We start from the raw sequence: 68086 nt of genomic DNA, 5'->3' as shown, positions 1-68086 counted from the left end.
ATGTCAGAATAAGACAAAGAGACTTGCCTGGGGTATGAAACACCACCATTGGTCTACTGAAGACTAGACGACAGTATTATGGACTGAGGAATCAAAATTCGAAATCTTCGGTTCATAGCGCAGGATCTTTTTACGCCGTAGAGTAGGGGAAAGGATGGTTCCACACTGTGTTGCATCAACTGTCAAACATGGAGGAGGAAGTATGATGGTCTGGGACTGTTTTGCTGGATTCAGGGTCGCTGACTTGTACAGAGTGAGAGGCACCCTGTACCAAAATGGCTACCACAACATTCTGCAGCGCAATGCAATACCCTCTGGTATGCGCTTAGTTGGTCAGGGGTTTATCCTACAGCAAGATAATGATCCAAAACATAAGTCAAAGCTATGCCAGAACTACCTCAGTAAAAAAAGAATAAGATGGTATACTTGAAAACATTTAGAGGCCAGCACAGTCTCCAGACTTTAACCCAATCAAGCTGGTTTGGGATGAACTGAACAAAAATCCTTGAAAGAGTAGTTGTCAAACAGCTAACAGATCATCTGCAGAGGAATGGTTTATTTGAAGAGTTTCAGTCAGGTTTCAGAGCTCATCACAGCACAGAAACAGCTTTAGTGAAGGTTACAAATTATCTTCTTATGACCTCTGACAGTGGACTCATCTCTGTGCTTGTCCTGCTAGACCTTAGTGCAGCGTTCGATACTGTCGACCATAATATTCTGTTAACGTGGTTAGAGCATGTTGTAGGTATTACAGGTACTGCGCTGCAGTGGTTTGTATCATACCCATCTAATAGACTCCAATTTGTGCATGTAAATGGAGAGTCCTCTTCACACACTAAGGTCAATTATGGAGTTCCACAGGGTTCAGTGCTAAGACCAATTCTGTTTACATTATACATGCCTCCCTTAGGCAGTATCATCAGAAGACATAGTATACATTTTCACTGCTATGCAGATGACACCCAGCTCTATCTGTCCATGAAGCCAATGATAACACACAACAATTAGTTAAACTGCAGGAATGTCTTAAAGACATAAAGACCTAGATGGCCGCTAATTTTCTGCTTCTTAATTCAGATAAAACTGAGGTTATTTTACTCAGCCCTGAAAATCTTAGAAATATGGTATCTAACCAGATTCTTACTCTGGATGGCATTGCCTTGGCCTCCAGTAACACTGTGAGGAACCTTGAAGTCATTTTGACCAAGACATGTCCTTTAATGCACATATTAAACAAATATGTAAGACTGCTTTCTTCCATTTGTGCAACATCTCTAAAATTAGAAATATCCTGTCTCAGAGTGATGCTGAAAAAGTAGTTCATGCATTTATTACTTCCAGGCTGGACTACTGTATTTCATTATTATCAGGAAGTCTTAAATCTCCCTGAAAAGCCTTCAGTTAATCCAAAATGCTGCAGCAAGAGTATTGACAGGGACTAAAAAGAGAGAGCAGATTTCTCCTGTATTGGCTTCCCTTCACTGGCTTCCTGTTAAATCCAGAATTAAATTCAAAATCCTGCTCCTCACATACAAGGTCTTAAATAATCAGGCCCCATCTTATCTTGATGAACTTTTAGTACCATATCACCCATTAGAGCACTTCGCTCTCACACTGCAGGCTTACTTGTTGTTCCTAGAGTATTTAAAAGTAGAATGGGAGGGAGAGCCTTCAGTTTTCAGGCCCCACTTCTGTGGAACCAGCTTCCAGTTTGGATTCGGGAGACAGACACTATCTCTACTTTTAAGATTAGGCTTAAAACTTTCCTTTTTGCTAAAGCATATAGTTAGGGCTGGACCAGGTGACCCTGAATCCTCCCTTAGTTGTGCTGCAATAGGTGGGGGAATCCCATGATGCATTATTTCTTCTACAGTAACCTTTCTCACTCACTTTGTCTTAATAGACCTCTCTGCACTGAATCATACCAGTTATTAATCTCTTTCTCTCTTCCACAACGTGTCTTTTATCCTGCCTTTCTTCTCTCACCCCAACCGATCGTGGCAGATGGCCGCCCCTCCCTGAGCCTGGTTCTGCCGGAGGTTTCTTCGTGTTAAAAGGAAGTTTTTCCTTCCCACTGTCACCAAAGTACTTGCTCATAGGGGGTCTCATGATTTGGGTTTTTTTCTCTGTATCTATTATTGTACGATCTACTGTGCAATATAAAACATCTTTGGCGCTATATAAATAAAATTGAATTGAAAGTCTCTCTCTTCCAAGTCTGTTAGTACATGACATAATAATTGATCAACAAATCGATCATGAATCAACCCCATTCTAAATATCAGAAACCTTGAAGCACAGGCTGAGGGGGCAGTGTGGCAGCAATTTTCCACACCAGCATATTAATCAATCAAAGACCCACACAGACTTTTAATTCAGTTGAAAGCCTGATGCTTAGCCTTGTCCACCCCAGCTGCAAAACTCAAAAACCAGTCTTATTTGTTATTATCTGTCGTCCACCTGGGCCTTACACAGAGTTTCTGTCTGATTTCTCAGACTCTTTTATCCGATTTAGTGCTCAGCTCAGATAAAATAATTATTGTGGGTGATTTTAACATCCACGTAGATACTAAAAATTACAGCCACAATTGGCTTCTCTCAAAATGTAAAAGAACCCACCCACCACTTTAACCCTTTAAGACCTACCATAGAACCAAGTCCGCCAGAGCTTATATTATATTTTTACATGCTGTGGAGCCATTTTTTGGAGCATTTCAAGTTGCTATACATCAATACAACCATTATAGCCCAAATTTTAATAATATGTCTGCATTAAGTGCATAGTAATTATATAAATTGCAAAAAAGTGCAATAAACTACAAAAAAATTTAAAATCGTTTTTGTTTTTTTAACATATATTTCTAGTTAGAGAAATTTAAGAGGCTTATCTCTCAAAACTGTAAATACAAAAAAGTTGCACAAACTAGTTTCCCACCACAGGACATTTATTTTAAGTGTCTTCATAGTTTTATTTTTGAGATACACCAATTTTCATATACTGCAGGAAAAACGAAAAAATATATTATAGTGCAAATTTGCAAAATAACAGCATATGCATCAAAATAAAATATTTCCAGCAGTGCAATATGAGTCCTCAGCATCCCAGAAACGACACAGAAAGTCATAAAGTCAAACCTAACTTTTAAAACCACCAGTATAGGCTCATGAGGCCACGATGGTAAAAAAACTACGTTTCCGCAAAATGACGTCACTTCCGGTTTCAGGCAGGTAATGGCGGACATGCGATAGTTCACGCTGATGGACGTAGGAAGTGTTACAAACAGCTGATCGGATCGGCAAAGCGTGTTTCTGGAATATTATGTTTTTGTTGCTGCAAGTGCTTTTTATGCCGTTTTTGCCTCCTAACTACATATGACACTGGATACTGTAGCTCCTGTGAAAAATAAATAACAGTTGGTATAATTCTCAAACACGTAGCCTAAAGAAGATAACCCGTAAGCTGGAGAGGAAATGGTGTGTCACAAATTTAGAAGATCATCATTTAGCCTGGAGAAAAAGTTTGATGGTTTATAAGAAAGCCCTCCGTAAAGCTAGAACATTTTACTGTATTTTCTGCACTATAAGGCACACTTAAAATCTTTAAATTTTCTCAAAAATCGACAGTGCACCATATAATCCGGTGTGCCTTATGTATAAATTCTGGTTGTGCTTACTGAACTCGAACCGATTTTATGTGGTACACGGCGCTGAAAAATCCGTCTAAAATGTTTTAGAACGACTTTGGTAAGCTACAAAGCCGCACTACTTGATGGATTGTCGGAGCACGACGGCTACTGTAGTCAGGAGCCTCGCGGAGTAATCTGGGTCCAAACTCTGCTTCAGGTCCCAAAGTCAAACGAACACTGCACTGTGTAACTGACAGTGAAGTATTTCAATATTTTTCCTTGTGTTTATTAGAGATATTTGTAAGTTTCCTTTAATCGTGGAACTTTGTTTTGTAATTTGCTGTAGCGGAAGTAATGTGCAGCATGGATTGAGTTTGTGGTGACACAAGAGCAGAGAAGTATGGCACACCACGAGAATTTGTGGACTTACCGTTGAGAGGCTGCGAGGAATGAACTTTCTCCCGTTTGGCTACAGCAGGCAATGAGTTGTGTTCAGGGTGCCTCTGTTAATTTGAGTTTCAATGAAAGTGCCATAAATAGGCATTTATGTTTCTATACCTTTGTTAGTTTGGGTTCACTGTAATAAGAGTGTTATTTTAAACATGTTGCTGATTGTAATTGTTTGGTTTGGTTAGATCTCACGATGATGATGACGATGGTGAGTGATCTTGTCGCTGAATGTTGAATAAATCATCTGTAAACAAGAACTTATCCGCGTGGTAGCTAGCTGGTGGAGCAACAGTGAGAACTCATCTGCTCCTTGTGAGTGGGCGAGAAAGAAGAGAACACGAGTCATTTCCAGCATGTCTACAAAGGTCCCCAGGCTCCTGCCACAAGCCAAGAACGGGTTTTCTCATTCTAACCATTCAAAGAAAGGACATATTGATCTTCTCAAGTGTGCTGCAGAAAATTAACCTGAAGACCATTTGCAAGTTTGGATGCTTTAAAGCGTTAAAAAGGCTGTCCTAAAGTGACTTCGTTGTAGCTGTAAGCATAAAGGTTCAAGTTTCCAATTAATTAAGAGTTTGAAATATTTGTGCCTTCAAGGGTTCTTAGACGTGTTTTTAAGGGTTATAAGAGTAAGTTACTAAGGCAATTCTTGGATTTTGTGCAATGTTTTCTTTTACACAGTTTAACCAAGTTTGTTACAAGTGATAAGGCAGTGTTATTTTATGTTATCAGAAACCTGTTTGCACTGCTCCTTTACTTAGCCTAACATGTCAGTCACAAATCCAACTGAAGGAAGTGATAATCCTGAGGCAGAGACTGTCACCAGGCCTCAGCAAAACCCTCCACTGTGCAGTTCTCCTCTGCAAAACACACATGGTCCACAAGAAGTTCAAGTAACATTAGATGTTCATCCATCAACAAGTAAGTGTCCCCAACTTGTACAAAAAAATACAAAACGCACCTCGTAAAAGCCAGAGATCACGAACCTTAACTGAACAGGGAAGAGAAATGTTAAACAAAAAGACTGAAGAGTTGGAGCAAATTTTTAGGATCAAGTATGAAAGGTGGAAGGTTCTTGCAAAGGATGCAAGCCATTCAATTTCTGACAATTGTTCAGATGAAGAGCTGCAAGCAATAATAAACAACATTATCACTGCTTCCAGCAAACTAAATGCAGCATATGGAAACTGGCATCAGGTGGACATTCCTGATAACAATGCACGCTGCAGAATTGATACTTGCGAGGAGGTAACAAGAAATGTTATTAAAACTGCAGAAAGACGTTAGAGACGAAAGACACCAACCAAACATTTTAATGGAAATGAATCTGTTCTAATGTCTGAGAAATCACATGGCACCAGTAAGCACTCACAGGTTTCCAGTCGATACAAACAATCACACACTGCACCAAGAGTCAGTTCCAAGTCCTCCAGCGCATCATCTGTGAGCGGACAAGAAACTGCTGCTAAAATCGCTGCAGCTCAAGCAACATTGAAAATCATACATGAACAACAGTGTCAGCAAGCAGAGCAGAACTGCAAGACATGTTGAGGAGGTAATTTAGCCATTTGAATCAGCTGTGTTGGATCACGGACACCTCTAAAACCACAGGACACCGGCCCTCGAGGCCTGGAGTTAGGGACCCCTGGTCTAGAGGTTGTTAATGACTGCAAAGAGAATCAAAAAGTACTCTCCAAGCTCCCTGATTGGTTGAAATTGAGGTGGAATAGGAAGGTGTTGATGATAGAAGAGGAGACTGGCAAATTTCCAAACTTTAGCCAGTTTGTGCAGTTTCTCATAAGGGAAGCCAGGATTGCATGCAATCCTGTGATTTCACTCCATGCCTTGAAACAGTGCGATGGAGAAAAGGCCAAGCCACAAAGAAACCAGATTCCTGTAGCTAAAGTTCTAAAAACAAACACTGATGAGAAGATTGCTGCCAGCAGTTGTCTGTTTTGTGAAAGACCAGGCTGTACAAATGTAGAAGATTTCTGGAAAGACCAATATTGGAACTACACAGTTTTGTTCAAGATAATAAGCTGTACTTTGGCTGCTTAAAGCCTGGACATCACTTGATAGACTGTAAGTACAGAAGCACTTGTGGTACATGTCAGAAAAGCCATCTGACTTGCTTACATGATGATCGAAGAGAGGAGCAGAAGACACGAAAGACTGAATGAATAAAGCAGGAAGCTAGATGCAGAGAAGGAAGCAATGAGCATCTAGAAGAAAGGGGAGCTAGAGTAATAAGTGAAGCAACATCCAACAGCATGATAGCACCAACATTCAGACATTCACAATCATTCCTGTGTGGGTTTCAATGAAGAACGAGCCTGACAGAGAAACACTTGTGTTTGCTCTCCTTGATACACAAAGTGACACAACCTTCATTCTTGAAGAGACAGCAGATTCTCTAAATGCAAGGGGGGGGGGGGGGGGGGCAGGTCAGGCTCAGGTTATCTACTATGGCCTCTACAAACAAAGTTTGACAAAGGATCTCTGGGTTGCAAGTTAGAGGACTCAACTCAGAGAAGAAAATAACTGTTCCTACAACCTACACAAGAAAGTTCATTCCTGCGAACAGAGACCACATACCCACACCAGAGACAACAATGGGATCTTGAGCAGATTGCTGATAAGATAGCTCCTTGTCAAGTGTGTGATGTTGGTCCACTAATGATACAACTGCTCTACAATGTATTATTGTAGAGTCTATCTTACAATATAAAGCGCGCGACCCTGAAAAGGATAAGTGGAAGCGAATGGATGGATGGATATAAGTTGAAAGACATATTATGGTCAAAAATGACTTGAAAATTCCTCACAGTGTTACTGGAGGCAAATGTAATGATATCCAGAGTAAGTATCTGGTTAGATACTATATTTCTAAGGTTTTGGGGGCCAAGTACAATAACGTCAGTTTTGACTGAATTTATAAGCAGAAAAAATTAGAGGTCTTTATATCTTTAAGACATTCTTCCATCCATCCATCTTCCTAATCCATGGGAGACATGTCCATAACACCTCAACCAGGAGGCATCCTTGTCAGATGCCCGAACCACCTTAACTGGCTCGTTTTGATGTGGAGGAGCAGCGGCTCTACTCTGTGCCCTTCCCGGATGGCCAAACTCCTCTCTTAGGTCCGTCAACCCTTCGGAGTTCATTTCCATCACTTGTATTTGTGAGACTCTCAGGATCACAACAGCTACACATGGTCGATGAGTTCCTGGACTTGTTCAGAACTGCTGATTTTTTTCACAACACTTGATTTAAGACAGTGATCATCATTTAATCATGCTTCCCCTATTTCACTAGGGCTCTGCAACCTGAATGACAGGACCCCAGACAGGGAGCTCGTGCTAGGAAGTGTGCAGACTCAGCTCAGAGGAAAGAGTTGCTGGAAACTAACTCTGGAAATAAACAAATTCTTAGCCTGCTACACAATGTGTGTTGGGTCTCCATTTTACAATGGACAAGTCAGTCACCCTATCTATTAAATCCAAAACTGAATGCATAGAGTAAATGGTGATGCTCATGGCTTCTAGATTTCAAGCAGTCAAATGATTTTCATCCAAGTATTTAAAAACAGTCCTCATATTCAAAATTATGTTAGTTTGTCCAATTGATTTTGAATATAGACATACAACCAAAATAATACAGTGTACATGCAGGTTTTATAGATGCATTTCTGAAAACAATGTGGCAATTTAGATCAATGAGAAGTATCTCAACAGTCAATGTGTTTTGACTGGAAAACAAACTGTTCTGTTGTAAATTACGTGGTCTATGTCTGGTCCTGTAACCTATAGGACCACACATATATCTTTATCTGTAGCTGTGCTCTAGGAAAAAGTCACCACTAAAGTTGTAGTTGTTTTATATATAAATGAAGATCCATTACATTTAAGCCCTTGTCCAATTAGTTCACACAACACTGAATAAGCTTTTCAACACGAGATAAATCTCTGTGTAGTTCACATAAGGAGACAGGGCTGGACTGGCCATCGGGCATACCGGGCATTTGCCTGGTGGGCTGCTCGAGATTTTTGGGTTTTTATGGGCTGATGGGGTTTTATTTCTTTTATTTTTTTAACGGTATAAATGAATGGTGGTGGATTGGCAAGTTGGTCATGATCGACTCTGGGCTGGACCAATTACAGCCGAGGAGGTCGAACCTTAGATTTGAGGTGAAAAAGAACGCGATTTGTCCCATACTACTGCAGCTAGAAAGTTCCTAATACAGGGGGTATGTCACGGACTCGGTCCGTGATCAGTGTGGACTATGATTATTATTATTATTATTATTATATTATATGGGTGTGTTCTGCTCTCCTGCTGTTCCTGCGCTCCATGTTTGTGTGTGTGTGTTTGTGGGCGCGGTCGTGACAGGCACCTTCAGGCCTGGTGGGTGTGGCCCTGCCAGTTCACCGGTCTGACCCAAGGATCTCCACACACACCTGGCGCCGATCAAGCCTCGTTGGAGGAGCTACAAAGCAGTGTGGCTGACAGCTCCTCGACCCTGGATCGTTTGGTAACTACCCGAGTGCGGGAACGGGAGAGCAGCGAGCACAAGTTTCACGGGAGCGGACACACAGAGCACGGGCACTGAGAAGAAGATACGGAACGGGAGTCGGGATCGCACTGGGGATTTATTGTTGCTTGGATCATTACACCACTGTAAATAAACGCAGTGCCTTCATCATAAAGTCCTGGATTTTGGGTCCTCATTCCTCACATCCCCAATGGTCTGCCACACAGACCGTGACAGAACGATCCAGCCAAACATGGACCCAGCGGACTCATCGGATAGGTTCAGGAGGGAGGTGACGGATAAAATTAATGGACTCTGCGACCTGTGGCTGGCAGCGCACGGGGAAGAAGTGCAGTGGAAAAGCAGCTGCGGGAAACACTGGGCTCTGCTAATGTTGCAAATTCCGTTCCTGTGACTATTAAAATGAAGGAGGAGGAAAGGCAGAAAAGAGTGGAGGAGGAAGGGATAAGAGTAGAAGCAGAGAAGAAGAGGCTTGCAGAAGTGGAGAGGGTTAAGATGGATGAGAGAAGGCAGGAAAAGCAAGTACTGACTGAGGAGAAGAGACTGAAGGAAAACACTCCTGAGGTTGTTAATGTGAAAGAACTTGAGAGTCCAGAAACTGTGTTCGTGGCTGCTGATGGGTTGGAGAGCCCTGTGTCTGGGCTTTGTTTAGGTAAGCCTGACAGCCACGAGACATTTCCTCACCCCGGGGCTTCCCCTGGGACTGAACTGGAGGCCTCAGCTAGCTCTGGATTCCTGGAGATTGTTGCAGTTGCTGTGCCATCATTAGTTCCTCTATCTGCCCAACTTGTAGTAGTAACTCAGTCAACTGTCCAGTCTATAGCTAAGCAGTCTGCAGTTCAATCATTGACCCCACATACAGCAGCCTCCACTCCACTGCCCACTCCAGTAGCTCTGGATGCTGCTGGGAGTAAAACGAACTCAATTAATGAGTTAAATTCTTTCCCTGTGACTGTGAAAATGGAAGGGGAGGAAAGAAAGAAGAAGGTAGAAAAGATTGAGGAGATAGAGAGTGCTGCTAAAGATTGTATCTCGCTGCCTTTACCCAAACTGACTGCCTGCACTGCACAACCCCAGCTGCAGCATCCCGGGCCGGCCATGTGCCCTGTGCAGCTGCAATTAGTACCGCCTCTGCCTGAGGCCTCCACACCACCCTCAGCCTCACTGCCTGCTGCTGCCACCCCACTTTCTGCTTCTCTCTCGGCTCACTCGGTTGCTGTTGCTGTGCCACCATTCACTTCAGCACAGTTTGCAGCTCAGTTAGCTGCTCAAGCACCCACAGCTCAGTTAGCCGCTCATGCAGCTGCTCAACTACCTCAACAAATATCACTACAGTCAGTAGCTCTGTCTCTAGTACCGTCACCTGATCTATCGCTAACATGGCCAGCTGCCCAGCCTGTAGCCGTAGCATGGCCAGCTGCCCAGCATGTAACTCAGTCTTCAGTGCAGTCAGCCACTCATCTACACCCCAAGCCAGAGGTCGATACACCTGCTCGTCCCACATCAGTCACCGCTGGAGGGTCTGAGGGGCTGCTTCTGCCATCTTCTCATCTATCTGCAGCTGTGGCACCACCTGGACCTGTTCAGCCGGAGCTGGGGTTAAGCGTACCGGAGGGACCCGCTCAGCCGGAGCAGGGGGTCAGCGTACCAGAGGGCAGGGCTCTAGACTAACTTTTTGCCATGGGCATACCGGTATGCCTAACTTTTTAAAGTTAGGCGTACCGGCACAAAAGTTAGGCGCACACAAATTTTATAATAATTTATATAATATAATGTGTTTTTCTGGATACACTGTGCTTTTTCAGCATTCAAAGATTGATGACACCGTGTCAGAGCACTGGCTATGAATTTCAGAAGGATCAGGCCTTAACTTAACAGAAAAGTTAGCAATAGTTCTTGTCCTATTACAGCTACATCCACTTCTGTCGTGCCTAGGCTGCTCACTAGGGCTGGGTATCATCACTGATTTCTATAATCCATTCAATTCTGGTTTTCAAAGTCCCGATTCGATTCAACTTAGCCTCAGACAGTCAGAAATATTATAATTCTGATCATTTATCAGTACTGACTTCATCAGAATTGTGAACATCACAGCAGATGCCTTTGTGTGAAAGTAACTGAGAATAAAACACAGAAAAACATGAAGGAGATTTTCCTGGTCTGGCTTTTTATAGCAGATAACCTTAAAAATATTCTACAATGTTCTGCCTATAAAGTTTAAATTTCTTCAGTATTGAACAACAGAAAAAAATAGGCTTTCTTGTCCGAGGTCATTTAAGTGAAAAAAAGAAAAAGAAAAGAAAAAGACAGCAGCCGACAGCGCTGTAAACAACGGTAGACTGGTGGGTAATAAGCGAATGAATAATACAGAAAACAGAGATTGGAGACGGGAAACTGTTCTTGAAGTACAGAGAGAGAGAGAGAGAGAGCTAGCTGTGCATGAAGTGTGATTTTAATAGTTGTGGAAGCAAAACAGCAAAATTCATGACGACATTGATCAAATGTGAAGCGCAGTTTGCTGCTTCTTTTGCTGCTGGCTCGGTGAATTTTGGTTGGAGAGACAAAACCTGCAGCTCAGAATCAGCGCAAAAAGACGTAATCACAGCGCGGACCGGACGCATCAGAACCGCTAAGCTCCGACAGCGTGTCCGTCTACGGGCCGTCGGGTGAGAAAGGCGAGAAAGACAAAGTTGATTGTGATGCGTCGGTCCTCTCTGTTTACGTCTTTGTGTGGAATCCGTGTACCTGCTCTCATTTGCTGTTTGGTTGTTGTTGAAATGGTTTTGTGAGCTTTAATCTGAGAATCTGGCATTTCTGGCAAAACACAGTTATATTTAAAAGTCGATTCAGGATTTAATGAATTGATATCGCTTTATTCAAGCTACTCACCTCCCACTTCCACCTGCACTTTCAACTGGACCACGGCCAATCAGAGAGGTCCCGCCCCTTACTATCTCTGATTGGTTTAGTCCACGATAGGGGCATAACGTGTGTCTGTTGTTGACCACAGGGAAGGTTGCAGATTTTTTTTTTTCTTTTTTGCTACCCGAACAGTTGGTCGCACAGCTGCAACCAAATATTTTTTTTTAGTCGCACCACTGAAAAATTTGGTCGCATTTGCGACCAAATTGGTCGGACTCTAGAGCCCTGGAGGGGCCCACTCAGCCGGAGCAGGAGGTCAGCGTGCCGGAGGGGCCTGCTCAGCCAGAGCTGGGGGTCAATGTGCTGGAGGGGCCCGCTCAGCCGGAGCAGGAGGTCAGCGTGCCGGAGGAGGTCAGCGTCCCAGAGGGGCCCGCTCAGCCGGACCAGGAGGTCAGCGTGCCGGAGGAACGCAGCGTGCCCTCCACATCATCCACGTCCAGCGCGGCCACGTCCAGCTTGGCCAGCACTTCGGGGATCATGGGCCATTCTATACTGTGGCTCACCGGAGCTGCAGCGCTGCCACCACTGGACGTGTGGCAGCTCGCCGGAGGTGCAGCACCGCCGCCACTGGACCCGTGGGAGGCCGCCAGAGCCGCAACGACGTTGCCGGCATTGGGCCCGTGGTAGGCCACCTAAGCCGCAACATCGTTGCTGCCACTGGACCCGAGGTAGGCTACCTGAACTCTATTGTTATGGTTTTCGTCCGCCTGAACTGTTTTGTGGGGACAGTTTTCCCACCACTGCTGTGGACTGTGGCCCTAGAGAGGGTTTTGTTTTTGTTTATTTAGGAATTGGGCCTGGCCCTCCATCATGAACCGCCCGCCGCCCACCCTGGGTTGGTTGTACTGTTGTTTTTTTTTGGATCATTACACCACTGTAAATAAACGCACTGCCTTCATCATAAAGTCCTCATTCCTCACATCCCCACGGTCTGCCACACAGACCATGACAGGGTGTCCAAATTCATGGGCTGCATCCTCCTGAGGCCGCATTTGTAGGCCGATTACGTCGGCCTACGAATTTGGACAGCGACAAAGGCTGTCCAAATTCGTAGACTCCTCTGAATGCAGCTGACAAATGCGTCCTCCTTTTCCCCAAATTTGAAGGATGGGTCGGGTGTGTCCTTCGTGGCCCACCATATACCAGAATTCATAGCGCGGCTCAGCCAATTCCAGTTTTCAACAATGGAGGCCACTACTAAGTTTTTATTATTACTCTTTCTGGGTCACAAAATAAACTTTTAACATATTTTCAGGCAAGAAAGTAGCTGTGTAAACTTCAAATATCTGCTCGGTTTATCAAGATATCACATATTTGCAAAAGTGCTCTAACGTCTTCGGAGACGTCTTTTATCCACCAGCTCGATAGCTAGCCGGGGGCTTGAGGGTCACTGAAGCCGCCGAGAATGGCACAACTCCTGGCACATTATTTTCAGATCACCACAGTCTTTCGCTACTCAGGTTAAACGTAATATATAAGTCACTTCGATAACCTAAAATGTTATTGTTTGGCTTTTTTCAGTGTTTTATTTGTACTTTTCTTTCTTATTCTTATTTAAAATGTCTAGCTTTTAATAAATAATTAAACCAAAGTTTTCATCTTCATATTTATCGTATTCAGTAAAAATTAAGTCTAGTATATACCCTAGTAAGTTATAGCATTCTTTCCTTTGGGAAGGTACCATCTGTGCAGTATGCAATTCTGTTGAAGAAAGATGTTGAATCTATTTAATTACTGGAGAAAAATAACAGATTTCTGTGCATTTGTTTTGTACGTGCATTAAATTAAAATAGGTTTTGTCAATTAAGAATCTTGAGGCAGAGGGTGGGGGAGTGGTTCCCTATTTTTTTTCTTTTCTTTTTTTGCTGGGAGTTGGCAACCCTGTTAGGTATATATAATTATAAATTAGGTTGTTTTATATTTTTACTAAGTACTGTTTAGAATACCAGAATAGGGAGGATGGTGTAGGTTTAAGTTTATTAGAAAGGCTTTATGGCTTTTCCTATGATACCATGGTGGGCCGGTCACTATTCAAAATGCCCGGACTGATTTTTTGTCAGAGTCCAGCCCATAAGGAGACTGTAAATACTGAGAATCTGAAAACTTTACAGTACTTCTACAAGTTGAGAAGAAAACTTCTGGCTAGATCTTAGCCGCAAGGATAGTTGGGCAGGATCGGAACAGCCTCATCATAGCGTCACATCTCCGTACAGAATTATAATTATCCTAACATTGCATAAATAGCTCCTAAAAGAATATTTAAGAGTGGTGCTCAAGAACGCAAAAAAAGAAAATTGGCGATTTTGAAAAAATTGCTTTGTTGTGTCACTAATGTATAGACCCGATACATGTAATATAACTATGTCGTTTCTTCCACTCTGTAACTAAAAATAATAATGTAATGTATTAACTTTTCAGGGGGATCACTGCAGTATTTCGGTGCTTATTCTGATGTAACAGGCACAGCTACCTCAGCTGGCATGACATCTGCTGAAGAAACATCATCTAAAACTTCAGAATTAACACCCCTTTAATTTAAATGGTAAATGGCCTGCATTTGTATAGCGCTTTTCTAGTCCCTAAGGACCCCAAAGCGCTTCACACTACATTCAGTCATTCACCCATTCATGTACACATTCACACACTGGCGATGGCAAGCTACATTGTAGCCACAGCTGCCCTGGGGCGCACTGACAGAGGCGAGGCTGCCAGCCCTCTGACCACCACCAGTAGGCAAACATGGGGTTAGCATCTTGCCCAAGGATATTTGGCATGCAGTCAGGAGGCAGCCTGGGATCGAACCACCGACCTTCTGATTAGTGGCTGACCTGCTCTGCCACCTGAGCTACAGCCACCCCATAACTAAAAGTTGAATTAATTTATTTAATTCTTGATCAACAAAACAATTCTGTATCACTAAGTTTTGTTTAAACATGTCCCATGATTTATAATGATCTGACATAATGTCTAACAAAAATACTGCACCTCCACTTTGGTTGAACTGCTGAGACAGACTAAAAATCCGGGCTCTGAAGAAGCTTGGCTGAATTTCAAAACAATGATCAGTGTACCACTTCCACTGCTGAGGGTTGTTGTCAAATATTTTCTTCACCCAGTCCTGTCTTGGCTCTACTATATTGTTACTGCTGTCACAGTAGCCCACTTGACAGCCATCAACTGCTCCAACACCTATAACCTCTGAGACGTTTGGTAATCCAGAAGATCCAGTGAAGAAATACTTCAGTGAGTGTTTCACTGTGGGACAAACAATATTTATCATATTAGTAAATTAAGTAAATAAAGAATTATAACTTTATTTAAAAATATCACATTCATTAGGCTATGATTCAGTTATAGTTGTATTTTTGAAGATTCATTTTATTATTGAACAATTACAGTGCTCTTGGCCAATCCAAAATGTTATTTAAAGTAAAATAATATTTCAGAATAATTAGGAAAGTAAAAATGAGGTTTGGGTTGTAAGAGAATGTCTATGTATGCACAATCATTGTGCAACTAAATAAAAAGTAAAGATTTTCCCATCTCACTTGTTTATTGTCACCTGTTAAAATAAGAATAATAAATAAGCAACTCCCAATTTTATAAATAAACATTTCTGATGTTTCAGAAAAAAATAACAATAACAGTCATAAGCCTTCCATTCATAGAGTCAGTTTCTTGATTTGTTCATGATCAACATTTTTGGTGCAGTAGAAACCACAGCCTTCCAGACAGTTCAGATAGGAGTTCCGCTATCTGTAAATCTTTTTTACAGACTTCATTGAATAACCATCATTACATAATGTTTAATGTAGCTAACTGAGCTATCTGTGGGACAAGCAGTCATATTTAACATTCTAATATTAGTAAGAAATATAAAGGTGAAGATGTGCATTTGATTTAAAAAGAAAAATAGATAGACTGTTAAAATATCTCGGATCCAAGGAGAAGCATTACAAAAGGTTCAAGTCCTTTGGTACTCTGTTTTTGGAATAAGAAGATAGTTTACAAACCGACAGGGATAGCACTTTGTAGGAAATCTGCTTTTTCCTGCAGCTCCCTTTAGGGGCTCAGTAAGTGCTTAATTAACGTGAGTACACATTCTTTAACTGTTTATTGTAAACTGGCTTTGTAGAATAATATAACCTAGTTTAGATGTATTGCATGTATCTGACAGTTGGTGCCTGAACTTATATTCGAACAAAGATATGTATGCTCAACTCCAGAAGTCTTATTGAATCTGTTACGTCCTTCTGTTTTGCTGCCTGGTTCGGGAACATGACTCTGAAGAACAAGAAACGGTTGGGACTTTTGGTAATAACTGCCAGCAAAACTTCAGGGCATTGGCAAGATGGCCTTTTGGCCATTTGTAACAAACATGTGCAGAGGATGGCTCATTCTATTGTTAATTGTTTTAACCATCCACCTCACAGTGAGTTTGACTTGTTTCCCTCTGGTCATCGTTTTAGAGTACCTGTGAGGAAGACCAAAAGACTGCAGGTTTCCTTTATCCCTACTGCAACCCGTCTCCTCAATGGCAAATAACTGTCTTGTGGCTTTTTATGATTGTTTTGTTGACTCCTGTTGTTGCCTTGCCGGTTAACAAATTTCCCCTTGTGGGACAATAAAGTATTTGAATTGAACTGCATCCAAGGACTGCTCGTCTACCTGCAGCGAACTGTCGGATGGCGGAAGTGCATAGTGTTGGTCCGTAAACCGCGAAAGAGGAGCGAAGTTGTAACATACGAAGAGCTGAAGTGAAACAGAGTCTTAAAAAACAATAAAACGTGTCTACTGCTGTCTGTTAATGATGTTCTAAAAACACTTGTCTGTACTTTTCATGCTTGATCTTTTTGTTCTTTGAAGTTTTGGGGCGGCGACCAGGGAGATGACTACAGGGTTTCAGTCACGTTTGCTTTTAAATGTCCTTTTATTAAAAGTTGACTATTTCTACTCTGTGAGTTAAGAATAAAAATGCAACGAATGTTCAATCTGCCCCCAGTTTCACCTATAATTCAGTTAAAACTAGTTAAATTTAGTTATTTATCAAATTGTGAAAGTGAAACTTAAAACTATTACGCAGTACGAAATAAGACACTACAGGAATTAAAGCATTCAAAGAAATGAAGAATGTGGATGCAGTCTTACCTGGTGATGAGAAATGAAAGAGGGAAAGCAACAAAAATAATATTTCCATTATTATATTTTTTATAATGGGTAGGAATATTTCACTCCCTACACTGTCAGTGTTTTCTGTACCGTTCCGTAAGGGGAGGGGTTGCAGCGTCTGACGCATGCGTGAAACAGAGGGATGGCAAGTCATCTAGGCCAAAATTCCCAACTTTCCAACTCATCTGGTTAAGAAATGACATAAAAATCACGAGCCTCGGTGAAGCTCTTATCCGCTGCATACATTTGCTTGCGCTTCTACAATGGGCTTTAGGCAGCGCCATTTCTCCTTCAGTGCTGATCGCAAACATAAACTCAAATAGAAACAAACGCACACATTGTATTGGGACAGCCTGATTGCAGAGAAATTCCAAAAAAATAAAAGGATATTACTAGTCTAATTCAACAAGGTTATTTACAAAATCCACCTATTATAGTTGACATGGAATTCTCCACAAATTTCTCTTCTCCGCAACTCACAGCACATGTCTGAAAAGACAATTCTTCTCATATTTTGTTGTACCATTTTTGATCCACAATTCTTTAATATATATCTCTTTTAAAATAATAATTTCAATTTTTTTTTAATTGAAAATCAGTTATTTTGGTCATTCCTAGTAACCCAAGTTTACAAATGTGTTGTTTTACTTTCACTCACATTATAAGGCAGTAGCGGTTTTTGATACCGGCGAAACGGGCGGTTGCCTGGGGCGGCATCGTGGTGGTGGGGGGCGGCATCACGGGCATCGGCAAAAAATAATAAAAAAAAAAATTGCTCGTACTTATGATGCTCCGACATCATGCCAGCGCATATAGGGAATGGCAGAGGCAGCGATTGGTTTTCTATCGCCCGTTTGCTGAGAGTAACGGCGCCTTCTGTTTGCGAGGTGCGCCTGCTGCTTGCGGCACAGGGAGGAGAGGGCGGGGCGGCGGGAGATTCTCTGGCTGGCTGGAGCGGCATCAAATAACCAACTCACAAAATAAAACAAACCAACAAACACGAAAACACCAGACATTATGATACAGACTTATAATTTGCACCAATGTTTTTTCGAAATTCTATCCGCGAAAAGTGAGCGCGAGAGCCCTCGGTGCGCCTGCTTGTTTCTGTGCTGAAGTCAAAGTAAACTTTATTGGCATCTCCGTTACATACAGTACAGTATATAGACGAGACGACGAGGCTCCAGTTACAGCAGTGCAAGTAACAAACAATGTAGGCTATACAAAAAGAGTAAGAAAATAAATATACACTTTAAGACTAGGGGTAAAGGGATCAATAACAATTTAAAATTTATAATTTACAGTTTGATGATTTAAAGTCTCACACACTACCTGTCGAAAGGGGAGGGGGCCGGCTGCTTCCAAATAGAGCACATTTCATTCATAATGTTATAAATCCAAGCCCATTATGTATTCATGATTTGAATCCTGGGTTGTGCGAAATCCCAGAAATAAACCCTAGACAAAGTGAATCTGTGAACTAAGGTGTAGGTCTATTAGGTCATGTTGTGGTGATTCTCGGGTTGGGGACTGGATGTTCATACTGGAGTGCAAAATTAAAACCAAGATGGACAAGAAAAGGTCAAAGCCATCAGGTCTTCAGAAAAAAGACAAAAGAAGAGGAGAAACGAAACGAGCAAAAGATACAGGTAAGCAGATGTGTCATTGGATAATGGCAGGTCATGTATCCTGAAACAATCAGAATCAGAATACTTTATTAATCCCTAAGAAAATTATGTGGGTTACAGTTGCTCCAAGAAGAAATGGTAAAAATAGTAACAGTAACAGACTAAACTCCAAACATTGTGTTACAGATTTTAATATTAATTAGTCAGTGTCAATTGTTGATTTGTCCTGTTCTCATTGTATGACAAATTATGATGGCTGTTTGGTAGCTGTTCGCATACTATGCGTACTCTGTCTCTCTTCATATATATGTGTGTGTGTGTGTGTGTGTGTGTGTGTGTGTGTGTGTGTTTCTCTGGTGAAACTCAGTATGGTTCCAACAACAGTTTTATGTTAATGGGCAATCCTTAATATGTTTTGTGTATGTATGTGTGTGTGTGGGACCAGGCTAGGATCGCCACTGTTATTCAATTCAATTCAATTTTATTTATATAGCGCCAAATCACAACAAAAGTCGCCTCAAGGCGCTTTATATTGTCCAGTAGATACAGAGAAAAACCCAACAATCATATGACCCCCTATGAGCAAGCACTTTGACGACAGTGGGAAGGAAAAACTCCCTTTTAACAGGAAGAAACCTCCGGCAGAACCAGGCTCAGGGAGGGGCGGTGTCACGACTAGTGAAGCGGACTCAGGCGCAGACTACAAGTTCCTTCAAACAAGAGTGAATTTATTTACAGTGTTCTCCACAATTAAATATATATACACACAATGGTGTTTGGGGAAGAGGGGCCGGGGTTCCAGGGTCCGGGAGTGAGAGGGGCAGGAGTCCAGGGAGGGAAGACTTCCACACAGCTCTCGCAAACACAAACAGCTCCTCTTCTTTCCACCACCACTCTCGCTCACGCTCAGTCACAGTGCACAGGGAACGGGTCCGGGGGGAATCTACACACAAACAGATAACCGTTAATCTCCAGGTTTAGGCGTACTCACGAACAGAACTTTGCAGATTACAGGACGACTGACGCTGATGGTTCAATGATCGAGCGACGAGTAGAGCAGGTCTGCCATCTTAAATAGGACTCTAATTCTTGTAATCAGCGGCAGGTGTGCTGATCATCCCCAGGTGAGTGGGCCAGGGGCGGGAGCCCATACTGAGCTCCGCCCCGGCAGGAGAAAGAGAGAGTGGGAGAGAACAAGAGAGAAAGAGAGAGCAGAGGCGAGAGAGGAAAATAAACATAAACAAAACAAAACATGGCGTCTGACTGATGTCAGCTGGTGAGGTGCGGGGACCATGACAGGCGGCCATCTGCTGCGACCGGTTGGGGTGAGAGAAGGGTAGGTATATACTATAGTTAAATGTTTACAATGTAGTCTGGTGTACTGAACAGGTTGCGGGAGGCTAGACGTGAACTCTAGAACAGTTTAATGCTAGACTTCTGTGAACTATGAACTCAAGGGTACTCTGTGAATATAACATTCTGTAGCCTAGGAATAAACACAATTACACTGATGGGCAATTTAACCATGAGCTCTGAACTGAGAATCATTAAGCCTGATGTGCATGGATGAAGTGGGGATGCGGCTACACACCTTGTATCTTCCTGTGAACACTCAATCACAACTCTCCCCTCACGTTCTGGTCATTCTCCTGATCCTCTAGAAGGTTTGCAGCAGGATGCACTTTTAGAGCTTTAACAGTAAAATTGGCTGTTGCTGGGGAATCACTAATGTGTTATTTTTGTTTCTTCACAACAGAAAGCATACAGTCAAGGAACTGATTATTGAAGTCCCTAACAGATCCTCCTTTAAAACAACTCTAACTCAATGGAGTTAGACAACAAAACCCCAAACCTGGAAATATCTCAGGATTTTCAGGGTTTTCAACATAAATAAATCAAACTTTAACACATTGCCATATTTTGTGTAAATTAATGTCTAGAAGTCTCCTTTATCTATTGTTAAGGTTCAAATATTGAGGAAGGAGAGTACAAACAACCATGGTCCAGAAGAACTTGGTCAAACAATTGATTTTAATGAAATACACGCGTGGGGGGAACAGCTCCGTTCGCAGACAGCGCTGATCTCCGACTAATCAAAGCATAAGCAGATATTTTATACCATCAGGGCTTGAATTTAATGACGCCCCCTCATGCGTCATCAGATACACTTCATACATAGGTTCCAAAACCACAATGACTTTTAACACAGTTTAAAAAGAACATTGTCTTCGTCTTCACGGCAGGTGCTTCCTGTCACTGCCGGACGCTCGCTTATCGTCTTGATACATCAGCAGCAGTTCTGCAACAAACTGCTCTTTTGCAACCCCAAGCAAAACATGATTAAACTTTCACCTATAAATGATTCTCTCTAACTGAGTGTGTGTGTGTGTCGACCTTACATGCTCTCTCATCTCACCCGTTGCACTTCTGACCTTTTACCAGAACAGAGGCTCATCCTTATGTGTAATAACCTAACTGAAACTATATGAACTATGTTGAATAAATGTTTTAATCAGGAACCTCTACTAAAAGCTTAATCAAAGAATATAAAAGTATAAAAGACAATTTGAATAACCTGCACTTAGACTCTGCTTTCGGTTTCACTTCTGTAAAAGGCACACTCTGCAAAACTGCAATTTCCTGTCAGCCTGCAACTTAGTCTTTCTGAAAGACACACACATTTAAACATCTGAATGCAATATCTGTCACGGACCCGGCTCTGGAGGACTCGGGGGTCCGTGAGCAGGATGGATTATTATTATTATTATTATTATTATTATTATTATTATTAGTGTTGTTGTTATTTGGGGGATGTGTTTTTCTGCACTATGCTGTGTTCGGGTTTCCACTCATATGTAGAGGCAGGGTGTGTGCATGTGTGGCTGGAGGATGGAGAACAGCCACATGCAGGCCTGATGGGTGTGGCCCTGCAGGAGGACTGGCCACACCTGAAGTTCCTGCCACACACCTGTTGGTGATCAGGGCTCGTCGGGGGAGCTACTTAGGAGAGTGTTGGAGCTCCCACCGGTGCGGGATCATTAAGCTAAGACTCTAAGTCAGTGTGTAGTATTAGGAAGTGCGGATCATGTGTGTGTGTGTGCGCGCGGGTTCAGTGTTTAACGGCTGCTTCTGTATTGTCCTGCAGGTGGAACGAGGGACCAGAAGGGCAGCACACACAGGGTGTGCAGAAACACAACTGCTGGGAGCACGAGCACGGACGTCGGAGGGGAACACACACATGGGAGTCTAGGGAGCAAAAAGGGGATTTATTGTGCATCTGTTACCTTCACTGTAAATAAAGTGCACTGTTTGCATCGTTTTGGGTCCTCCTTCCCCCATATCCCCACGGTCTGCCAGCCAGACCGTGACAGAATGATCCCGCCAACCACCATGGACCCAGCAAACTCAGGAGTTGCCACGGAGGAGAGTTCGTTCACGCAGCTATGGGATTACTCCCGGAGCGTAATCCAGGCTGTAGACCCACACAAGAGACATATACAGGTAGTGTTCTTTGATGATTATCTCTCATCCACTACCTTCACCATGAACATTTTGGACATTAACAAACTTAAGCAATTGGTCACTAGTGTAAGGGAGAGCTCAGGTTTTGAATTATTTGGCTTGGGTGGCCCGAGCAAGGACAGTTTGGCTGCTCTCCTAGAGACTCTAGCCGCTTGGTTTTTCACGCGTCGGCGGAGGGCTTTCCCGTCGATGCTGGCGGCACAATTGTTTGACCCTCAATTACAGAAGGGATATCGCCTTCGCCATCATCACCCCATTACACCTCAACCCACTCCTGCGGTTTCAGCCCGGTCAGCTGGTGACGGTCCGACAGCACTCATTACCGCAGTGAGTAAACCAGACTCAATTGTTTCAATAAACCCTGTCATTGAAAATCAAAACACAGACAAACAGCAGAGGACGGTTTCCTTACACCCGGCCCCGCCTTCACGGAGGAGAAGGCGTCCTCGCAAGCAGCGTTCAGCCTCGTCTACACTCACTCCTGTGCTTGTTGAAGACTCTGGACGCCACAGTGAGTAAAATGGACTCTGCCGGTGTTGTGAATTCCCTCCCTGTGAACATGGAAATAGAGACTATAGCCGCTACGGCAATTAATAATGGAAAAACTGTCTGCTTAACCTCCAAAAATTCTGAAAATGATCACTTTGAGACTGTGAGCCTGGAGCTAGTGAGCTCAGAGCATGCAGACCCAGATGACGTTCTGGCCACATGGAGACGGAGGTTCTCCCCAGAGCTTCCCCAGAGGCCGCACTGGAGGCCTCAGCTGCCTCTGGACCCCTGGTATTTGTTGAGCCAGCTGTATCATTTTCTTCCTCTCCACCCTTCATGTTAGCCATATCACCCTCACTTCAATTGGCTGTCCAGCTAGTCACTCGGTCGTCATCTGTTCCACCTTCCACGTCCACTGCTCTACCACCACATCCACCGCCTGCTGCTGCCGTGTCGCCATCGTCACCACCAGGTGAGCAGCTCAGCGAGAGGGGGGAGCCCGCGCCGCAGCCGGAGGAGCAGCTCAGCGAGCGGGGGGAGCCCGCGCCGCAGCCAGAGGAGCCAGCGCCACTAGCTGAGGAGCCCGGCGAGCCTGTGGAGCCAGCACCGCTAGCTGAGGAGCCCGGTGAGCCTGTGGAGCGGGACGAGCCGGAGCAACCCGCGCTGCAGCCGGAGCTGGAGCTCGGCGAGCCTGTGGAGCACGCGCTGCCACCAGAGGAGCTCCGCGGGCAGAAGGAGCCCGTGCTGCCCACGCAAGACCTTGGAGAACCGGAGGGGTCAGCACGACCGCGACCCGCACATCGTAGATCAGGTGCCACACCTCGCGGTTGCTCGTCGGAGCTACGCCGACGCCACCGGACCTGTGGCCGCCCGCCGCAGCTGCCACGCCACCGGACCCGTGGCCGCCCGCCGGGACCATTTTGCCGCGGCTGCCGGACGTATAGCCGCCCGCCGGAGCAGCAGCGCCGCTGGACCCGTGGCCGCTCGCCGGAGTCGCAGCGCCGTAACCTCTGGACGCTTGGTAGGCCTCCAGAGACGCAGCACCGCCGCCACTGGATTAGTGGCAGGCCCCCAGAACCGTTTCGTCGCTGCTGCCGGACCAATGGCCGTCCGCCAGAGATCCAGCGTTCCCACCGATGGACTAGAGGTAGGCCTTCTGAACTGTTGTTGGCTTCTGCCTACCCACAGCGGGTCTCACCTGTTTTGCCGCTCACCGGGTTGGCCACCAGAACTACGTTTGCTGCCATTAGGGCGGGGGGGGGTTGTTGGGCTAATGACCAGGGTTTTTCGTTTTTGTTGTTTAGTGGTGTTGTCGGGGAGGTTTTGGGTGTGCTGTAGATTATATTATTAATGCAATGGTAATGATGATGATTATTAACAATAGCAGCAAAATAATTTCCCTGATCTCCACACTCCCTCTCTTGACCCTCTTTTTTCCCTAAAAAAAAAAAGAGGGTCACTACACTTTACTTGTTTCATTTCTTTGACATCCATCCTCTGGCTCAGCAAATCAGACAGCAACCTCATGTCATCTAAGTGGTCCAGTAATCAACACCAGCTCCCACTCGAGAACACTCCATGCGTGAGATTAGGTTTTTCTGGGTCCCTCTCTTGTGGTCCATCAGGCCTCAGGCCTCCAGGATCCTCACCCCCCTGTGGTTGCCGAGATCTTCTGCAAAGGAAACAAAACACCTTTTCCTATGCCTCCCTAACTTATCATGTTTGGAACTCTTTAATCAAAAGCATGATCCTAATTATGTTCTTGACTTATTGACTTGTATTTATATATATTCTTCAACGTTACTCATCATTTTAAAACTCTTAAAGCGCTGCTTGTTTCCTGTTGTTCGCCTTATCTGATCATCAACATCCTGTACACAGAACTGTCGCTGCTGCAAAGGCTTCCACTCTGATCTAAAGTCACCTTTCACAAGAAAATCATTATAAGCGCCTATTCTACTAAAAGATCCAAAAGAAAACAACCACTTTAATCAATTAAGTTTAAACATATAAGCAATTACTCATGCATACATTTTATCATAGCTAAACGCTGCCTTGAAACAACTCCTGTGTGTTAACACTAACTTCATTTTAAAACTCACATTTCCTATGTTATAGCCTGTTGTTGGTATAGCCTTTTTATTTCATTTCGTTCCTTTTAATGTAACAATACCTTCTAATTCTAGTTTATCAGACTTAACCAAAATATATGCTTTCCTTCCTTTGGTCCTTCTTTAAAGCAAGAAACTCCTATTCAGTCCCTCTTTTCTGTCACTTGTTACAGGGCCAGCTCAAGTTCAGTTAAAAGCTAAATTAATTTGAGGCCTTTTGCCTGGAATCAATACTGTCATGTGTGTTTATGGACTCTATATGTCTGTAAGCATGTGCAATCCTTCAATAACTCATATCATCCTAACAGTAGATTGGCTAATCATAGCGCTAGCCAAAGGCTCGTGACCCTCAAGAGACGAATTGAGCCACAACTCCTTTAAATGCACAAAATGCAATATGTATAAAAAATCATTTCTACGTATAAGCTCTCCCCTTTATCCTAAAAATAAATCTATGTAATATCTGTATGTGTAAGCCTACATTATAACCACTTCTTCTAGAAATCCAAAACAAATCAAACCTTTTCTACTCCTACAACCTTCACTAGTTTTCCCCAAAGCATATCTTTTTTTCAACGTGTCCCACAGTTTCCCTCTAAGATTTGTATACAGCTTTAAAAACACTGGCATTGTATCTTCTAAACAGGATTCAGTTCACTTTAATCCTTTAACCTTAACATAAAAATAACAATTTCTGCTTCAGTTTTACCCTTTAAATAATCAAAAAAACCCAAAAGTCATAAAATGATCTTAAAACCCATTTCAAATTAAACCTTAAATTCCCCTTTTTTGACACATCTCATGTGTCAAACTAAAAATGCTCAGTTTTCCCCACTCATGATGCAATCCATGTCATAAAAATAAACTTAAAACAAAACAGTTATCAGTCATGTGTTTCTTCAATTAATGGTAGCATCAGTTATATCAACAAATGTTTCCCCTTTAGCATTTGGCATTCTCCCAACAATATGCTATAATACCATAATCTAACCCCAGTCAATAAAACAGAAATTTTCTCTGGTAAAGGCAAAGCATACCCTTTCTCTTTCTGGCAATGCCAAATTGTTTGTCCACATTTATTCATCCCAACTTTAGACCAGTCACACACATTCACTCACATGCATTCACACCATGCATTGCTAATAGTGGAGCCTCCCGCGCAAGTAATCAGATTCTCCACTCTCAGCAAAATGAGCTCATTCATTTGTTTTATTTTGTTTTTAGGAAAACAGTTCTTTATGCTTTTGGACTGGATTGAATCGCTACAATCCTTTTAGACAGAGACTCACAACCAATCAGGTCCCCACCGGTAGACTCCTCCTCGGCCAATTATAATCTGGAAAGTCCACCTTATATTTGCTCTCCTGAGAATTTGTCAGCACTGTTATTCACTGTTCCAGGCCTGCTTAGAACAAAAATGAGAAAAAAAGAGAGCTGATTATTAGCTCATCAAAGCACCTGACAGGTTTTCCCTAAGTGCACTGTTACAAAAATAATGGGCCCCCTCTTAGACATGTCCATGTTTAATAAAACTCCCTCTATTAAAAACAAAAACAACCCGAACCTAACTGACAGAATCAACCCATCTCCACAACAACCTCAAAAATCTTAAACACACAAAAGTTGTGCCACCAGAGTCCTGACACTCCCAGGTCAACTCACGTAATTTCACCTCCTCAATACACCGAAAGTCTTGTTAAAACCACACAATTTGCACACAACAATCACCCCCTTTATGCACTTTAACATACTTAGATTCAGCATAAGATATTAACCCCCTTACAACAACATATCATCACTAAACTATAAATTTCCTATCCAAATCTGCACTTCTGAACAGTCTGCTATGCTTCCTCTCCTGAAAGCCTCAGTCACACACACACACACAAGAAGCTTCTTCGTCACCACTCACTCCAGCTAATTTGCATACTGAGTCATATCTCAAGAAGTTGCCGTAACAAGAGAAATATATGTTCAAACATTACCACATTATTAAATTATTTTATTTCTTTCTACAGTGATCACTGGTTTTGATCACTCAGTACCAGGGCACTCCTAAGTCACTCTTTTAAAACTACTTCAATCACTTTTCTTTTTTCATAACTCACTCCCTTGTCATATAGCTTCTTTTGGGTTATTCCTCAACTTCAAACTCAAGTGTATTTTATTAAACATTCACACCATTCTGTCACTCATACAAATAGCGAGTTGATCTTCATTGCATATGTTTGTGTTCTTAGCCAGGTTTAATCAATGTCTATGCATTAATCTCCACGAGCTTGTCCTTGTAAGGTTAATGCATTTTCTGCTTGTGTATGTGAATTTGCATATGTTGCTTTTGCAGTGTTTCAGACTCCTCCACAATTCTCGACTTAAACAGTCAGTTTTCTCTTTCCCAAAATTTGCTAACCCAAATTTTAAGTTCCCACCTTAAATAACAGCATTCCTGGTCCTCAAACATAGGTCGGAGTTTGCTTGTGAGGTTCAGGGACACATGGCGCTGTGAACAATTCAACCAGAAACTTGCCTTAACATGTCCAGTCATGTTAACCTATAGGTTTCTTCCGACCGCTGCATGTGGAGAATTGATCCAGGTCTGTTTCGCCCCTGAAGAAACACAACTGAGACATTTTCATTATTATCATGAGTACTCAAACTACCCGTTTCCCCCTCTCTGGTCCGAAATACCAGCTTATGTCATGTGTATAAGTGTAAGCATGTCTTCATTGCGTTTTTTATGTATTCTTGTTAATGTTCAGTGAGTGTAAGCTGCTTTCTTCATTGCTTCTGTATGTTATAATCAGGTTTAATTCATGCATCTTTTCCCTGATTTCTTAATTCAACCTATCTCACTTCTGATTCTTTCCAAAAGTAATTTCACATGTAACAATTTGTGTATGTGTGTTTTCTATTTTTGTTTACCTCTTTGTTGTGATCTGGTGGACATCTCTAAACCATCAATGAGTTCAGGCTTCAATTTCAACCCAATTATACCCTCTATTCTCGCACTAGAACTCCTCTGGACTTCACCTCTCACTGGCCCTTTGTTCTTCACAGTGTCCTGTGTTGTCTTGAAATCTCCAGCAAACACAATCTGTTTCTTCTCTGTTTCTTTTCAGTATTTTCCTTTTAGATTAAGTCCCAGCCTGGCAAAATATCACATTCAGTGCCTTTAAACAGTTATGTCACACTGTTCTTACCAGCCTCCAGTTCACCGTGCATGTTTCATCACGTGGTTTCTTCTTCTCTGTTGATCCTTTCAGTCGTCTCTTTCAAGATTACTCCAAGCATGGCAAATCTGGAAATCAGTGGCCAGTGCTTTTCCACAGTTCATTATCCCACTGTTCAACTGCCCAGCCTGTAATTCACAGTACATGTTGCATCACGTGCTTTTCTTCCATGCTGCTGCTGGTGTCGTCAGTGTGGTTTGCATCAGGAGATTAACTGTCCTTTCAGCTTCTTCTCAGGATCGGGGCCAAGTGGGAGGTCAAGCTGTAAAATTTTAAGCCAAAATCTGGCCTGTTTTCCTCCCAATTCTGTTAATCTATGGTTTTGCCGCTGTACTCAAAATTCCAGGTTGAGAAAAGTCCACCTGTATTGACATACTAAACCATACCATTAATATCCTTTTCATTTCTTTTCTTAAAATCTCCATTTGCTTCATCTGCCTAGAGTCTGTTTCTCTCTCTCTGGGTGCTCACTTGTCACAGTGATTCTTCTTTTATGGGCATGCAAAGTTCCTGTCACACAAACGCTTCCTGTTACTCACACAGCAACTCAGAGCCATATTTCCTGTTTCTCTCTTTTCTGTTTCTACAGGCTAATCAAACTCTTTTTGTTTTGTATTTACGATCTACAAACCCTCTGTAATTCTACTAACTTTTGATCTAAAATGTAGCATCATTCACACAATAATTTCATAATCCTCTCATCCACATTGCCTTTTAAATAGACTAAACTCTTTGCATTTGTCAGCATTCACATCACCGTCTTCAACGTGCTCCATTTCAATCCTGCAAGACGCAGAAATGGACATCTCCTTCACCTAACATAAAACTAAATTACCATATCAACATACAATTACTGAAATTCAAACTGAAATACACCGTCTGTTTTAATAAAGTCAAAGAGTAAGCGGGTGTACGAAGTGTATATACTTATGTGTTTTTGAACAGAAAGAAAAAGAAACTCAAACTCTTATAACATCACACACTTAAACTGTGACAAGAGTTGAGGAATATACTCAAAACACGCTTTCCTAAGAGTATTTTAGACATGCCTTTTGTTAGAGTTTGTATTGTTGATTGTCATTTATGCTTAGAAATATTTACTTATATATGCTTAGAGTTTTGTAATTAGTTGTAGATTGGTAGAGGTTTTGATCCTTGATAGTCTGCAAACTTTGTGTGTATTAGACAGCACTTTGGGAGCATGAGAGGTCATACCGTGTCTTATTGTTTTATGGTAGGATTAACGTAGTTGCATCTGTTCTAGTCTAAGTGCTCTTTGTTTAGATGAACTGCAGGACTTCCTCACCGTGTTATCTAGGATGAACCATCTAGGGTGAGGGGGAGGCTACCCTCTTCCTGACCAAGGATGTTTGACCCTTTGATCAGCAGTCCACACACACACACACACACACACACACACACACACACACACACACACACACACACACACACACACACACACACACACACAGGCAAGGTACTCTTTGTGTGTATGTAGACGTCATATGTTAATGAACTTATGCATATTCATGTAACCTCAATAAAAGAACAGTGGTACGGGAGAACGGACGAGAGCAACTGGGGTCAAGCGAAGGAACGGTGCCTGTCCGGTTCTCTCCCGTGCACGAGAAACATGAAGAAGCTTGCCTACTTGTGTCTTGCTTTGCAGTGTAATTATATTGTCTTCAACGTTCCAGCAGATAGATTCAAGCTACAAACCTATCACCTTTCATAATCAGAAAGAGCAAGTCAAAAAACAATTGAAACCTCTATTAATTCTCACCGCACACACAAGAAATTGAAAAAATAAAACGCACCAGCATTTATTGCTGGTGAGAGGCTACTACTGAAAGTAATATGTTAGTCTGAAGTATATACAATGCACTCAATATATTTATATATCTACATCCAAACTCAGTCAATTACTATACATCCACTACGGCAACTCAAAACTTTATTTATAGCCCTCTAATGAACATAAATGGCGTCTTAAACACACATTCAACAATGTTTGCAGCAGTATTTATAAAACCAGCTATGGCTTAAACAGTTCACAGCTTACTAATTTCCATTTTCACACACCATCTAAAAATAGCAGCAGACAGTCAGTGCATTACTGACTCGACACACAGCCTCCTCTCACACCAAACTCTCTTATTTTATATTACAAAGACTTCATATATTTACAACCACTGTCAGGCCTGACATTTTTAACACCTACACAATTTCGACAAATTTACTATAACCGTTTAAATGGACAAACCCCAGGTTTTTTGCGATCAGTTCACCAGTATCAGACTCTAACTGTTTCTGGTCTAATCTCTAAGATCCCTAAGTTAATTTAAAAGCGTCAACCAACCCAAACTTTGCCTGAAGCTCTATTTTTGGCGTTTCACAGCCAAGGCTTACCCCGAAGTTTTAAGTTAAAGTTACACGCCCGAAGTCCAACTTCTGCTGGCCAAAAAAGCGCAGACTACCGTTCCAAACGGTAAGGACACTCTAACTCCTAGTTTTTCTGGAGTGCCCCAAGCTCCACAGTGACCAACTGACTATCCCTCTTCGAGGACAATGCCTAAGCGTCCTTGGCATTGGCAAGCGTTACCTCTGAGCACTGCGCTTCCTAGCGGTCCCACCGCCGTTCTCGAATAATTTATAATACTTTGAAACAACAATCAACACCCAAAACAAGTGTATGACTGAGGTAGATCTACCCTGATGGACAATGGGGACTCTAACCCACAAAATGACCAAGTTCCCTAAATCCTACGTGAGCCTCGAACTCACTTTCACTTTTTTTCCTTTTCCTTGGGACTCCAACCCAGTACTGTTACTTATACACTTCATTATCCTTATTTCAACTGACAAACCTCATGAGAACTTCACCAAAATCAAAACAGACATTTACCGGCAACTTTTACTGAATAGACATTTAATTTTATCATCCAATTCAGCACACTTCGGATAAAATCAACAGGCCTGTGCCTACCTCTTTTATAAAGGCGCCTGTCAACTCAGTTTGGTTGCCGGATCCCGCCTGCCTGTCTGACCACCACGGACCACCGAATTTCTCCGTCTACACCTCCAACTCTCTCCCTCCTCAACCACCGGACGAAGCCCCCAAATGTTAAGGTTCAAATATTGAGGAAGGAGAGTACAAACAACCATGGTCCAGAAGAGCTTGGTCAAACAATTGATTTTAATGAAATACACGCGTGGGAAGATCACTCCGTACGCAGACAGCAATTGATCTTCGACTAATCAAAGCATAGGCAGATATTTTATACCATCAGGGCTTGAATTTAATGACGCCCCTTCAACGTCACAGATACACTTCATACATAGGTCACATCAAAACCACAATGACTTTTAACACAGTTTAAAAAGGAATATTGTCTCTATCTTCATGGCAGATGTTTCCTGTCAACCTTTTGACTGCCGCTTCTCCAAAACCCACAGTTACAAGCAAACATGATTAACCTCTCACCTATAAATGAACCCACTAACTGTATGTGTGTCTCGTCCTTAAATGCTCTCTCATCTCACCCGTTGCACTTCTGACCTTTTACCAGAACAGAGGCTCATCCTTACATGTACTCCTCAGAATAACCTGCACTTAGACTCTCCTTTCGATTTCACTTCTACATAAGGCACACTCTGCAAACCTGCAATTTCCTGTCAGCCTGCAACTTAGTCTTTCTGAAAGACACACACACTGTTTAAACATCTGAATGCAATATCAATGCTGTAGATTATATTATTAATGCAATGGTAATGATGATGATTATTAACAATAGCAGCAAAATAATTTCCCTGATCTCCACAGTACTCTGTGTTGTGTTTAAGGTCCGCATCTTGGTGTCAGTATTTTCAGTTTCGTGTCCTCCCCGCTCTGTCATGAGTAATTGCCCTCAGCTATGTTCCCCGTGTGTTCCCACTTCCCTCATTACCTTCTGTGTATTTATGTCAGAGTGTCCCTTTGTTCTGTGTTGTGTCGTCCCTCTAGGTTGTGTGCATTCCCTCGTGTCTTCCCAGTGCCTCAGCTTTAGTTTCTCCCAGTATAGTTTTGTATGACTTTTTATGTTCCTATTAATAAAGACCTGCCTTTTGAGTTTATCCCCGTGTGTCTTGAGCCGTGCATTTGGGTCCTCTCTTGCCTTCACACAGCCGCCTCTTGACACTCGGTGCTGCTGTCATAGTAAGCCATCTCTACTTCATTAAACAAAACAACAGCTACAAAATCTGGGAATTCTGTTACTCCACTTGATGATGTGAGGAAGAACTTCAGAGAGTGTTTTTCTGTTTAAGGCAAAGAAATAACACCATGTGTATCCTTGGTTTTACTATGTGACCTGCTGCAGCGTCAGTTTTTTTTCCCATAAATTTAATATTCATTTTGTGACTTTGTTATTATTTATTTTGCCTTTTCCTGTGAGTACTATGTGGTTATGTCATGCTACACATTTAAGTGTCCCTAACATTTAAATTCACACACAAACATGAAGTGCACATGACATGAAAAATGCAGCATAACAAGACTGAAGTAACATAAAATAACACAAAACAAAACAGAACAAAACAAAATAACACAAAGTAAGAAAAAAACGTCTTAATTTTGTTGGGAAAAGGCATGGAGCTGAAGAGAAGCGTGTTGAATGCAGGACTGTTTCCTGGTTTTATGATATATGGTATGTGAGCCATGAGCTGTTAATTAGGACCTGAACGAGGTGAAACAAAAACAGACCCAGCAAACAATGATATCAATAATAATAACACAGAATTATCCTAATCTTTACTATCCTATATATCGTTGGTGACTCTGCATGTGTTTTTAATCCATTATCTTTATCCCCAATGTTTTTATTTCATTATATTTTATTGAGTGTAAGAAACAAAAAGCATCTGTTTACTGTAAAATGTACGTCTGCTTTATATAAATACCAGGACCTTATTGCCTTACATTTCTCCAGAATGTCACCAGTTGCTTCCACGGTGTCACATAACCTACTCCAGTGATGTTCACCTCCTCTGCAGGTTCTGGAAAAATACCAGTCTTGCGTACAAAGCAGCTCATTTTCAACCAGTATAACTTGGACTCCCTTTGTGTTCATTTGAGGCAGGTAATTAATTGCCACTGTTTTCCTCAGAATTATATGTGCTCATAACTTTACTGTTTAAATTTCAAATAAATTTAATAAAGAAGATCTATATCTACTTGTCTGACTGCTTTCTTTCATTTGGGTTTCCTGTCTGATCTTCTTCATGCTTTTCCATGGTGTCAAACTCTGTCGTCACTACCGTAGTCCAATCATTTTCTTGCTGCCTTAGGTGAGCCAATCAGCCTCTAAATCTCAGTTTTCTTCTATCAACATTTCACCTGACAGATTCTCATCTCATGCGATTCACCTTCTCCCCTCTACTTCAACATGGTCACTCAGAGCGTCTTATCCAGGCCTCCACCTGCTTCATCTTCCCCATCACCAGTGCATAGACTGGTATCACAGGATCCCGTTCTGCTTTCTATCAGGGACTCTGTTCTTCTATGTTGTTTATTGGAGTCTAATTGACTAATTGCTTGTTCCTCAAATTCCTTTTCTCTTTAAGTTCTTTCTGTAGTTTCTCCTTATTGAACTTCAATTAATAATTGTGTTGTAAAACTTTTTCGTCTCTGCTTTTTCATTTCCATCACAGATAAATGAACCTCAGCAAGCGGCATCTATAAACATTAGTTTTCAAATGATTACAGTAATATTAGAAAATTATGGACTTCATTTTATTTATTTTTTTGTACAGTTCTTAACCTCTTAAGCCCTAACACCCCCTGATATAGGGGCAAAAGGCAGGAGATCAAGTAGGCTTGGGGCTTAAGAGGTTAATTTTCATTCTATATTTTCTCTTTAATATTTTTAAGCTGTTGAAGTGCCAACACACAATCCCTTTAATTGAAAAGATTGTTTTTTTTATTTCTCATAATGAGGTGAGGAGGTGTTTTTTTTGCCCATAATCACTCCAAGCACCTTTTTCTAATTCATAATATTAAAGAATTTGTAGGAAGTCTTTTTAGTAGAGGTTCTTCAGAGGCTGCTGTTCAGAAATGATTCAGGAAATTAGGACCTTTTGTTCCAGTCGCTGTTAAACAAGAGATGTGAACAACTGATATCAGAACATGACCCTTGGCCCAAACACAGTAATTTACTGTATTCAAAGTATATGCTGGTTAATATTTAATTCTTTATGACTCAAAACTTTGGACCAGCCCATCAAAAAATGAACTTGGACAAGTCGCTCATGAAGTCTCAGTTGTTTTTCTGGATTTAGCAAATTTTAAAATGCAGAATAAGATGAAGAATCTGTTCATATTACTCCTCTGCTGTCATGCTGCGTCTCTAGGTAAGATTATATTTCAAATATCGTAATGTTTCCCTTTACTTATATCACCTTGAATTTCAAGTGACAGACTTTTAGTTTCACTATGAGCTGTTGGAATTTGATTTACCTCTTCTCAAGGCCGGAGGAATGTAAGCAGCCCCAGAAATCTTTCTCGGGGGGCTGGATACATAGAGCCCTGTTTAATTATTTTTAATTTATGACTGATTGAAATTCAAGTTTATTTACCCCATCCTCCTGTAGACATGTGTACCTCATCAAAAGGATTATGTGGGTTACTGAATGATGAATACTTCAAAAAATAATATCAAAATTAATTTTAGTAATTAATGTCAAGACATTCCTTAAATATATTACAAACAGTCATACAAGAAAGTATATACCTAATTCTAAGTCACAATTATTTTATCATTTCACAGTAAAACACTCCTTGAAGTATTTCTCCACTGAAACCTCTGGAGCCCAGAGCATCCCAGAGTTTGTGGCTGTTGCTCTTCTTGATGAAGTTCAGATAGGAAGCTGCAATAGCAACAGAAGGGGACCAGATCTTAAAACTGAGTGGATTAAAAAACTCTTTAAGGATTATCCACGGCGGCTGGAGTGGTACACGTTTCAATGTTTGGATAGTCATCATTCATTCAAGGGTCGCATTGATAGTTTAAGGCAACGTTTCAACCAAAGTGAAGGTATGGATTTGTTCTAGTTGTTACTGCTGAAATTAAAAGTGTGACCTTTCCACATTGCTCATAAGTTTATAAAGTATATTTTATACCAGTGGCACTACCCATTCATCCTCTGTTTTTCTGTCTGCAGTATTACTTTGTGGCATTCTGTCTCCTTTTTCAGGTGTTCATATTTTGCAGAGGATGAGTGGCTGTGAATGGGATGATGAGACTGGACAGATTAATGGGTTCAATCAGTACGGTTATGATGGAGAAGACTTTTTAGCATTGGACCTGGAGACACTGACATGGATTGCTCCAAAACCACAGGCTGTCGTCACCAAACTGAGATGGGATGCTGAAGAACCCCGATTAGAATATAACAAAAACTTTTTAATCTATGAATGCCATGAGTTGTTGAAGAAGTATGTGCAGTATGGCAGAAGCTTTTTGCAGACAACAGGTACAGTTACATAAACTTAAATGACTTTCTTGTTTCTAAAGCAGAGTATGATTAAAAAGAAAATTATACAACTGCCAATCTCTCTCCAGCTCTTCCTTCAGTGTCTGTCCTCCAGAGGACTTCCTCCTCTCCAGTCAGCTGCCACGCTACAGGTTTCTATCCTGACAGAGCCAAGATGTTTTGGAGGAAAGATGGAGAGAAGCTTTGTGAAGGTGTGGATCCTGGAGAGATCTTTCCCAATAATGATGGGACCTTCCAGATGAGCGTTGATCTGGAACTTTCATCAGTCCCACATGAAGACTGGCAGAGGTACGACTGTGTGTTTCAGCTCTCTGGTGTGAACGAAGATATCATCACAAAACTGGACAAAGCAGTGATCAAGACAAACATGGGTAAGACTGCATCCTGTAATGGTTTTGAAACTATTGTTTTGTCTGGGTGACTGTTGCCTTGATTCGACTTTTCTGCTCTGTATGACAAAGTGTTGCCATTTGTTGTTTAACAGTAAAGCCCACTGACACGGTGATCTTCATCAGTGCTGCAGTGGTTTTCCTAGCTTTCATCCTCATCACAGCTGTGGCATTTGCAGCTTGCAAAAAGAAGAAAGGTGAGAATATTAAATTTTGTTTTTTAGTCATGTCTTAATCCATTCGGCCCAATGAGTTTGACTGCAAATACCCAAAACACAGAAATCTAAAGCAACAGTATAAGGCTTAGAGCCACAGTCATGTAAATACAAAGGGAAATGATAATGTGGGATACAGTATTCAGTAGGTGGAAGGCACAAAAGATATGTATGTGCAGTGAAAAGAAAATATGACAACTGATAAAATTTCTTGTTTTTTTTTTTTAGATAAATGTTCATCACCCTGTAAGTAAAACTTGCTTTTATTGTATTTGTTTTCTGTCAAATATAGTGCATCATTAAACTATTAAATGAGTAAACCTAAACCATGTTTGCAAACAGAAACCAGTAATTACTGCATATTATACCTTTGAGAAGTTTAGAAAAGTATTCATACGCTATGCTTTTATCTTATAGCTTCTGACGATGGGTCTGAGCAGTCTGAGAAGCTAAATCCACAAAGGTGACTGTCTTGTAAGCAGTTCTGTTCTCCACTGTCTGTATGAGTTTGCTCTGTAGCTGCTGCAGTATCATCCACAGTTCAAAGACATACGTTCAAAACACAGTTGTTTAAATTACCCACAGCTAATGTGGAGCACAACCCATTTTTTTCTTTGTGATATTTGGAATTGGGATTTTAACCTGCTTCACTGAGTAATCACTGTACACACACACACACACACACACACACACACACACACACACACACACACACACACACACACACACCTGTATAATCCTCTGTAAACAAAGTATTAAATGTATGTTGGTTTATACATCTGGCAATGAAGTGTGCTACACACTGATGTTGCAGCATCAGTGATGCAATTTCCATGGAAATTTCAAGTTTATTCATATTGCAAAAATAGCACATTTAGAGGCTCCTCTAAGTTTCTTTTATATTTATATATAGGTCTATATACATTTTATATTTCTGCTGTAGTTACATTATAGCAAAGAGACATGCATTTGGATAGTGTAAGTCATGTGTTTGTGATATTGTGGTGTCCCACCTTTTAGAGAGTCGTATGGTATTTTAAGCACAAATACATGTTTGCAGTCTACTCAATTTCCCTCTGGGATTAATAAAGTCTGTCTGATTTTGTTTCTCACTTAACTGAATTTTAAAAAACTATGGGATTAAATAAGACTACACTTATTTCCGGACAAAACAGGAACAAATGACTATGTGTTTTGATCACTGTGAACTTACAAATTGTAATGATTAATTCTTTTTCACTGTGTTGTTGCCATTTGTTTTAATGGTTTAAACTGAAATAAATATGTGTCTGTGAAGTAAAGCTTGAAGTTGACTGGTACTGTGTGTTTCTAGGATAACAACTATTTAGTTCTGTGACCTGTTCTCAAATATTTATGTATTTACCTTGTAGGGCAGACAGTTAATTTTCCCCTTGTATTAAAAATAATGTATTTTTCTGTAATGCGTGCATTGGATTCTCCTTACGATATAATCATATTTGTTTTGTTTTTTATTGAGTGCAAGTATTTTTTTATTTTAGTACTATTAGTAGTACTAGTTGTACCAAATAAGGGAAAGCGACACAGCTGCGGAAAACAAGGTGCAGGTGAATGGAATCAATCAACAAGCAAGAGGGACTGCGAAACTGAACGTAATGCACACGATACGAGAGACTATCAAAATAACAAAGCAAGCCTAAACTCTGAGACTAAAACACGTAAACAACGACAAAACTGAATAAACACGGGAGACCTAACAGAAACACAAACTAGGTATGGGGAACATGAGGGGACAGGAAAAAACTTGAGAATAACTGACAAAGAAAACTATGAATACGGAATCAGAATGAAAACAACCTATTCAAACTGAAAACTAAAACAAAGTCAAACAGAAAATATTAAACCGAAACTAAGAGTCCAAAACAGAAAATTCTTGGTACAAAACCAAGGATCATGGAAGTTGATACAGCTTACTTTAGATTCCCTGAAATATTTTGTCATGAAAAATTATAAATTGTCTAGCCCAATTAACTAAGTTGATCATTTGTCTTTGAGCTAAACAATTTAATGTCATAGAAACTTTAAAAAAATGCATGGCCAATGTATTTTGGCATTGGCTATATGAGACATATTTTCCTGTTTCGAAGTTTTGAGTATTTACCAAATACTGTGGGTAGAACAAGCAGTGTGCATGCGTGGTAAAAAGAAAAGAACAAGGAGGCTCTTGAAGGTTATTAGTCTGTTTAATGTTTAACTTTTTTATCGCTCAAAACTTTGGCACAGCCCATCAGGAAATGAAACGGGCAACTAAGCCAAATTGTTTTTCTTGCACTGATAAAGATGAAAAATTAAGAAAAAAGATGAAGAATGTCTTCATATTACTCCTCTGCTGTCATGTTGCATCTTCAGGTAAGATCATAGTTCAAGTTAAGTCTTAAAAAGTGTTCTCCTTAACCTACAACAACTTGAATTGCAAGAGATGTAATCTTTTTTAGTTTCACTATGAGCTGTCGACATATTATTTACTTTTTGATCGAGAGAGTGAGCAACTTCAAATCCTTGGGCACATACATTTTCCATTTCACAGGACCTCACATGGAGTATTTACACCACCTCCTTTTTGAAAAAGGCACATTTCTTAAGGGCACAAAGGAGAGTAAACTTGCTAGCAGCTGCTGTTGTTCTGTTAAACATTTTTCTTTGAACGTATCCTCTCCCATGTCATCTTGTGTGGCTCACAAGCTGCACTGTAGCTGACAGGAAAGTAATAGGGTGTTATTAAATTAGTACAGAACATTATGCACACAGTATGGCTTCATGCTGAGAAAGAGCAATACAGATGTGACATTTGCTTTAAGCATGCTGATGGAGAAGTTTAGAGAAGTTAAGAAGGAGCTATGTGGAGGAGTGAGAGAGAAGGGTGGTGCAGGACATGTATGAGGGCAGTCAAACAGTGTTGAGGTAGAAGTGACTGATGGGTTCAAGGTGGGGGTGGAATTGCATCAGGGATCTTCCCTTTGGCTCTGATCCTTTGTTTGCAGTGGTGATGAGCAGGTTTACATATGAGGTAGAGGAGTGAGAGTGGGGAGCAGGTGAAAGAGAAACTCCAGAAATGGAGATATGCTCTGGAGAGAAGGAGAATGAAAGTTAGTAGAAGCAAAAACAGAATACATGTGTTTGAATGAGAGGGAGACAGGTGGAATGGTGAAGATTCAAGGAGCAGAAGTAGTGAAGGTGAATGACTTTGAATACCTGGGATTAACCATCCAAAGCAGCAGACAGTAGACAAGGGAGGTGAAGAAGAGAGTGCAGGCAGGATGAAGATGAGGGTCAGGGGTCATTTAGGAAAGAAAGACATCAGCAAGAGTGAAAAGGAAGATTTATAAGATGGCAGTGAGAGAATCATCCCTTGGTTAGGCTGCAATCAGTCTAGGTTTCGGGGGGCTTCCCATGATGCACTGAACATTTCTTCTTCACTCACCTCTTTTCACTCTCTGTGTTTATAAACCACTATGCATTTGATCATTAGTTATTACTAAACTCTGGTTCTCTTCCACAGTGTGGCTATTATCCTGTCTCTTCTGCTCTCTTCCTTTCCTATTACACATCATTGTTTTCCGTCTCTTTTTATGTTCACTGATGTATCACTGATAGATTTATGTTTTTACAGTGAAAAATGACCTGAATTAAGGTCATATTTAACCTACTTAAATGATACACGAAAATATGTAATAATTGAATGTCCCATCAATTTCACAGTAAAACATTCCTTGAAGTTCTTCTCCACTGAAAGCCCTGGAGCCCAGAGCATCCCAGAGTTTGTGGTTGTTGCATTTGTTGATGAAGTTCAGATAGGTGACTGCAATAACATAAGAGGGGTGGAGGTTACAAAAGACTGGGTTAAATTCTTTGAGGATCATCCTCAGCAGGTGGAACGGTATAATTCAGAATGTCTGGGTACTCAACACTTCTTCAAGGCTAACATTGACAGCTTGAGACAACGTTTCAACCAAAGTGAAGGTATGTGAAGGTCATTTCACATGTTACTGCTGAAATATTATCCCGATTATTATAAAATCCCTCTAAGAAAATAATTCAAAGCACATGACAATTTGAAGGTCTTTTTTGATGGTATTTTTCCCACCACACTGCTAACATAAAAAATAGCAAAGAAGAAGCAGTGAATGAATCCAAAGAACACAAAATGTGAATCCTGATAAACTGTTCATCAGAAAGAAAGAACACTACAAAGAAACAACCCCGTGTTAATTCTTTGTGGTATATTCTTTCTCAGTAGGTGCGATATCACCTTTTAACTCTGCTTACATCTCACTGGTGATTGCAGTTATTGTTGCTGTCTCTCTTTTCAGGTGTTTATATAATGCAGAGGATGAGTGGCTGTGAATGGGATGATGAGACTGGACAGATTAATGGGTTCAATCAGTATGGTTATGATGGAGAAGACTTTTTAGCATTGGACCTGCAGACACTGACATGGATCGCTCCAAAATCACAGGCTGTCATCACCAAACTGAGATGGGATACTGAAAAAGCTCGATTAGAAATCAATCAAAACCTTTTAAGTCACGAATGCCCCGAGTTTTTAAAGAAATATGTGCACTATGGAAGTAGCTTTTTGCAGTCAGCAGGTAAAATGGCAGCAGGCCTAATTCATAGGCTTCACCATTTCTTAAGTACAGTAAAATTCAAAAGATAATGACACAACTGTCTGTCTCTCTCCAGTTCTTCCTTCAGTGTCTCTCCTCCAGAAGACTCCCTCCTCTCCAGTCAGCTGCCACGCTACAGGTTTCTATCCTCACGAAGCCACGATGTTCTGGAGGAAAGATGGAGAGGAGATTTATGAAGGCTTGGACATAGGAGAGATCCTCCCTAACAATGATGGGTCCTTCCAGATGAGTGTTGAGCTGAAACCTTCAGTCACTCCTGAAGAATGGGAGAGGTACGACTGTGTGTTTCAGCTCTATGGTGTGAACGAAGACATTGTCATCAAACTGGACCAAGCTGTGATCAGGACCAACTGGGGTGAGACTTTATCCTGCGGGGTTTTGTAAATATTTTTTTCTTCCTCTAGCTTTCAAATTCAAGTCCTTAATCCTTAATCCTGGTCTTACTTATTAATAACTACAAGTATAAATATAAATATAAACTATACTACTAAAAGTATTCACCAACCCATCCAAATCATTGAATTCAGGTGTTCCAGTTGCTTCCAGGGCCAAAGGTGTATACAATCAAGCACCTAGGCATACAGACTGCATCTACAAACATTTGTGAAAGAGTGGGTCTGTCTAAGGCGCTCCGTGAACTCCAGCGTGGTACTGTGATAGAAGACCAGTCATGAAATTTCCTTGCTACTAAATATTCCACATTCAACTGTTAGTGCTATTATATATCAAAGTGGAAGTGACAGGGAATGACAGCAACACAGCTGTAGAGAGTTTCATGGAATGGGTTTCCATGCCCGAGTAGCTGCATCCAAGCCTTACATCACTGCAATGGACGCAGTGGTGTAAAGCATGCTGCTTCAGCATACTGAGACATTTCGGACTATTTCATGCTCCTAACTTTGTGGAAAGAGTTTGGGGATGGCCCCTTCATACCCACCACAAAAAGCAAGGTCCATAAAGACAAGGACGAGGAAGTTTGCTGTGGAAGAATTTGACTTGCATGCACAGAATCCTTTGCAATGAACACTTTTGGGATGAATTAGAGCAGAGACTGCGAACCAGGCCTTTTCGCCAAACATCACAGTCTGATCTCTCAAATGTGCTTCTTGTTTTGTGCAGCTCTTTGTTTCAATCAGAGATGTCATTCTCATCAATTATCAGATGTGATGTGGTTATTACAAATTCTTTAGTAACTGCACACATTTTTGCTCTGTATTATAAAGTGTTGCTTTCTTTTCTTCAGCAGAGAAGCTCTCTGACGGGACCACCATGGAGCACCGTGCTCTATGGTTTGCTCTATGGTTTGTTCTAGTTTTCACCATCATTGCAGCTGTGATATTTCTGGCTTACAAAAGGAGGAAAGGTGAGAAAGGTAAGAAATTTCATTTGATCAGATTCCATCGATGTATAGTTTTCCATTGTACTTACGTAATTACATCAGACTGTAATGTAATTATTAATGTAATTCTAATTTAACCAATGAAATTCGTCTTGAGTGAAGATATTAAAAGAACAAATGCAAAACCCTGATTGTGTTTTGCCAAAACACATTCCGTTTCTTATTTATGCTCTCATTTGCTTGATAACCACTAATATTTCTGCAGAGAGAGGGTTGTGTTTGCAAACAGAAACAAACAATCACCTGCTTATTATACTTTGAAAAGACCAGAATACTTCCCGACTGTCTGTTTTTGATATTACAGCTCCAGACGATGGCTCCGAGCAGTCTGAGAAACTAAATCCACAAACCTAATTGTGCTGTAAGCAGTTCTGCTCTCCATTCTTTCATCTGGCTGCTATAGTATCTTCTGCCGTTTAACATTTAAGTTTTATAATTAATTATTTTATTTTCTGTATTTCTCCGTAAATTTGATTGTATTTTTATTTAAGATTATTTTATTATTTCCACTGACAACAGTAACAATTCTGACACTAAACAGTTTATCAGTTTCTTAGAATGCTTTGGTTTAAACAGTATACGATCGACCCTACCCAAGCAAAAAGTCACACGCTTGATCAGGGTTATTTTTCAGAGGCCTTGATTTCAATAAGTATCATGTCAAAGCCAGTACAGCTGAAACAGTTATTAAAAACAGAATAGAAAAGAAAAGCCCTTTATTGTCATTGTACAGGTACAACGAGATTGTGAAATTATTATTCAAAGTGCAAATGACCAATAATGTCCTCCTATGATGATGCAGTGTCTTAGATTATTGACCATGTTGCCTCTGTTAAAACTATTAATATACAGGGTTCACCTCAAGCACCCTGAAGAAACAGTGAAAGGGTAAAGCAGGCAAAAAGAATCTGCTGGACAGGTGAAAGAAAATATTGAAAAAATAAACTACAAATTAATTTTAAAATCTACAGTAAGGACTTCACTGCTATAAAAACAAGCTAAAATTAGCCAGACAACACTACATGTTCCAAATGATTAGCAATAAAGAGTCTAATTCTGCTTTTCTATTTTCATCCACTGATAAACTAATTAATCCCTCCAAAATCATACCAACTGAAATTTATTCAGCTAATAAGTGAATGTGATGAGGAAATATCTTAGCCTCTCATATTTATCCATCACTGACATTCTGATCAAATTACTACTACAAACACAATGTCCACATTATCATTTCCAATTTTTAAAGATCTGGAAGAAGATATTCACCAGTTAAAGTCTTGGGCCTCTTTGCTTGACTTTGATCCCCACCAAACTATTCAAATTATAAGTCATTGCTTTAGAAAACATTTAGTAAATATTATCAACAGTTCTCTACATTCATGGCATTTTTCCTGTTTCTCTTAAATCTGATGTAATCACACCACTACTCAAAAAACAAACTTAGATCCATTGTAATTAATAATTAAGACTCAGACTTCCTAATCTTTCATTCCTCAGCAAAGTATTTAAAAAAATTGTTTGCAAAAAACCAAATGAATTTCTTTGATCTCATTGCATCATTTTGGACAGTGATTTTGTTTTGATAATCACCTCAATAAGGTTACCAGAGCTGCTTTCACTTAAGAAATTTAATTAAAGGTAATTAAACCACATTACTCCAGTATTAAAATCACTTCAGTGGCTCCCAATGCAATTTATAATTACTTTTAATTACCTATTACCTCTTTTATTACCTATTGAATTGTGGTTTGCCATTGAGAAATTGGCAGTAAACAAAACACATAAAATAACCAAAACAGTGACAGAATCTCAGTGTTAGTTACTGTGTGTGTTTTGTATTTGGTAATGTATGTCAGATTGGTTCTGTGCTGGCTGCTTTTTTGGTATAAGTAGTCAAAGATAAAATCAGTAAGTATACAGCACAGAAAACTACTGCCGTGTCGGCATACCTTACACAAACACTGAGTTTCCACAAAACTCTTGGATGGGCTTAAAGATAACAAGCGTTGATCACATTAATGATGGTGAAATTTTCACTGAACTACAAGATTAAAATTCCTTTTATATCTGATAAAGATATTGCATTATGATCATTTATATCAGATTATGCACAGAGTTAAATAGTAAATGTCTTAAACAATACAATTTGACAGGATGAAGTACTATCACTGGTTTCAGTTTGTAATTTGAAGGTCTTACTAAAGTTAAGACCGTAATACTGAACGCATTTTGGAGAGATTTATATTAACTATGTGATGCACCCTGTTCACTTACCTTTTTTTTCTTAAACTCCTTGGATTGCCCACAGGATATACTGTTGAGTAACTTTAAAAAGAATGTACTTGTAATTGCTGTAATGGTATGTGTTATGTAACTTTACGTTATGTTACGTTACGTTACATTACATTATGTTAATGATGTGCAGCATCAATGTCAGGATTTTCATGGAAATTTCATGTGTACACATGATGTCAAACAACCAGAACCTACTGTATTCCTATTTGTACATATTATTTTTGTGGTGGTGTTTTTTGGAATCTAAACATTTTACTATGTCTTTAATTAAGCCTTCACTTGTTATAATCATTGTAAACTTGTGAATTAATGATCTTTGTCACTGTGTTTAACGTCTGGTGACATTTAGAGTTGAAACACACACATTTAAATGCACAGTTTAACAAATAAATCTTTAACCACCAAGGGGAGCCAAACCTCATTTAGAAAGACAACCTTCTGGCACCCCCTTACATTAATGAGAGGAACTACATTTTCCTTTCCCAAGACAATGCCTAATTGACCATCTACTTATTACATTAATCGTAGAACAATAACAACAGTTTTTTTCACCCAAAGTCATAGTGGGTGTGTTACAAAACTGCATATTTTTGTTCTAGAGCTATGAATCAAAATTAAATAAACAAATCTTAAAAGATCCATCCATCAATTGATCCATTCATCCCTAACACTAAGGGAGAGGTCAGCTACCCTTTGGAGAAAGCTCATTTCTTTTGGTCACCATCCAGAGCTTGTGATGATGGGCAAGAGCAAGGGATGTAAATTGACCAGTAAATCCAGAGCTTTGCTTTTACATTCAGCTCTCTTGTCACCATGATGCCCCAGTATAAAATTTTGCAAAGCTGGAAGTTTGGTCAGTAGATGTTTAATCTGTAAAATTTTTGATCTGTAAAAATGTAAAAGGATTCATATTCATATAATGATTACATAAAATACTTGTACCTATACCTATTCAATCTTGTAAACTATGTAAATTAAAATAAATAATAAACAAATGATAAGGGTGTCAAATATACTGTGTCGCTCTAAAATAAAATAAATATTTGTATATTTATTCTACATCATAACCTTAATAATATGTACTATTGAGTTAAAAGAGCTGAGGTAGGCGGTCGGCATATCCATATTCAAGTCTACTATAAAGAGAAGACTGCATGAATGTAAATACAGACGGTTCACTGCGACGTGCAAGCATACTGTCTGCTCAAATCCAGCTCAATACAGTCAGATTGATTGAGCCGCCGATACTACGGAGCCCCGCAGGGGACATGGGAGAAAAAAAAATTAAGACTGACTTTTGCGAGATCTCGCAAAAGTTGAATTCCAACAATGGCGGCAGCTACTTAGTTGTAATATTACTCTTTCTGGGTCACAAAATACACTTTTAAGATATTTTGAGGCGTGAATGTAATTGTGTAAATGTCAGATATCTGCTCGGTTTACAAGACATCACATATTTGCAAAAGTGCTCCGACGTTTTCAGAGATCTGACACCCACCATCTCGAAGCTAACGGGAGGTTGAGACCTACTACAGCTACACTTTTGAGAGTTTTGTTTGTAAATTAACTTGCTGATTTTACAGCTTACATTATCTTCATGTGTAACTTAAAAAATACAAAAAACAATTGTGATTTGACAATTTCATATTTTATTAACTCATAAACACATTTGAACTAGCATTAATGAAACAATATTTATTTACAAGACGAAGCGTAATTTGGTTGGCAAGAACATGGCTGATTTCAGTTAAATTAGCATGTGGAGACAGAACTTCAAATGATCCTAATTGCAACATCCCTAAGTATTAGTTCTTAGGGCTAAAGGGCCCCTAAGTTTTTTTTTTTTTTTTTTTTTTTTTTTTGATTACTTTGAATGAGGAAAATATTAATCGAGACTGCCTTTTATCAATTATACCACCAATTTGTGTTTTTTACTTGTGCAAAACAAGGATGAAGAGAGACCTGCTGCTGTGTGTCCACTGAGTTCGCTGCTGCATTTTGTCCTTTAAGTATGTGTAAATACAGGCAGCACTCTGGCATGGTAGTTAGCACTGCTGCTGCACAGCAAGAAGGTCCTGAGTTCAATTCCACCATCAGCCTGGGGTCTTTCTGTGTGGAGTTTGCATGTTCTCCCAGTGTTTGCATGGGTTCCCTCCGGGTACTCTGGTGCTCCGGCTTCCTCCCACAGTCCAAAGACATGCAGTTAGTGGGGATAGGTTAATTGATTAATCTAAATTGCCCATAGGTGTGAATGTGAGTGCGAATGGTTGTCTGTGTCTCTATTTATTAGCCCTGCGACAGACTGGAGACCTGTCCAGGGTGTACAGCTGCCCTATGCCCTCTCGCCCTATGACAGCTGGGATAGTCTCCAGCGCCCCCTGCAACCCTGGAAAGGATAAGCCGACGCGGATGGAAGTATGTGTAAATGTTAGAGTAGGGAATATAATTTTTTTTTAATGAGTTCATCTAAGGCTGCACGTTAAATAGTATTTTCAACCAGTGATTCCTGAGATTAGGAACACAACAGGTTTTAATTTTCTAACATCTATTTTTTTGAGTTTTCAAAAACATATTTACATATAATTGTTACACAAAGTTTTGGCTGTCTCACCATGTTTTGGTACAATCTCCCAGGTGTAACATTTTTTAATAATTTATGTTTTTGCTGGAGAAGTGCAAGGTTTGTGTCAACACCGTCAGACACAAAGAAATGCAAAAATATATATTTTAAATTAAGTTGTTTCAGCTATTTTGACTATTAGCAGCTTCTCTATTCTATTGTTTATGCACATATGTATTCAAATGAATTATATCATGTTTAAAAGTAAGATTGTTTTGGCTTTTTAATATTAGAGTTACAGTCATACATATTTTCAGAAGCTTGTATTTAATCTCTATAAGAAACAATCATATTAAGCAGCATGCAAATGACACATTTATTGAGAAAATTACATATTTTTATTGGAAGATCATGAGGGAGGAAAATATATGGTTCTCCAAAAGAGAAAAATAAACAAAAACTCCATATTATGGAGTTGACAAGGTGCTGACGGTGGTGACACAAATATGACGGTGGTGACACACTAATAGAAAACAAGATATTATTTCTTTCAAAATGACCATTAAGCCTGAACAACTTATGTAATATCACAAGACACATCATAACAATTCTGTTTTTGCACATGTTAAGTTCTACATCTTAATAGTTCACCAGCAAGTATAGCTTGCTGATTCCTAAAGTACTCTGTTTCAATTCAATTTCTTTATTGTCCCACAAGGGGAAATTAGTTTAGCAGCAGGAGGATAAGAACAAACAGAACAATACTATAAAACAATAATAACAATAATAATGATAGAAAATTCAAGGACAATTATTTGCCATTAAGGAGACAAGACGCAGTAGGGATAAAAGAGACCTGGAGTCTTTTAGTCCTCCTCGGTTGTGTGTTTAGACCCTGCTGGACTTTCTCTCCTTTTGTCTCTCTGTGCTTGTTTCCAAAACCTTCTCTTCTGCCTTTTTTCTCTTTCTTTCAGATCACTGATGTTCTTTATTTTTCCCTCTTTCACTCTATTTCTCCATCTTTCCCTTTCCTTTATGAGAAACTCTTTCTTCAACTCAGGCTGGCTGTTAATTTTTTCTCTCCTTCTTTTTTGATTATCCCTGTTCCTTGTCTTTTGTTCCTCTACTGACAGGTTCCCCTTTGCCATTCTAGCCTGAAATGTACCATTTTGCAATTACTATACTTTTTCTGAACCTTATGCTTTTTTACAGATTAAGGATGAATATTCACAACACAATTATGCATTAAGCAATAGAAATGCTATCCGGCCATTAAGTCTGATGTCATTAGCCGTTTCCAGGTCCAAACTCCGCTGCAGATCCCAAAGTCAAAAGAACTCTGCAGCATCACTGAGAGTTACAAACTGTCTAAATTCTTTCATCTGTAATAAAATGATCAGTGTGGCTGGTCTACCAGGTGTAACATCCAGGCATCCATGAAAACAGAATATATGAAATTTAACAGAGTTATAAGTTTGCTTGTTTCCACCTAAACATGATATACCAGCTCTGCTACCACGTCCAACATAAATGAAGACAGAAAACTAAACAGCAGTGACTTCTGTAGGGTTACTGAAGTTGGGCTAGCTGGTATATAGTGATGTGCTACGTGATCGCTAGTGACACAGCTATGTTAGCATAATATAAACACAGTGAAGCTGGAGGATGAATGCTAACTTTTTTCTACTTGATAAAAGTTAATGCAAGGGTTTCTGATGGTTAGGCTGACAGTGATCACTGACTGTTTTAGGGGCTTGTTCAGATGTAATAGAACAAGATAAAAAGCATTAAAACATTTTAACAGCACAACAGGCTTAATAAACACAGAGTAGTTTAGGCCCGGAAGCAGGATTCATACATCATCACTTAAAGAACAGCTCTCGGGGCACAGCTATCTCAGAACACAGCAAATTCAAAAGTGTTAAATGTATTGGTGTTAGTAGTCTTCTTGCAAAAGTAGAGTTAATTTTACTGTAAGTAGTCACATTCTTTTAATGTAACTCTGAGGTGTAAAATGATAGTAGTTAAAACCGATTGTTAAAAGTGAGTGTTTCTATGTCAAATCTGGAGGTGTTACAATGGAAACATTAACTCTTGACCTCTTAACTCTGAACTCCTACAGGAGCTATGACACCAACAGAGTAAATTCACAGACTCCGCCCACAGCACCATAGGCTCCAATCGAAGCTGAAGTGAAGCCGTTTCAGAACATTTTGCTCTACATATTTGAGTTGTTTGCCATGCTTGGTAAGTCATTTTTTCAAAGATTGTTTCAATTATTTCTATTAGCTTTTACTTCTGTGGCTCTTTGGAGTTGAGACAAAGCTGTGTGAAAGGCATTAGCCGTGTTGCTCACTGATAGCATAATATTCTGTTTTAGCTAGCTGAAAGGTATTGTTTGCGGGCAAATACCACAGCCTTGAAAAAAAGCTTGCATGTGAATTTTCAGTCAAACTTTTGGTCAAATACACCTAAAACAATGTCTAGAATGTGAAATGTCGGTATAATGGTGCTACTTGAAGCCTGAAAATGATCTCCCATAAAAAACGAGCAAACAGCAGTAGCAGATGTCCTGACTGGGTTCTACGTTAGCGTTTAGATCCCTCCAGAGTTTTGTGCACACGGTTTAGGTAAAAATGAAAAAGGCTGAGGTTTTAAATTTAGTTCAGCATTACCTGTTGTCTGTGTCCTTGTCTTTTGGGAAAATACTTTACACAAGTAATGGCTCAAAGAGGATTCCTTTTTTTACTGTGCTGCAATTGATTACCGGATTATTTGTGCAATTAAATAGTGTCAACTAATTTTTAATCAATCTCCACACAGAATAAGCTGTGAATATGCGGGAAAGCAGAAGTGCGTTAAAGTTCCACAAAGGGATGAATGAAGGACATGCATATTGTATTGAAGAAATAAGTGATGAGAATGCTGTTATTTGCATTTACCAACCTATGTCAGACCTTTTGATAAACAAAATTCTAATGAAAGTGAGAACATGTACACTGTTACATCTTTCAGAAAATGTTTTGAAATTGTGGTGCACAGTTCAGAATAAATGTTTTTCAAAAACCATTGCATCTTTTTAGTAAATGTTTATTTCCAAAAGAAATTTCTAGAAGTTCAGAACAGTAAAATTCCCGCTTTTTAGAATTAATTAGAAGATAACTCTTACGTAGTTAAACTAAAATACTCTTTGAGAGTTAATATATAAACTCTTAACACCTAGTTAGCATTAGTAAGTGTTAAATTATCAACTCCAGATAGATTTGGTGTTTAACACGAAATCAGAGTTAACGTACCAACTCTCCAAAAGAGTTAAATTAACACTCTCTGGTGTGAACCCGTATAGACACTTTAATAGTGTTGAAATCAAATCTGACAGTGTTAATTTGGACATGCTGGATTTGCTGTGTAGATGCCACACAATTGGAACGTTGGGCGTTCAAATCCAACGAACAGCGGCTATCCTGGATTTGTAGCTGCCACTGCATCACTAAGTGAATGGGTTAAATGCAGAGGACTAAGCATTTTCCTACAGGATTAATAATGTATACATAAACAATGAGATTCAAGATAAGGCAAATTTGATAATATTTGACACATCTATAAAGCAGAAATATCAGTAAAATACACAGGAAGTAATACATCTGAAATATTAGTTTAAAAAAAACTTAATATAAATGGTGACTATAGCACACTTTTGTGGCATTTGACAACACCATTAGAAAAAGGGTCAACACCGTCAGAAAAAAATCCTGATGGTGTTGACATCTGATGGTGTTGACAAAATACCCTTCTTTCTCTCATAACACATGTTTTTCTGACAGAAGCCATCTTGTTTTTCATCATTTGCTTATGGCCTCTACAATCTACCTAAATGAAACTCTTTTTACAAAAAAATAAATAAATAAAATCTTGGATTACATCGACTTTGGTGTTGACGGACTATAGTTGTGACACAGAGTTTTATCAGAAAGGTATGCCATAAATGAAATAAAAAATAAAAAAATATCACAGCAGTGACCTCATGGCATGTGTATCAAACAGGAAGTGGTAAAGGGGTCCTCAGAGTGTAAGCTACCCACAATAATTCCTGAGTTTTTTGTACTTTTAAAAAAATCTGATGGTGTTGACAAAAACTCTGGACACAATTTTAATCACTTAAAAAATATGTAAAAATAAATTTTCAATGTCATATTTTGATATTATATAAGGTATTGACTTAAATACTTAGTGATGAGAGCCATGATGTTTAATTTTACATTACTTTTAATTTTTTTTCTGTATTTTAATATTATTACACCTGCTTCTGGACAATGGATTTTTAAGGTACTGGTAATGTATTGTACCATTTAAAATAAATATATATGTATACAAAATGCAAAATCATAATGTTGTTGTATAAACATTGCCTTGGTTTGTCTTTTAGGCAGTTGGGTTAACACTTGTATGCATATTTTTAACCACAAAATTGGGTTTTATCTGCCGGACATGTTTTGTCCCTTATGTCAAGAATCACTGGAAAATGTACTTTTGTACAAGTAAGTGTTTTGTGATTGATCCATCTTAGTGGGAATTTAAATATTATAAGGGATTATCAGTAGTTTATTTTTTGGTGTATTTTGCTTCATACTTGTCTCAGTTTTACCCCGCTATTACATTTGACTTCAAAGTAATGTTTTTTTTATATATTGTGGGCCAGAGTCGCATTGACTCCTGCTGCTGTGTGTATCCACTGATTTTTCTGCTGCATTTTGTCTTTTAGAAAATAAAGCCAGTTTTCAATCAGTCCCCGTTTATCATCACAACACATTCTACCATTTGATACCTGCTATATTTTTTCTCCATCATCTTTCATTATCAGTTAAGTTTACATTCCATCCAGCTATGAATCTTCTTCCACTTTACTGGGACTTGCTTGCAGGGGGAGAAGCCTAAGCAAAGAAACACAGACCTCCCTCTCCGCAACCACTACTTCCAGCTAATCTGGAAGTGAGGGACTACTGAGATTAAGGAACTAAGAAGGTCCCAAAGTATTCCTTCCACTGTCACTGTATAGTCAAGTGAAGTCTACAGCGCCCTACTCATACTGCACACTGTGTGAGCAGAGCAGTGTTGTTCCTCCTAAGATGCCTGGCATTTTCCCAGATTCACTTTAAAGCAGACCAAAGTTTTTTCCATGGCCTCTAACACTGGGGTATTTACTTCTGTTATCACCTGAACCTCATTCTGCCTGGCCTACTAGTCCCACAGGCTAACCAAGCCTGATGGACCCCTTTATCAGCTTGATGACTCCCTGCACATCTTGTGTACACCATGTGGTTTGGGGATTACTGGAGTTAATTGTAACATGGCCTATTTAAACTCAATGTTCCCAGGCTGGCTGGCGTCCTTTCTTTAATAACACATTACCTGGTCTATGTCAGTATAGATATCCAGTCAGATTTTTTCACCTATTAAAATCTGATGTATTTTTAAATTGTTCCTTAATTTTTATAGCAGTGTCTAAAACTATTTGATTCACTGATTTAAAAAAAGTTACCTCTGAATATAGCCAATGATGGCATTTATCACCACATAACACTTGATCAGTTAACATAGCATAATTCCTAGACGGAATTATCCATCCTCACTACTAATTACAATAAGACAATCTGTTTCTTTAACTTCTGGCAGTTTTGTACGCATGATACCACAAAATTTCAATATATATATTAATATATAATAAAATATTTTGTGTAAGACATTTACCAACTTCATATACTTAAGTGCAGACTTTACAGTAACTCTTAAACGCAGTGGACAAATATTCAAGAATTTTCCAAGGTCTTTTTTTGCAGGAATAGTGGAGTTTCTTCGGAGACTGCCATTCAGGAGTAATTAGAGAAACAGAATTTTTGTTTCAGGTGCTATTAAACACAATATATGAAATGGTTTATATCAGAATCCGACCTATTGCTCTTCTAAGGTAATTTACAGTATGCAGAGTGTTTATCAGGCTTCTGGATTCAATTTCTCAGAGAGTTCAGAGATGTTGTCAGGAGCTGTAAGAAAAAAGAAACTGTTTACTTATGCTACACAATTTTCTTTAATAAATAGCTGGTATAATGTTGTTTTTATTGCCATTTAACTCTTAACTGTTAGTCAAGTCTGTCATTACTCTTAGTATTTCTTTACTCATTGGCAAAATAAAGATCGTTTAAATGGAATTTTACTGTTTATGCACAGCAGGTATGTAGGGCATCTGTGCTCACCGCCAACTCTGTCAGTTTACAGCAAAGATCATCTGAGGTGCGTCAAACAGCAGTGATATGCTGGAATTATTGGCAGGAGATTTCTGATGTACTCTGAAGTCTGAATGTTTGGCTTACATGTATTACTTATGCATACACTGTCCTAATTATTTGAAATCATGGGTATCCGTCATTGTAACACAATATTTAGATCACTCAATAAGCTTCAGATTATCTGACTGTTGTGTACATCACATTTTGCTTATTCGTGAAGAAGCACCTTTCACTCTTAATCTGCTATTCATTATATTAAAAACATGAATAGGTTTTACTCACGACAGGGAGGGCATTCAGCAGAAACTAGAAGAAAGAAAATATTTTCCTTATTTACTACATTTCTCAGACATAATGAATTTTCTAAGCATCAAATTTAAGTAGAGAAGATGAGAAGAGATTAGGCGATTTTTTCCCTCTTACCTTTCTTCTTTTTGCAAATGAAAGCAGCAGCCACTATGAGGGTGGCAGCAAGAGGAGCCACAGCAGAGATGATGGAAATAGTCATATCAAAGGGCTTCTCTGTTCAAAACGAAACAACGAAAAAAAACAAAAACAAGAAAAGGTTTACTAGGACTAACTACTGATATAAAAAAAAACAGGTCAGATACTTTCAGATACCACTCCTTGTGATATTTGTTCTGCAGCAGGGTATATGCATTGGAAGAAAATCAAGGGGTTCAGGTTGTTAATTGTATACAAGAAACAGAAAGGCGGTAGGTCGAAAAGAGTGGTGAAACTAAACGTATTTGCAATTTAATGCAATTTGAGCATATGTACGTGCATGTGTATTTCTCACATCTATCACACATTATTCTAGTCTTACTCCAGTTGGTTCTAATCATGGCTTTGTCCAGTTTGGTGATGATGACTTTGTTAACACCAGATAGCAGAAACACACAGTCATAATTCCTGAACTCCTCAGGTGTCACTGTTGAAAGGTCCAAGTCAACACTCATCTGGTAAGTCCCATCATGGTTTGGCAGGATTTCTCCAGGATTCACACCTTCATGAATCTCTTCTCCATTCCTTCTCCAGAACATCATGGCCCTGTGAGGGAAGAAACCTGTGGCGTGGCAGCTGACTGAAGAGGAGGGAGTCTTCTGGAGGAGAGACACTGAGGGAAGCTCTAAAGAAAAAAATTGATCAAATAACTGATAGCTTGAAGCATATGCGTAATAACTATTTTAATGTAGGCTAAGAGAAATTTTAATAAAATCCACAAAACTATCTTACGGTATGTTAATTTACCTCTTCTCAGCAGAAAGCTCCTCCCATAGCTCATATGCATCTTAAGGCAGTCAACACAAACTTGTTTTAAGAATTTCTTCCAAAAATCATTGTTGAATTTGTCTTTGTCCCATAAATGTTTTGTAATGACAGCCTGTGGTTTTGTAGCAATCCATGTTTGTGTCTCGAGGTTAAATGTTAGAAAGTCTTCTCCATCATATCCATACTGATGAAAACCATTGACTTCTTCAGTCTCCTCATCCCATTCACAACGACTGAATCTTTGCAAAATATGGACAGCTGAGAAAAGTAAAAAGTGTGGTAAATGACAAACTGATTGCCACAGTGACATACTGACTCACAGACTGCAACAACTACTGTCAGTAACATTTTTGTGAGTAACACAGTTTAAGCATTAAAACTGATTCCAATAAATATTTACAGAAACACACCTCCAGTTTGATTTAGGCGCTTCTTCATAAACAGAAATTCTTCTTTAAAGAATTGCTGATGCACTGTACACTCCCCAGTGTACCACTTCCAGTAGTTTGGATCCTCATCTCTTAATGTTTCCATCCAGTCCTGTTTGGGTATAGCTGTTTTGAGTTTGCTGTCACAGTAACCGACCTCTACATCATTATTCAGCATAACAGCCACAACCTCCGGGAAGTTTGGGACTCCAGAAGATGCAGTGAAGAAAAGAGTCATTGAGTGCTTTACTGTAAGTTAAACAGAATATCAAGATCAACTGATGTAACTGTCCTTATGTCAATGCAGGCCTTGTATGGTACCATTTTAGGTCATACATTTTAATTGTAAATACAGTGGAACCCCGACTTACGAAATTAATTCGTTCCTGAGGGTCTTTTGTAAGTCAAAAATTTTCGTAAGTCGAAGCACCCATCGCGCCTTTTGAGTGAACGATAGGCTATAGGCTAATTGCTAACTGCAACAACAATACGTCGTTGAAGTGGAACAGCGAAGCCAAAGTACGAAAGCCAAGGGGGTTGTCACATGATTCGGAAGGCATTCTGGGCTCAGCCAATCAGAGCCAGCGGATTTCGTTACGCAGGCATTTTGCTGTAACACGGGCAGAAATATTGTCGTTAAGTGCCTTCGTAACTTGAATTTTTCGTTAAATGGGATATTCGTAAGTTGGGGTTCCACTGTACAATTTTCTTGTGTGTTTTTAAATAGGTGTTTTATAATATTCATCACCAAAGTGTGAAGACAACCCCTCTATGAGCAAAAAGTTGAAGGAACTGTTCACCATGCCCTGGAGCCCAGCCTGGGGAAGGTGCCTGAGGGAAAGGATCTGGTGGCTGGGCCTTAGTCTATGGCCCAGCCAGGCCCTATATGAAAAAGGGCCCAGGTAATGAACTAGCAACTGGGACATGGAATGTCACCTCTGTGGTGGGAAAGGAGCCTGAGTTAGTGCGTAAAGTGGAGAGGTACCGGCTCAATATAATTGGGCTCACCTTAACCCTTTAAGACCTACCATAGAACCAAGTGCGCCAGAGCCTATCTTTGAATTTTTACATGCTATAGTGCCATTTTTGGGAGCATTTCAAGTTGCTATACATCAATACAACCGTTACAGCCTAGATTTTAGTAATATGTATGCATTCAGTCCATTGAAACTACTTAAATTGCAAAAAAGTGCAATAAACTACAAAAAAATTGAAAATCGTTTTTGTTTTTTACATATATTTCTAGTTAGAGAAATTTAAGAGGTTTATTGCTCAAAACTGTAAATACAAAAAAGTTGCACAAAATAGTTTTCAACCACGGGAAATTTATTTTGAGTGTCTTCATTGTTTCATTTTTGAGATACACCAATTTTTATATACTGCAGGAAAAACGAAACTAAATATTATAATGCAAATTTGAAAAAAAAAAAAAACCCAGCATGTGCATCAAAATAAACTATTTCCAGCAGTGCAATTTGAGTTCTACGCATCCCAGAAAGTATACAGAAAAGCATAAAGCCGAATATGACTTTTAAAAACACCAGTACAGGCTTATAAGGCCCTGAAGGTAAAAAACTACATTTTCCACGAAAGTGACATCACTTCCGGTTTCGGCCAGGTAATGGCGGACATACAATAGTTCGCGCTGACGTCTATTCCAACCTGGGAAGTGTTGCAAACAGCTGATCGGATTGGCAAAGCGTGTTTCTGGAATATATTGTCTTTTGTTGCTGCAAGCGCTTTTTATGCAATTTTTGCAAAGTTTTATGTGGAAGGAAACCATGACCTAGGACAAGCTAATGGCATAACATGTAAGTACAATTCCTCTGGTTTCATATGCAAAAAGAAATATTGCGCTACCTTACGTGGTTCCAGTTCTACAGAGATTTAAAAATAGTTACGCAAATTCATATTTGGGAGAGAGGCTGGACTCTGTCTCAGTCTGGAATTGCCTGTGGTGATAGGCGGTGGGCTGGGTATCCCCTTGGGGTTGGGGTTTTCCCCAGTGGACTAGAGAGTTTGTTTCCTGTATCTTTGGGTTAGGGAATGGGTCCTGACTGTCGTCTGCACTTATGTGCCAAATGAGTAGAATACCTGGCCTTCTCGGAATCCCTGGGCAGGGTGCTTGAGGGTGCTCCATCTGGAGACTCTATCGTTCTACTGGAAGACTTCAATGCTCATGTGCGCAATGACAGTGGGAGGGAGGGACATGATTGGGAGGGTCATTGAGATCTGAACCCGAGTGGAATTCTGTTACTGGACTACTGTGCAAACCATAGTTTGTCCATAATGAACAACATGTTAGAACTGATCACCATCTGGTGGTAAGTTGGATCAAGGGGTGGGCAAAGATGCTGCACAGACCTGGTGAATCTAAACATATAGTGAAGGTGTGCTGGGAACGCCTGGCGGGGCCTTGGTGCCTGTGGTTGGTGCCTGTCGTGGTAGTTACACTCAAACCAGTTGGTGGACACCAGTGATGAAGGGAACCACCAGGCTGAAGGAGTCCTATCAGGCTTGGTTAGGCTGAGCCAGCAAATAGATACCAACAGGCTCAGCTGCTCAGGAAATCACTAAAGCAAAAACTCGAGTGTGGGAGGAGTTCAGAGAGGTCATGTGAAAGATTTCAGACCGCCTTGAGGAGATTCTGGCAAACTGTCAGGCGACTCAGGAGTGGAAAGCGCTGATCTACCTGCACTGTGCACAGTGCAAGTGGAGCTCTGCTGACTTCGACTTAGGACATTGTTGGGCAGTGGGAGGAATACTTGGAGGACCTCCTTAATCACACTGACATGTCTTCAGTAGAGAAAGCAGAGTCTGGGGACGAGGGGGACAACTCATCTATCTCCCGGGGTGAGTTCACTGAGACAGTTAAAGAACTCCCTGGTGGCAGAGCCCTGGGGTGGATGAGCTTTGCCCTGATTTTCTGAAGTCTAATGGATGTTGTAGGGTTGTCTTGGTTGACAAGCCTCTGAAATGTTGGGTGGAGATCAGGGTCTGCACCTCTGAATTGACAGACCAGAGTGGTGGTTCTCAATTTTAAGAAAGGGGACCGGAGGGTGTGCTCCAATTATACAGGGATTACACTCCTCAGCCTCCCCAGGAAAGTCTATGCTGGGATGCTGGAAAGTAGAGTTTGTTTGTTCCTCTACAGGAGGAACAATGCAGTTTTCATCCCTCCTGTCCTTTGTCACTGATTCTGCTCATAATTTTTATGGACGGAATTTCTAGGTGCAGTCAAGTGGTGGAAGGCTTGCACATGGGTGGTCTCAGAATCTCATCTCTGCTTGTTGTAGATGATGTGGTTCTGTTAGCTTCATTGGGTGATGGCGTCCAGCTTGCACTGGAGCAGTTTGCAGCCTAGTGTGAAGCAGGAGGAATAAGAATCAGCACCTCTAAATCTGCATGGTCCTCAGCCAGAAAAGGGTGGAGTGCCCGTTCAGTGTTGGGGATCAGTTTCTGCCCCAAGTGGAGGATTTTAAGTATCTTGGGGTCTTGTTTACCAGTGTGGAGAGAAGGGAGCAGCTGATTGACTGATAGATTGGTACTGTGGCACCAGTAATGTGGACAGTGTACCAGTCTGTTGTGGTGATGAAAGAACTGAAAAGTGAAGCTCTCAATTTATGGTTTGATCTTGTTCCCTGCCCTCACCTAGGGTCATGACTGAAAGGAACAGATCACGGATACAAGCGGCAGAAATGTGCTTTCTCCAAAGGGTGGCTGGCCTCTCCCTTAGAGATAGGGTGAGAGGTTCAGCCATCTGGGATGGGCTCAGAGTAGATGGGCTCAGAGTAGATCCACTGCTCCTCCACTTTAAAAGGAACCAGTTGAGGTGATTTGGAATCTGACTAGGACTCCTCTTGGGCGTCTCCTGGGTGAGGTGTTCTGGGCATGTCCCATAGGAAGGAGGCCCTGGGTCAGACTCAGGACATGCTAGAGAGATTATATCTCTTGGCTGGCCTGGAAATGCCTTGGTCTTCCTCCTGAAAGGATGGAGGAGGTGGCTGGGGAGAGAGAGGTCTGGGCTTCTCTGCTTAAGCTGCTGAACCGGCCCCGGATAAGTGGTAGAAGATGGATGGATGGATGGATGATGCCATGAAAACAACGAAAACTTGAGTTTTATAATATGCACATTTATGCATACTTAGATAATGATTCATTTGTGAATGTTCCATATTTTATTTATTTATGTATTAATTGATTTTTTAATCAACTTCTCTTAAGTCTTAAGATAATGCTTAAAAAAAGAAAAACACATGAATGTAACCACATTTATTACATAACTTTTTTTACTAATAAATATTAAAACTCTTTCATATAAATAATGATTAATGCAAGAAGTATGAGAAAATTAAAAAACTGAATTACTGCACAAGAAATGTTACTCTCTTATAAGACATAAAACACATACACTGACCAACCACTTCATCAGGAAGACAAATATTTAATCAACCCATCAGAAGTCAGCAAATTAGTGCAATTAGGCATGTAGACATGGTCAAGACAACTTCCAGAAGTTCTTACCGAGTATTCTTACCAAGAAAGAGGAAGAAAGTTGATCTAAGAGAGAAGTCTCTAAGACATATTGGTCTGAGTATTTCAGAACTGCTGATCTACTAGGAATTTTCCACAAATCTGTCTCTAGAGTTTACAAAGAATGGTCCAAAGAAAAAAAAAATCAAGTGACTGGCATTTCTCTGGGTGAAAATAAGTTGCTGATGTCAGAGGTCAAAGGAAAACAGCCATAATGCTTTGAACTGATAAAAACAACAGAAACCCAAAGAAAAACTTGTTAAAACCAATACATGAACAAACATTACATCAAAACTTGAAGCAGATGTGACACACCTGCTGCCACTCATTTCAGCTAAGAACAGGAAACTGAGCCAATAGATTACATGGATTCACAAAAATTGGCAGCGGAAGATTGACCTTGTCACCAGGCTGGACAAGAACTGCTCCATCGAGCAGTTCTGAAGGGGAAACTCCAGTTGTTGAATGAGGGGTTGCTCTGTAGTCCATTAGGTAAGTTCTCAGGAACGATTTCCAGGGTTGTCCTTGAATCAATGCAGTCTGTAGGCAGTCATTAACGCATCTATTGAATCTCTCAACTTCCCCATTAGCTCTTGGGTAATACACTGAGGATCTCAGATGTTGGATTCTTCTGCTTTTGAGAAAGTCAACAAACTCAGCAGAGAGAAATTGAGAGCCATTGTCACTTATCAATGTCTTTGGATTCACTTCACGAGAGAAAGCTACAGAAAGGAACTGAATGATAGTAGCTGCATCAGCTCGGGAAGCAAAAGCTACTTCAGGCCACTTACTACAGTAGTCTACAATGTGATGGCAAATCTACAGACAGAAGGGGCAATTTCAAAAGGGCCTATGATGTCCGCAGACACCTTTTCCCAAGCAGCAGCTGGTAGAGGAATGGGTTGAAGTGGAGCATCATGGGTGACAGTGGACTTGTCATTCTGTCTGCATGTTGCACAGTTCTTTATCATTGTCTCTATCTGACAATCCATTTTGGGCTACCAGTACAATTCCCTCAGGCGTTTTTTGGTACGTACAATGCCTTGGTGAGTTTCATGACCTATATCAGTGAGTTTTTTCTGCAGTGACTCAGGCACTAGCAATCGATGTGTACCTCTGACGATGCACTCGTTCATGACCACAAGTCTGGAAGTCATCCTCAGACACAGCACTCAGATCAGTGAGGATGGATGCAACTGACTCCACATCCTCTGCACATGCCATGTCTGTCTCGGGAATTGGGAGCCTAGATAGACAGTCAGCAACATGGTTCAATGACCCAGTTCTATATTCCACTTCATAGTCAAACTCCAACATGCGAGCTGACCATCTGGCTATGCGTAGACCAGCTCTGTTATTGCCCTTAGTAGTCAGCAGTGTTGTAAGCGCTTCGTGATCTGTTCGTAGGAGGAATTTTCTGCCCCAGAGCCATGTGCGCCATTTTTTAGCAGCCCAGATGCAAGCCAGGACTTCCTTCTCAATGACTGAGTATTTCTTCTCTGCATCAGACAGGCTGCAAGATGCAAATGCGACAGTCAGTTCTACATCATTACTGTCAAGTTGAGTCAAAACAGCACCGACGTCGTAGTCTGAGGCATCTGTTGAGACTATGGTTGGCTTACTGGGGTTGAACATCACCAGAGCAGGGCTGTGCACAATTAACTACTGAGTAGTTAATAGTCACGTAATTTGGCACAAACTTGCTGTACCATGCACTCAAACCAAGAAATGTTTGCAGGATTGCAGGATCAGTAGAGGTCGGAGCATGCAGGATAGCAGTGACATGAGAATCATCTGGCAGCAGACCTTTTGGACCGATCTTTTGACCCAGAAAGATCAGAGTAGTTTGACAGAGTTGACATTTGTCAACATTGAGTTTCAGTCCTGCATTGTTGATTCTGTGTAACACAGCATGCAGGTTGGCCTCATGTTCAGCTTCTGAAGTTCCATATATGATGACATCATCAAGATAGCATTGCACCCCTTTTTGGCCACGTAGAATTTGTGTCATCATCTTTTGGAAAACTGCAGGCCCCGAACCTAACCCGTAGGGAACTCTGCACTACTGGTACTTCATGTGTAATGGAAGCAGTGAGCCCTCTACTGTCTTCATGTAGTTTTAGCTGATGGTAGGTGGATTTAAGATCTAGGGTGGAGAACATGACAGCCCCACACAGCTCAGACAGTATGTCCTCAATCAGTGGCAAGGGATTACTGTCAACGACCACTGCTTTGTTAGGTTCTCTCAAATCAACGCACATGCGTATGCCACCAGTCTTTCTTCTAGTGATTACAATCGAGGAGACCCATTCAGATGCATCGATTTTCTCTATGATGCCATGTTCCTCAAGGTTCTTGAATTCTGGGGAAACAGCATCACGGACTGACAGGGGTAAGCGTCGAAGTTTCTGCTGTATTGGCTTCACTTCAGGTCGTACCTTCACTTTATGTACAAAGTCCTTTGCACATCCAAATGCAACTGGAGACTCACATTCCTGTTTGCAGTGAGTGGGCAGAGCAGAGGTTTGCTGAAGTGTAGCACAGACCTTGGGACTCTCAAGTACTAATTGTCCCCCTTTTATGTGTAGCTGGAGGGCAGTCACCAAGTCCATTCCCAGTATGGGTGTCCCTGTTCTCACAATGTAGAGATCTGTGGAGACACTCTTCCCATTGTAAGTAATATCAGCTGTAAGACATCCTAATACATTCAGTTTCTCTTTTGAATATGTAACAAGCTGAACAGCAGGATTACTTAACTTAACTGAACCAAAATGTGTGCTGTAAACATGTCCAGGCAGTATAGAAACACCAGGCCCTGTGTCTACTAGTAGCTTAGCAGTACATACCTGTGCAGTATTTGGTACAGTGACAGTAACAGTCACTTCATTAACAGGCTAATGGGAAGATTTACACACTCTCGACAAATGTCCGATTTTCCCACATATATTACATTTGCAGTCTTTTGCAGGGCAGGATTTATCATTGGCTTTGTGGTCAGCTGAACCACAATGGTAGCACATTGGAGCTGCATCCGCTTTTTTTTTTAGCTGCTTTGTGTTTTGGCTTGCACATCTTCTTTTGTACTTGAACAGTGGCAACAGGCTTTGTTTCACTAACAACCAGTGTTGAGTAAGTTACTTTAAATTAGTAACTTAGTTACATTACTAGTTACTTCTATCAAAAGTAACTCGGTTACTTCAAGTTACTCATTACTTTCAAAGTAACTAGTTACCAGGGAAAGTAACTTTGGTTTTACTCAAAATTCTCTTGTTAATGTGTTGCTTCCGTAACTGGATACCCAGCAAGATTGCCAGTCTTCTAGCTTGCTTACTTTCCACAAGTGCACCGTGCCACCTACCAATAGAAAGGAAAAAATAATATGCATATTTCCACGAGAGAAATCCCACGCCTGGACCGTCGTTGACTGCCCCCATGATTCTAGCCTACGTCACAGCATCATGTGCGCTTTTTACGTCCAACACGAAAACTGCAGTCGTGGTGATTTCGATTGTACTCAGAACTCGGAAATTCTGCCTTCCGAATAGGAAGATGTAGGCAACACCAGACTGCAGATGAGCTGCATACAGGGCTGGACTGGGACAAAAAAATCGCTCTGGCCGTTTTGACTAGGAAAATCATAAAGCCTTTGAATGAAAACAAACGCTGTTGTGATAGTGATGTACACTGTTTTGATGGTATATATGCATCAATCTATCAGTCGTTTGTTGTAAGATTCAGATAATTATTTTTTAAAAGTGAGACATTTTAAATGAGAATAAGAAAGAAAAGTATTTCTTTGTGCCCCCCTCTCCCTGTTAATGCCCTACCTGGCCCCCCTGGCAAAACTTTGCTAGACCCGCCCCTGCACACTTACCAGCTGTCAGCTACTTAGAAAAGGATCCTGGTGTTATTTGTCTCTCAGAAACAGTTCATAACTTCCCTTCAACTCATTCATGTCACCTAAAAGGTAAACCTGTTTCTCCATCACCTGTTCAGCTCTGATGATTCAGTAAGGACATCTCCTGGTTTCATCTTCATGTTTCCCTCTCACCAGATAACCAAACCGATATCATGACCAGCAGCTTTACAGCTGTGGCTCCAGCAAACATCAGCTGATACTAGAAATTAATATTAAATAAATTCTAACAACAGATGACCAAGCTTAAACGTGCTGCTGTTGTTTAACGCGACCTCCGCTGGTTTCTTCTTTCTGGCACAAAGTAGGAGATAAACAAACAAGAGAGAAAAGCTGATCAGCTGATCATTGATCAGTTTCATGATTGAAGTAGCAACAGGAGAGGGAGGGGGAGAGAATGAGAGGAGAAGAGGCAGCTGCAGTGTAAAGACACAGAATAACTCCAGCTTTGTGTCTTTTTCATTGTAGCTGAAGTCCGGGACAAACTGTTCCTTTTCACCTCAATACAAAACGCATAATATTTTCTCTGAATACGAGACGATTCCGGTTTTTAGCGGACGGTTGACAACTCTAATAATTAACCTTATGAACAAAATAAAGTTCAACATCATAGCACCCACCCAGCTGTATAGAAGCTCCGTCATGCTAGCTAGTACGCAGTACAAAAAAATCAGCACAACGAAAATAAACTACTGTCAGGGTCCTGGGTCTGAGCGACCCAGGATCCCTGGGCAGTCATGGACTGGTGATATCATATGTATTTTTGGTGTTGCTGTTGCTCTTTTCCATGCTTGTAGATGTGAGTGTGTGTGTGTGTGTGTGTGTATGGGTGCAGGTGTGTATGTACACTGGTTTACAGGCGCCTTCAGGCCTGGTGGGTGTGGCCTGGGTTTCTCCTCCTCCTGCCTCCCCTTTCCCTCATCCACCTGCTGGCCTCCACCACTTGCTAATGTTACTGAATCTGTGGAAGCTCCGCGATAGCCACCAAACGAAGTAACGAATATCGACCCTATCTAAATCCCAGTAACGACTAACGTGTTCCTGATTTTGGCATAATAACTAGTTACCGTGCTCGTTACCACAATAATAACATAGTTACTGTAACGCCTAGCAATTTCCAAAGTTCTAACAACCATCAAATCCTCCTCCATTAGCAGTCTTTCACGTATACGAACATTATTTGTCTTCTCCCGCAACATTTCATTCTCATTAGCTCCAAACTTAGATCATATCACGAGCTCACGCATTGCTTCAACGTAGTGATCTGTAGACTCACTGACAGCTTGGGCTCATTGCCTGAAGCGGTATCTCTGGGGAACAACATTGACTTTAGGATGAAAGTATGTTTAGAAAGCCTTTATGGATCCCTCGCAATCATCCGTAGCGAGTGGTAAGGCACTGTAGATTCGTTGTCCCTCCGTTCCCAAACAGTGAATGAGCAGGTCCTTCTTCCTCTCCATAGCAAAGTCATTAGCCCGGATCGCAAGCAAGTAGTTATTGAACAACTTTTTTCATGCAGCAAATGGAATTTTCGGTTTGCCCGGACAATCCAGGAAAACACCCGGGGGTTTCAAAGAGAGCAGAGCTATAACTTCATCACCACTCGTCACCGCTTGTGTGGTGTTGGCTCAAGCAGGCATTACACACACACACGCAGGTAGGAACAGAGGATCACTGGAGATAACTCCTTTTTTATTATTTTTTCTTCTTCCCAAATACCACAACAACAACATACTCATTCCCGCCCTCTATAGCGTTTCTGGTAAATGCATCTACAGAACAAATGCAACAGTATGTGGACACAAAAGACAATGAGTTCACTAAACTCAAATGGCCTCCAAAATCACCAGATCTCAATCCAATAATGGATCTTTTCTTGAATATTGTTGAATCAGTCCAACCTATCATTGTCAAAGTGTACTTAATAAAGTGTCCACACTCAGGGTATCATAAACCATAGGAAACTGCAGGACATTGCTTTTAATGCAAAAAAAGGTAAAATATTTAAAAGGTCTTACCTGAAGATGAAATGTGACAGAAAAGCAGCAACAGCAAAAACTTCATGCTGAATACACAAAGAGGAAAAGCATATAATTTATAGACGAGAACTTTTTGCTGAGGTTGATTTTTCCTGGTTTTGTGTTGCAGTGTTTATTTTCCTCCTTAATCTGTTCACTACTTGTGACTTGTGATCCTCACTACAAAAGTGTTAAAGCTCCAATGTGTGGAAATTGACTTTTCTGTGCTGTCCGTGTCATTTGTGAGAAAGCAGGTTAAGAATTTGGCATGAAGTACACCTTTCTGCTTCTATTTGCTTTGTTGTTGCTTTTACTGCCTCTCAGTCACACCCATGAAGCATCTCTCTGTCAAATTCCCCTATAATTAAAAACCTGTTCATCATGTTTCTACTTTTAGATTACTTTTACTTTTGATTCATAGGTTAAGGGTATTATTTGTTTTAAATGTGGTATTTCTTATATCATCTGCTGAGGACTACTCAGAAACATGTTCAAGATAATCTAGTTAACACTGGTTTCAGTTAACTCCACAGGAAACAAACAAAGAGAAAAGCTGAGGAAATAGAAATTATGACTTAATTTCCCTTTGTTCAATACTAGGCTTTGCTTATTCAGAAATCATTGTAAGACAGTCCTGATTAAGTCACTGACTGATTAAACTGCATGGTACAACTGACAAAGATTAATGTCTCTGATCCAAGGACTTGTAACACTACAATTTGACCAGAGGTGGCAAAAGTACACATATGTGCTTAATTAGAAGTCCAGATAATGGTGTTGAAAAATACTCTAGGAAAAGTTGAAGTACAGATTAAATTTCTTTATTCAAGTGAAAGTGAAAATGTACAGACTCTTGTCAAAAAGTAAAAGTATCTCATTGAAGAATATTTCTACCACATATTTTTATGCAAAGCTAGCTGGATTTTGTGCTATATCAGTGTAATAATAAAATAATATTAGTAGATGGAAATACCAACTTTATGTCATTCAAAATAGTCAACAGGGTCGCAAGAAGCGTGTGGAAAAACCAAGGCGCAAAATAACTGCCCACACACACACACTCACATCTACAAGCATGAAAAAGTTAATCATGTAAGTAGAACATCAACAGAGACCAAGAAGGAAAACAAAATCTGTTTTCTGTTGCCTACATTGTAGAGGGTGTGTTTGCCTCTAAACAGGAAAATAAGTAGAGAAGGGGTTAAAGTGGGATTCAGTGGGGGGTAGAGGTGCCTAAAAACAGTTGGGGAAAAGACTAATAACTCACAATAATTTCTATAAAGACCTTATGTAGATTTTCTTATTGTACAGGCTGTGATCAATTGACCTGCTGCACATTTTTGGATTTACACATCTATATTCAACAAGATGTTGGCACACGTTTCATGAGTCGTCCTGGCTGATTTCCATCCTCTACACTAATCATCAAGAAAGTGACCTCACAGCCCATTGTTCATTCAGATGTACTGTTTATAAGGTTGGGCAGTCAGCTGATACTGAAGAAGTCACTTGGATCAGTGACGAAAAGTTTTTGCTACTGAAAACACTATAATAAGGCATTAACATTGCAGGCATACAGGGAGTGCAGAATTATTAGGCAAGTTGTATTTTTGAGGAATAATTTTATTATTGAACAACAACCATGTTCTCAATGAACCCAAAAAACTCATTAATATCAAAGCTGAATGTTTGTGGAAGTAGTTTTTAGTTTGTTTTTAGTTTTAGCTATTTTAGGGGGGTATCTGTGTGTGCAGGTGACTATTACTGTGCATAATTATTAGGCAACTTAACAAAAAACAAATATATACCCATTTCAATTATTTATTTTTACCAGTGAAACCAATATAATATCTCCACATTCACAAATATACATTTCTGACATTCAAAAACAAAACAAAAACAAATCAGCGACCAATATAGCCACCTGTCTTTGCAAGGACACTCAAAAGCCTGCCATCCATGGATTCTGTCAGTGTTTTGATCTGTTCACCATCAACATTGCGTGCAGCAGCAACCACAGCCTCCCAGACACTGTTCAGAGAGGTGTACTGTTTTCCCTCCTTGTAAATCTCACATTTGATGATGGACCACAGGTTCTCAATGGGGTTCAGCTCAGGTGAACAAGGAGGCCATGTCATTAGTTTTTCTTCTTTTATACCCTTTCTTGCCAGCCACGCTGTGGAGTACTTGGACGCGTGTGATGGAGCATTGTCCTGCATGAAAATCATGTTTTTCTTGAAGGATGCAGACTTCTTCCTGTACCACTGCTTGAAGAAGGTGTCTTCCAGAAACTGGCAGTAGGACTGGGAGTTGAGCTTGACTCCATCCTCAACCCGAAAAGGCCCCACAAGCTCATCTTTGATGATACCAGCCCAAACCAGTACTCCACCTCCACCTTGCTGGCGTCTGAGTCAGACTGGAGCTCTCTGCCCTTTACCAATCCAGCCACGGGACCCATCCATCTGGCCCATCAAGACTCACTCTCATTTCATCAGTCCATAAAACCTCAGAAAAATCAGTCTTGAGATATTTCTTGGCCCAGTCTTGACGTTTCAGCTTGTGTGTCTTGTTCAGTGGTGGTCGTCTTTCAGCCTTTCTTACCTTGGCCATGTCTCTGAGTATTGCACACCTTGTGCTTTTGGGCACTCCTAGTGATGTTGCAGCTCTGAAATATGGCCAAACTGGTGGCAAGTGGCATCTTGGCAGCTGCACGCTTGACTTTTCTCAGTTCATGGGCTTTAGGAAGATTTTTATGATATGCCCATCAATCAATGCCTTAAAACTGAAGGCTCTGCCTCCCATTCTACTTTTAAATACTCTAGGAACAACAAGTAAGCCTGCAGTGCGAGAGCGAAGTGCTCTAATAGGGTGATATGGTACT

General features: G+C 40.5%; 3 protein-coding genes across 3 annotated transcripts; 2 read left to right on the top strand and 1 right to left on the bottom strand.

The window, feature by feature from the left end:
• The first annotated feature begins 33958 nt into the window (after positions 1-33958).
• Positions 33959-35665, top strand: LOC120739456 (major histocompatibility complex class I-related gene protein-like). The gene is made up of 4 exons (XM_040041218.1): positions 33959-34086; positions 34503-34769; positions 34930-35208; positions 35298-35665. Exons 1-4 carry the CDS (start codon positions 34026-34028, stop codon positions 35648-35650), a joined length of 960 nt encoding a protein of 319 aa, XP_039897152.1. The 5' UTR covers positions 33959-34025; the 3' UTR covers positions 35651-35665.
• Positions 35666-38123: 2458 nt separating this feature from the next.
• On the top strand, positions 38124-40899 carry LOC120739458 (major histocompatibility complex class I-related gene protein-like). Its single transcript, XM_040041221.1, has 4 exons — positions 38124-38221; positions 39572-39832; positions 40183-40461; positions 40556-40899. Exons 1-4 carry the CDS (start codon positions 38173-38175, stop codon positions 40882-40884), a joined length of 918 nt encoding a protein of 305 aa, XP_039897155.1. The 5' UTR covers positions 38124-38172; the 3' UTR covers positions 40885-40899.
• A 9618-nt stretch (positions 40900-50517) lies between these two features.
• On the bottom strand, positions 50518-65473 carry LOC120739455 (major histocompatibility complex class I-related gene protein-like). The gene is made up of 6 exons (XM_040041217.1): positions 65206-65473; positions 54721-54987; positions 54290-54568; positions 53462-54167; positions 53321-53344; positions 50518-52795 (listed from the first exon to the last, which is right to left on the bottom strand). The coding sequence occupies exons 1-4, from the start codon at positions 65249-65251 to the stop codon at positions 53719-53721; spliced, it is 1041 nt and encodes a 346-aa protein (XP_039897151.1). The 5' UTR covers positions 65252-65473; the 3' UTR covers positions 50518-52795; positions 53321-53344; positions 53462-53718.
• Positions 65474-68086: the final 2613 nt, after the last annotated feature.

Source organism: Simochromis diagramma, unplaced genomic scaffold (assembly GCF_900408965.1).
Source record: "Simochromis diagramma unplaced genomic scaffold, fSimDia1.1 OVJJ01000536.1, whole genome shotgun sequence".
Classification (NCBI taxonomy): domain Eukaryota; kingdom Metazoa; phylum Chordata; class Actinopteri; order Cichliformes; family Cichlidae; genus Simochromis; species Simochromis diagramma.
Note: the sequence above shows the minus strand (reverse complement) of the source record. Positions and strands in the feature narration are given on the sequence as shown.

Excerpts from the sequence above, each read along its gene's own strand:
- LOC120739458 (XM_040041221.1), top strand. The coding sequence starts at position 38,173 with ATGAAGAATGTCTTCATATTACTCCTCTGCTGTCATGTTGCATCTTCA. Across the intron at positions 39,833-40,182 it reads ACGTTTCAACCAAAGTGAAG|GTGTTTATATAATGCAGAGG; the intron begins GTATGTGAAGGT and ends CTCTCTTTTCAG. Across the intron at positions 40,462-40,555 it reads TAGCTTTTTGCAGTCAGCAG|TTCTTCCTTCAGTGTCTCTC; the intron begins GTAAAATGGCAG and ends GTCTCTCTCCAG.
- LOC120739456 (XM_040041218.1), top strand. The coding sequence starts at position 34,026 with ATGCAGAATAAGATGAAGAATCTGTTCATATTACTCCTCTGCTGTCAT. Across the intron at positions 34,087-34,502 it reads CTGTCATGCTGCGTCTCTAG|TAAAACACTCCTTGAAGTAT; the intron begins GTAAGATTATAT and ends ATCATTTCACAG. Across the intron at positions 34,770-34,929 it reads ACGTTTCAACCAAAGTGAAG|GTGTTCATATTTTGCAGAGG; the intron begins GTATGGATTTGT and ends CTCCTTTTTCAG.
- LOC120739455 (XM_040041217.1), bottom strand. The coding sequence starts at position 65,251 with ATGAAGTTTTTGCTGTTGCTGCTTTTCTGTCACATTTCATCTTCAG. Across the intron at positions 54,569-54,720 it reads GCGCCTAAATCAAACTGGAG|CTGTCCATATTTTGCAAAGA; the intron begins GTGTGTTTCTGT and ends TACTTTTCTCAG. Across the intron at positions 54,168-54,289 it reads GAGCTTTCTGCTGAGAAGAG|AGCTTCCCTCAGTGTCTCTC; the intron begins GTAAATTAACAT and ends TTTTTTCTTTAG.